The sequence below is a fragment of the Moschus berezovskii genome, chromosome X (assembly GCF_049115385.1).
Source record: "Moschus berezovskii isolate FMDL1 chromosome X, NW_MosBer_1.0, whole genome shotgun sequence".
Taxonomy (NCBI): domain Eukaryota; kingdom Metazoa; phylum Chordata; class Mammalia; order Artiodactyla; family Moschidae; genus Moschus; species Moschus berezovskii.
In genome coordinates, this window is record NC_142488.1 from 32,541,712 (window position 1) to 32,613,800 (window position 72,089).

The 72,089-nt window shown below is 38.2% G+C and overlaps 2 pseudogenes; one reads left to right on the forward strand and one right to left on the reverse strand.

Moving 5' to 3' along the window:
- Positions 1-8,895: 8,895 nt before the first annotated feature.
- Positions 8,896-9,444, forward strand: LOC129563835 (ferritin heavy chain pseudogene; annotated as a pseudogene).
- Positions 9,445-33,199: 23,755 nt separating this feature from the next.
- LOC129563836 (small ribosomal subunit protein uS2 pseudogene) lies at positions 33,200-40,935 on the reverse strand (annotated as a pseudogene).
- Positions 40,936-72,089: the final 31,154 nt, after the last annotated feature.

The window sequence follows — 72,089 nt, forward strand, 5'->3', positions numbered from 1 at the left end:
TAGACGGACCTTGGTTGGCAAAGTAATGTCTCTGCTTTTCAATATGTTATCCAGGTTGGTCATAACTTTCCTCCCAAGGAGTAAGCGTCTTTTAATTTCATGGCTGCAATCACCACCTGCAGTGATCTTGGAGCCCAGAAAAATAAAGTCTGACATTGTTTCCACTGTTTCCCCATCTATTTCCCATGAAGTGATGGGACCAGATGCCATGATCTTTGTTTTCTGAATGTTGAGCTTCAAGCCAACCTTTTCATTCTCCTCTTTCACTTTCATCAAAAGGCCTTTGAGTTCCTCTTCACTTTCTGCCATAAGGGTGGTGTCATCTGCATATCTGAGGTTATTGATATTTCTCCCACCAATCTTGATTCCAGCTTGTGCTTCTTCCAGCCCAGCATTCCTCATGATGTACTCTGCATATAAGTTAAATAAGCAAGGTGACAATATACAGCCTTGACCTACTCCTTTTCCTATTTGGAACCAGTCTGTTGTTCCATGTCCAGTTCTGACTGTTGCTTCCTGACTTGCATACATGTTTCTCAAGAGGCAGGTCAGGTGGTCTGGTATTCCCATCTCTTTCAAAATGTTCCACAGTTTATTGTGATCCACACAGTCAAAGGTTTTGGCATAGTCAATGAAGCAGAAAGAGATGTTTTCCTGAAACTCTCTTGCTTTCTCCATAATCCAGAGGATATTGGCAATTTGATCTCTGGTGCCTCTGCCTTTTCTAAAACCAGCTTGAACATCTGGGAGTTCACGGTTCACATATTGCTGAAACCTGGCTTGGAGAATTTTGAGCATGACTTTACTAGCGTGTGAGATGAGTGCAATTATGCGGTAGTTTGAGCATTCTTTGGCATTGCCTTTCTTTGGGATTGGAATGAAGACTGACCTTTTCCAGTCCTGTGGCCACTGCTGAGTTTTCCAAATTTGCTGGCATATTGAGTGCAGCACTTTCACAGCATCATCTTTCAGGATTTGAAATAGCTCAACTGGAATTCCATCACCTCCATTAGCTTTGTTAGTAGCGATGCTTTCTGAGGCCCACTTGACTTCACATTCCAAGATGTCTGGCCCTAGGTCAGTGATCACGTTATCGTGACTATCTTGGTCATGAAGATCTTTTTTGTACAGTTCTTCTGTGTATTCTTGCCACCTCTTCTTAATATCTTCTGCTTCTGTTAGGTCCATACCATTTCTGTCCTTTATCGAGCCCATCTTTGCATGAAATGTACCCTTGGAATCTCTAAGTTTCTTGAAGAGATCTCTTGTTTTTCCTATTCTGTTGTTTTCATCTATTTCTTTGCATTGATCACTGAGGAAGGCTTTATCTCTCCTTGCTATTCTTTGGAATTCTGCATTCAGATGCTTATATCTTTGCTTTTCTCCTTTGCCTTTCGCTTCTCTTCTTTTCACAGCTATATCTTTGCTTTTCTCCTTTGCTTTTCGCTTCTCTTCTTTTCACAGCTATTTGTAAGGCCTCCTCAGATAGCCATTTTGCTTCTTTGCATTTCTTTTCCATGGGGATGGTCTTGGTCCCTGTCTCCTGTACAATGTCACAAACCTCCGTCCAGAGTTCATCAGGCACTCTATCTATCAGATCTAGTCCCTTAAATCTATTTCTCACTTCCACTGTATAATCATAAGGGATTTGATTCAGGTCATATCCGAATGGTCTGGTGGTTTTCCCTACTTTCTTCAATTTAAGTCTGAATTTGGCAACAAGGAGTTCATGATCTGAGCCACAGTCAGCTCCTGGTCTTGTTTTCGCTAACTGTATAGAGCTTCTCCATCTTTGGCTGCAAAGAATATAATCAATCTGATTTCGGTGTTGACCATCTGGTGATGTCCATGTGTAGAGTCTTCTCTTGTGTTGTTGGAAGAGGGTGTTTGCTATGACCAGTGCGTTCTCTCGACAAAACTCTATTAGCCTTTGCCCTGCTTCATTCCGTGCTCCAAGGCCAAATTTGCCTGTTACTCCAGGTGTTTCTTGACTTCCTACTTTTGCATTCCAGTCTCCTATAATGAAAAGGACATATTTTTTGGGTGTTACTTCTAAAAGATGTTGTAGGTCTTCATAGAACCGTTCAATTTCGGCTTCTTTAGTGTTACTGGTTGGGGCGTAGGCCTGGATTACTGTAATATTGAATGGTTTGCCTTGGAAACGAACAGAAATTATTCTGTCGTTTTTAAGATTGCATCCAAGTACTGCATTTCAGACTCTTTTGTTGACCATGATGGCTACTCCATTTCTTCTAAGGGATTCCTGCCCACAGTAGTAGATATAATGGTCATCTGAGTTAAATTCACCCATTCCAGTCCATTTTAATTCACTGATTCCTAGAATGTCTATGTTCACTCTTGCCTTCTCCTGTTTGACCACTTCCAATTTGCCTTGATTCATGGACCTAACATTCCAGGTTCCTATGCACTATTGCTCTTTACAGCATCGGACCTTGCTTCAATCACCGGTCACATCCACAACTGGGTATTGGTTTTGCTTTGGCTCCATCCCTTCATTCCTTCTAGAGTTATTTCTCCACTGATCTCCAATAGCATACTGGACACCTACCGACCTGGGGAATTCCTCATTCAGTATCCTATCATTTTGCCCTTTTATTCTGTTCATGGGGTTCTCAAGGCAAGTATACTGAAGTGGTTTGCCATTCCCTTCTCCAGTGGACCACATTCGGCTGTGGTCCATGTGATCAGATCGACTAGTTTCCTGTGATTATGATTTCAGTGTGTCTGCCCTCTGATGCCCCCTCTCAATACCTACCATCTTATGTGGGTTTCTCTTACCTTGGGTGTGGGATATCTCTTCACAGCTGCTCCATGAAAGCGCAGCCGCTGCACCTTACCTTGGACAAGGGGTATCTCCTCCAGGCTGCCCCTCCTGACCTTGAACGTGGAGTAGCGTGGGGTCTCTCCTCACGGTCGCGCCTCTTTGCGTGGTCGGTTTCGCCCGGGCGGCGACTCTCGCGTCTGCGCCGCCGGGCCGGCGGCTCTCACTTGATCTCAATTATGACATCCTGTGTGTCTCTGCCTAATTTAGTCACCTACCACATTTACTATGGCAGATTTCTTGTTAGCTCAGGGCACCATTTTTGAGCCCCAACAGATTTAGGTAGCCTACAACCTTGCTGCCTTCCCGACCCACAGAGCATGTACCAGCCCTTCTGAGATACCCCGTCACACTCACTCTGATTGAACCCACTTGGATACTTTGCCTGAATCAGCCTGCCCTCACTCGTGTTCACCATCTGATGGCTAATTTTACATGTAAATTTAGGCTATGGATCCTGGTTGTTTGGTATAGAAGTTGCTGTGAAGATATAGTTTAGATGTGATTAACTTTTAAATCAGTAGTCTTTGAGTAAAGCAGATTATCCCTCCATAGTGTCCTTGGACATTGTCCAGTCAGTTGAAGGCCTTAAGAACAGAGACTGAAGTCTTTCTCTGAAGAAAGAACTATGCCTCTAGACTGCAATATAGAAATTCTGTCTGAGTTTCTTGCTTTCAGACTCAAGACTGCAACATAAATATTTACCTTAATTTCTAAGCTGCTAACCTACAGTGCCGGAGAAGGCAATGGCAAGCCACTCCAGTACTCTTGCCTAGAAAATCACAGGGACAGAGGAGCCTGGTGGGCTGCAGTCCATGGGGTTGCTACTAGTCAGACACGACTGAGCGACTTCACTTTCACTTTTCGCTTTCACACATTGGAGAAGGAAATAGCAACCCACTCCAGTGTTCTTGCCTGGAGAATCCCAGGGACGGCAGAGCCTGGTCGGCTGCCGTCTATGGGGTCACACAGAGTCGGACATGTCTGAAGCGACGCAGCAGCAGCAGCAGCAACAACCTACAGTGCAGATTTCCAACTTCCAGACCCCACGATCACACAATTAAAGTTAATAGCCAATTCCTTAAAAGAAAGCAACCCCCCTCTACATATATACATTGACCCTTGGACAACATGGGGTTAGGGCACAGTTAAAAATTGCATAATCTATTTCTGCATCTGCAGATTCAACCAACCATGAATCATGTAGCATTGTAGTAATCACTGAAAAATATCCATGCATAAGTGGCCCCACACAGTTCAAACCTATATTGTTCAAGGGTCAACTGCATTACTATATTTTACCCTATTCTATATAATATCCTATTATATATCCAATTCAATCCAGTATAACATAATATAAATATCCAATTAGGTCTATTTCTCTGGAGAACCCTAACGAATACATGTCCATCCTGATCATTTTTCTACCAGTAACACTATAACCATCTTATATCATAATGAAATACACTGCAGCTATTTTACCATCACTACACCCAATGACTTTCTTTTAGGAAGGTATGGAATTTCAGTTGACCTATTTCAAATTCTAAAAGATGATGCTGTAACACTGCTACACTCAATATGCCAGCAAATTTGGAAAACTCAGCACTGGCCACAGGACTGGAAAAGGTCAGTTTTCAATCTAATCCCTAAGAAAGGTAATGTCAAACAATGCCCAAACTACCGCAAAATTGCACTCATCTCAAACGCTAACAAAGTAATGGTCAAAATTCTCCAGGCCAGGCTTCAACAATACGTAAACTGTGAATTTGCAGTTGTTCAAGCTGGTTTTAGAAAAGGCAGAGGAACCAGAGATCAAACTGCCAACATCCGCTGGATCATGGAAAAAGCAAGAGAGTTCTAGAAACACATCTATTTCTCCTTTATTGACTATACCAAAGCCTTTGACTGTGTGGATCACATAAACTGTGGAACATTCTGAAAGAGATGGGAATACCAGACCACCTGACCTGCCTCTTGAGAAATCTGTATGCAGGTCAGTTAGAACTGGACATTGAACAACAGACTGGTTCCAAATAGGAAAAGGAGTATGTCAAGGCTGTATATTGTCACCCTGCTTATTTAACTTATATGCAGAGTACATCATGAGAAATGCTGGGCTGGAGGAAGCACAAGCTGGAATCAAGATTGCCAGGAGAAATATCAATAACCTCAGATATGCAGATGACACCACCCTTATGGCAGAAAGTGAAGAAGAACTAAAGAGCCTCTTGATGAAAGTGAAAGAGGAGAGTGAAAAGGTTGGCTTAAAGCTCAACATTCATAAAACTAAGATCATGGCATCTAGTCCTATCACTTCATGGGAAATAGATGGGGAAACAGTGACAGAATTTATTTTGGGGGGCTCCAAAATCACTGCAGATGGTGACTGCAGACATGAAATAAAAAGATGCTTACCCCTTGGAAGGAAAGTTATGACCAACCTAGACAGCATATTAAAAAGCAGAGACATTACTTTGCCAACAAAGGTCCATTTAGTAAAGGCTATGGTTTTTCCACTAATCATGTATGGATGTGAGAGTTGGACTATAAAGAAAGCTGAGCACTGAAGAATTGATGCTTTTGAACTCTGGTGTTGGGGAAGACTCTTGAGAATCCCTTGGACTGCAAGGAAATCTAACCAGTCCATCCTAAAGGAAATCAGTCCTGAGTGTTCACTGGAAGGACTGATGTTGAAGCTGAAACTTCAATGCTTTGGCCACCTAATGCAAAGAACTGACTCATCTGAAAAGACCCTGATGTAGGGAAAGATTGAAGGTAGGAGGAGAAGGGCACAACAGAGGATGAGATGGTTGGATGGCATCACTGACTCAATGGACATGAGTTTGAGTAAACTCCGGGAGTTGGTGATAGACAGGGAGGCCTGGAGTGCTGTAGTCCATGGGGTCACAAAGAGTCAGACACAACTGAGAGACTGAACTGAGCACCCAATGTCATCTTTTTTAGGAAGGTATGAAATTTAGATAAGTTACAATAAATATATAGACCTAGAGATTTCCATTTTTGTCCTTTGCAACAAATAGCATAGAATCACTATTTATATCCTGGCTGAGTATCAGAATCACTTGTGGCACTTCTTAAAAGTACAACTGATCCTTGAACAACATGGATTTGAACTGTGTGGATTCACTTATCATACAGTACTACTCAATCTGGGGTTGACTGAATATGAAGATGTTGAACCATAGATACAAAAGGCCGACTGTAAAATCATACCTGAATTTTAGACTGTATTGGGGTTCACACCCATAACTCCAAAGTTGTTCAAGGGTCAATTGTACATATGCCAGGGTTTAACCCTGGACCTGCTGAGAAATTGAGAATTTCTTCAAATGATTTTGATTCACAGCCAAGAGTTGAAATCCTTGGGCATAAAATCATTTGACCACAGTATGTGTAAGAGGATACAGTTCAAGATCATCTTTTCAAAATAAAAGGCTTAAGATTAAAGGAAATCAAATCACTTATTCAAATTCCCAAAAAGGTTAATAATGAACAGTATCAGGCTAATATTTTTTTCACATTTCTAGAAAGTATCTTTTATTTTGCTATATAGAAATTTACAGAAAAAATACAAGTAGTGCATATACAAGCACTATCACTCAGTGCACATAGTGTATGCATATTTTATCATCTAATCCACAGCTCCAGTTCAGATTGATTATTTCCTGAATATTATAATCTAACAGAGGCAGCTCTATTTTATAAGGTAGTTCAAGCCATGTACACATGAAATTATCTGGTATCTCTAATTTTCTTGGAGAGATCTCTAGTCTTTCCCATTCTTTTGTTTTCCTCTATTTCTTTGCTTTGTTCACTTTCTTTTTTTTTTTTAAAAAAGAATTTTATTAAAAAAGCACAAATGCAAAGAAATGAACAGAGGAAAATTTATGCGTCGAACCTGGACTGGTCACTTATGATAATATACATGCTACAATTCCATTCTCTCCAATCTCTCCTTGTTATTCTTTGGAACTCTACATTCAGAAGAGTTCCCTTTATCCCTTGCCTTTCACTTCCCTTCTTTTCTCAGCTATGTTAAGGACTCCTCAGACAACCATTTTGCCTTCTTGCATTTCTTTTCCTAGGGATGGTTTTGGTGACCACCTTCTGTACAATGTTATGAACCTCCATCCATAGTTCTTCAAGCACTCTATCAGATCTAATCCCTTGAATCTACTTGTCACTTCCACTGCATAATCATAAGGGATTTGATTTAAGTAATACCTGAATGGCCTAGTTGTTTTCCTTACTTTCTTCAGTTTAAGCCTGAATTTTTCAATAAGGAGCTCATGATAAGCAAACGTAGAATACAATTTTATCACACTGAGAAATTGATCATGTAGTTCTCTTTCATGTTTAATGTATGATTCTAACATTAAAATCAACTTATCAAAAAGACATTATTATTATTCTATTCCTTTACAGACTCAACAATTAAATGCCTCTATAACTGCTTAAATAGATTTACAATGTGACATTGGATATTTGATCCTTTGCTTCCTTCATAAACGATTATAGGACAGCATGAGCTTTCTAAGAGAAATAGAGACCCTCTCAATAGGTAAGTTAATCAAAGTCATTGTAATAAAACCTTAAGTGAAAACAGCTATATTATCCAAACTAAAGCCATCTGAGAGCACTTAGAACAGTCCATCACTCGATCTTGTACCTTGAGAACAGAGATCATGTTTGATTCTTCTTTGTATTTCCAGAGTCAGTGTCTGACACATAATTGAAATATATAAATGGCTATTGAATTAATGTGATGCACAAATAAATTAATTGAAAATACCTAGATTTGTCTATGTCTCCTACTATAATATCCTTAACTTCTAAGAAAATATATTGACCTTTTAATTTCATATACATGTATAATATCTTTTATGTATTTACTTGAGACAATGAAGAAAGAAAAACAGCAGTTTGTTTTGTTTTGGTCTGCTTCACTGGAATACAAATCCCATACAGACTCTCTGTGACTAATGTATGCCCAAATCCCAGATCAGTGCCAGGGGCCACATTGGGTAATCAATAAATATTTGTTGAAGGAATGAATGAAAGACAATTTGAGATCAATGGTATTTCCTACCACTGCGGCTCATTCCATACAACATAATTGAGGGGTTAAAAAAAATGCTTGCTGAATGGCAGTGAAAGGACAAATGAGGCTGGAGGGGATGAATATATCCACATGTGCTTTCTCTAAGAATGCATCTAAGTCTTTTGTTTTATGACAGAGAAAAGAGAAGTTTGCACTTACCAAAGAAGAAGGAAATTGGTAAGTCAGGTGAAAGAGCTGGGTTTCTAAGACTGTGCTGAAAGATTAAGAGATGAGATAGAACAAAGGGAGCATAGATGAAGTTCAAAAAGAGTGAAAGCTGCAGAGGTGCAAAGATTCACTGAGACTCTGCAGGTGGCACTCTGCTGTCAGACAAGTGTGAACTTGACCAGAAACAGAAAAGTGGAGATCAATGGAGTTAATGAGGTCCAGGAACCCAATGAAGAACCTATCAAAGTGTCATTAGTATGGGTGTTGAAGTCACTGAGAAGAGCTGCCTTCAAAAAGAACTCTGTAATAATAAATATAACCATGATACCAGAAGAGGACTGTTTAATGAAACAATCACATTAGGGCACCATTCAAATAAGTTGTGCACAGAAATCACGCACCTGATTAACTCCAACTGGTTGCATTTATATTCGTGAATAACATTTTTAAATTATACAAGCCAGGCACTCAGCATAGTCTCCCTGCCTCACCCAGGCCTGGATGGAACCTGGAACACCGTACTCGCGCCCTTCTCTGACCCCAACGTATTCTCTCTGGCTTCCGACCGCTCATAAATGGACTCGCCTTCCAGTCCCATGGCGGAGCCCACTGCCTAACCCCAGAGCCCACCCTGGGAACACCTCGAAGATCCTGTAGCCGCACACTCTGGGAATGCTCTTAGGTGGCGGTTGCCTCCGTGCCCACTGCTGCCAGACCTGCGGCTGCAGCTTCCCCTCCGCTTTCACCGTGGCCACCAGCCATGATGCCCGCTCTCTTGCAGGTGCGCCAAAACTACCACCCAGGCTGCGAGGCCGGCATCAACGGTCAAGTCAACCTGCAGATCTACGCCTCCTATGTGTACATGTCCATGGCCTTCTACTTCGATAGGGACGACGTGGCCTTGAAGCGCTTCTCCCACTTCTTCCTGTGCTGCTCTCACAAGCATAAGGAGCAGATCCAGGGCCTGATGCACCTGCAGAACCGTCACGGGGGCCGCTTCTGTCTACGAGACCTCAGACAGCCTGACCGCACTAACTGGCAGAGCGGCCTTCAGGCCATGCAGTGCACCCTGCACCTAGAGAAGAGCGTCAACCAGAGCCTGCTCAACCTGAACCAGCTGGCCACTGACAAGAACGACCCACACCTGTGCCACTTCCTGAAGACCCAGCACCTGGACCAGCAGGTCGAGTTCATCAAGGAGCTGGGGGGCCATATCAGCAACCTGCATAAGATGGGGGCGCCAGAAGTCAGCATGGCAGAGTACCTCTTTGACAAGCTCACCCTAGGCGACGGTGACAAGGAGGCCTGAGCTTGAACTGGACCTTTATTTTCTTCCAGTTTTACCAGGTCTTCAAATAAAGTTATTAGTTGATGCATAAATAAAGGTCTCTGATTCGTGTGTGCAAATCTCTCCTTTTAACTTTTAAAAAAGGTATCCAGGAGTCTCTCCACCCACCTATGCCCCATCTGTGTGCAGCTCAGGACCTCCACAGAGGGAAGGCCTTACATGGGCCCTTGGAAAACACAAAATCCGTCTTCCCCTTATAAACAATGTGGGTATATGGGGTAGATTGGGGTGGGGTGGGATGGGGTAGGGGTGAGGTAGGGCCCTGATGAATGTGGGTGCATGTGCATAGTAAAAGTATAGAAGCATAGCCTGAAAATCATGATTGCAATTGCCTCTGGCAAAGAACTGAAGGGAATGGGATTGGGCAGGGGTTAAAATAAAGGGAGTCTAGGTGGGAGAGGGGTTCGGGAGGGGGAACTCATGTACACCCAGGGCGGATTCATGTCAATGTATGGCAAAACCAACCAATATAATATTGTAAAATAATTAGCCTCCAATAAAAATAAAAATAAATAAAGGGAGTCTTCAGTTTCATCTGAACTGTTTATATTCATTAAAGTATACAAACATTATTGGTTAAGTATGACTAGCAAGCCCTGGAGAAGGAAATGGTAACCCACTCCAGTATTCTTGCCTGGAAAGTTCCATGGACAGAGGAGTCTAATGGGTCCATGGAGTCGTAAAGAGTCAGACACGACTGAGCACTATCCACACACACATATGAATAGCAAGATGGAGGGTTTAAAGGATGACTTGGGAGTCTGAATGGTAGAGAATCTCTTTGACAAGTTCACTCTTGGCAACAGTGATTATGGAAAAATGAGTATTAAAGCTGGCTTGCCCATTAACATGGGGGTGACTTCCCATGGTCAGCAGTGCCTGGCACGCATGTTGCAATAACTAAACTTCCACTTATGTATGTTTTCTTTTCTTTGGATCATACGTATATATGTATGCACGTCTCTGTGTGTATATATATGTATATACATTTTTATTCCAACCAGCAGCAGAGTTCATTTTAAATCTCTAGACTAGATTCTGAATGTATGCTTAAGAAGATGCCCTTTGTTGAAAAGCAGTTAGGTGATTACATTACTGGAAATGATATAGCTGCTTCTGAGACCTTTCCTGAGCCTGGTTGTATTTCTGCCCTTGGGTTTTATACATTTAACTTGATTTAGTTTTTATTTGTTACCAAGAGAACTTAATAATATGTCTTCTTACCAACACACCTTTACCAGCCTTTGCTGTAAGTATCTACATTAGAATAAATAGCTCTTCTAGGGTAGTACATGACATTTTTCTCTTCATCCTTGCCACAGAGTCTACTAAAAAAAAAAGGATCAAAGGGTAGAAGGGATCAAATGAAAACAATTGCCTGAATGGAAATCAAAATACTGAAGGCTGCTACCATATGGATCCCTTCTCACTCGGAAGTGTTTCCTTCATAATTCACAGAATTTTAATTCCTTAGACAAACCTTCCAAAGAATGTGTTCAGTATCAGGCAGTGCCACAAAAACATTCACAAGTGTTCAGTGAAAAATTTTTATGAATCAAAGTAACAGGATTTTGGGTTTTTTTTTTTTCATTTTTTGCTTACTCAAGGAATTTTATGAATGATTTAAAAAATATGCATTGTGACTTTATAACACAGGGATAAGGTATTCAAGTTTTCCCAAACATTCTGATCATGGGAGCTTTCTTCAACTAAAACTTACAGAACAGTATTCCAACGAAAATAGTTTTGGAAAAAATATTAAAAGGCTCCCATCATATGTTCTTCCAGAAGGATATCAGTGCAGTTCAGTTGAGTCGAACATTCCTGTCTGACTCTTTGCGACCTCATGGATTGCAGCACGCCAGGCCTCCCTGTCCATCACCAACTCCCGGAGTTTACTCAAACTCATGTCCGTTGAGTCAGTGATGCCATCCAGCCATCTCATCCTTTGTCATCCCCTTCTCTTCTCACCTTCAATCTTTCCCTGCATCAGAGTTTTTTTCAAATGACTCAGCTCTTCGCATCAGGTGACCAAAGTATTGGAGTTTCACCTTCAACATCAGTACTTCCAATGAGCACTCAGGACTGATTTCCTTTAGGATGGACTGGTTGGATATCCTTGCAGTCCAAGGGACTCTCAAGAGTCTTCTCCAGCACCACAGTCCAAAAGCATCAATTCTTCAATGCTCAGCTTTCTTTACAGTCCAACATTTACATCCATACATGACCACTGGAAAAACAATAGCCTTGACTAGATGGATCTTTGTTGGCAAAGTAATGTCTCTGCTTTTTAATATGCTGTCTGGGTTGGTCATAAATTTCCTTCCAAAAAGTAAGTGTCTTTTTATTTCATGGCTGCAATCATCATCTGCAGTGATTTTGGAGCCCCCAAAAATAAAGTCTGTCACTGTTTCCACTGTTTCCCAATCTATTTGCCAAAAGTAATGGGACCAGATGCCATGATTTTAGTTTTCCAAATGTTGAGCTTTAAGTCAACATTTTCACTCTCCTCTTTCACTTTCATCAAGAGGCTCTTTAGTTCTTCACTTTCTGCCATAAGGGTGGTGTCATCTGCATATCTGAGGTTATTGATATTTCTCCCAGCAATCTTGATTCTAACTTGTGCTTTCTCCAGCCCAGTGTTCCTCATGATGTACTCTGCATATAAGTTAAATAAGCAAGGTGACAATATACAGCCTTGACGTATTCCTTTTCCTATTTGGAACCAGTCTGTTGTTCCATGTCCAGTTCTAACTGTTACTTCCTGACCTGCATACAGATTTCTCAAGAGGCAGGTCAGGTGGTCTGGTATTCCCATTTCTTTCAGAATTTTCCACAGTTTATTGTTATCTACACAGTCAAAGGCTTTGGCATAGTCAATAAAGGAGAAATAGATGTGTTTCTGGAACTCTCCTGCTTTTTCGATGATCCAGTGGATGTTGGCAATTTGATCTCTGGTTCCTCTGCCTTTTCTAAAACCAGCTTGAACATCTGGAAGTTCACAATTCACGTATTGCTGAAGCCTGGCTTGGAGAATTGTGAGCACTACTTTGTTGGCATGTGAGATGAGTGCATTTGTGCGGTAGTTTGAGCATTCTTTGGCATTGCCTTTCTTAGGGATTAGAATGAAAACTGACCTTTTCCAGTTCTGTGGCCACTGCTGAGTTTTCCAGATTTGGTGGCATATTGAGTACACCACTGTCACAGCATCAACTTTTAAGAATTGAAATCGCTCAACCAGAATTCCATCACCTCCACTAGCTTGGTTCAAAGTGATGCTTCCTAAGGCCCACTTGACTTCACATCCCAGGATGTCTGGCCCTAGGTGAGTGATCACACCATCGTGATTATCTGAGTCGTGAAGATCTTTAGTTCTTCTGTATATTCTTGGCATCTCTTCCTAATATCTTCTGCTTCTGTTAGGTCCATACCATTTCTATCCTTTATCGAGCCCATCTTTGCATGAAATAGTCCATTGGTATCTCTAATTTTCTTGTAGAGATCTCTAGTCTTTCCCATTCTGTTGTTTTCCTCTATTTCTTTGCACTGATTGCTGACAAAGGCTTTCTTATCTCTCCTTGCTATTCTTTGGAACGCTGCATATAAATGCGAATATCTTTCCTTTTCTCCTTTGTTTTTGGCTTCTGTTCTTTCCACAGCTATTTGTAAGGCCTCCACAGACAGCCATTTTGCTTTTTTGCATTTCTTTTCCATGGGGATGGTTTTGATCCCTGTCTCCTGTACAATGTCATGAACCTCCGTCCTTAGTTCATCAGGCACTCTGTCCATCAGATCTAGTATCTTAAATATACTTCTCACTTCCACTATATAATCATAAGGGATTTGATTTAGGTCATACCTGAAATGGCAACCCACTCCAGTATTCTTGCCTGAAGAATCCCATGGACAGAGGAGCCTGGTGGGCTACAGTCCATGGGGTTGTAAAGAGTTGGACTCAACTGAGTGATTCACTCACTGAATGGTCTAGTGGTTTTCCCTACTTTCTTCAATTTAAGTCTGAATTTGGCAATAAGGAGTTCATGATTTGAGCCACAGTCATTTCCCAGTCTTGTTTTTGCTGACTATACAGAGCTTCTCCATCTTTGGCTGCAAAGAATATAATCAATCTGATTTCGGTGTTGCCCATCTGGTGATGTCCATGTGTAGAGTCTTCTCTTGTGTTGTTGGAAGAGGGTGTTTGCTATGACCAGTGCGTTCTCTTGGCAAAACTCTATTAGCCTTTGCCCTGCTTCATTCCATATTCCAAGGCCAAATTTGCCTGTTACTCCAGGTGTTTTTTGACTTCCTACTTTTGCATTCCAGTCCCCTATAATGAAAAGGACATTTTTCTTGGGTGTTAGTTCTAAAAAGTCTTCTAGGTCTTCATAGAACCGTTCAACTTTGGCTTCTTCAGCATTACTGGTTGGGGCATAGGCTTGGATTACTGTAATATCGAATGGTTTGCCTTGGAAATGAACAGAGATCATTCTGTCGTTTTTGAGATTGCATCCAAGTACAGCATTTCGGACTCTTTTGTTGGCCATGATGGCTACTCCATTTCTTCTAAGGGATTCCTGCCCACAGTAGTAGATATAATGGTCATCTGAGTTAAATTCACCCATTCCAGTCCATTTTAATTCACTGATTCCTAGAATGTCGACGTTCACTCTTGCCATCTCCTGTTTGACCACTTCCAATTTGCCTTGATTCATGGACCTAACATTCCAGGTTCCTATGCAATATTGCTCTTTACAGCACCGGACCTTGCTTCTATCACTGGTCACATCCACAACTGGGTATTGGTTTTGCTTTTGCTCCATCCCTTTATTCCTTCTATAGTTATTTCTCCACTGAGCTCCAGTAGCATACTGGGTACCTACCGACCTGGGGAGTTCCTCTTTCTATATCCTATCATTTTGCCTTTTGATACTGTTCATGGGGTTCTCAAGGCAAGAATACTGAAGTGGTTTGCCATTCCCTTCTCCAGTGGACCACATTCTGTCAGACTTCTCCACCATGACCCGTCCGTCTTGGGTGGCCCCACACAGCGTGGCTTAGTTTCATTGAGTTAGACGAGGCTGTGGTCCATGTGATCAGATTGACTAGCTTCTGTGTGGTCTGTCTTGCAGCTGGTATGCAGGGAGGAAACACAGCTCCACCCATCAACAGAAAATTGGATTAAAGATTTACTGAGCATGGCTCCACCCATCAGAACAAGACCCAGTATCCCCCTCATTCAGTCTATCCCATAAGGAAACTTCCATAAGCCTCTTATCCTCCATCAGAGAGCAGACAGACTGAAAACCACAATCACAGAAAACTAACCAATCTAATCACATGTACCACAGCCTTGTCTAACTCAATGAAACTATGAGCCATACCATGTAGGGCCACCCAAGATGGACGGGTCATGGTGGACAGTTCTGACAAAATGTGGTCCACTGGAGAAGGGAATGGCACACCACTTCAGTATTCTTGCTTTGAGAATCCCATGAACAGCATGAAAAGGCAAAAAGATAGGACACTGAAAGATGAACTTCCCAGGTCGGCAGGCACCCAATATGCTACTGGAAATGATTATATTAGGTTGGAAAATAACAAGGTGATTAAAATAAGCTTCTCAGCAAGAATATTTCAGTCTGGCCCATCTTGCTAACCACAGCTTTTAACGTCTACTGTTTGGCAGCTTAATTCAAGTTAACAAACATTTATTCTTAATAAATGAGTTTGTGTTGGGAAATCAAAGTTAAATAAGACATGTACTTGTTCCAGTTAAACTAAATATATTAGCATTTTGCCAATTTTCCTAGAGAAAAATGCAAGTATAATATGAGATTATTTTAATAACCAATTAAACCAAGACTATAGCTAGGGAGTGTTTTTTTTTATTAGTCTCCATTTTGTCTTTATAAAGAAGCATGCTACCCAGATGTTCAACAAACTCACAAACGGGAATGCAACAATTCTTAATAAGCATGAAGAAACCTTGATAATATACTAAAAAGCAGAGACATTACTTTGCCAACCAAGGTCCGTCTAGTCAAGTCTATGGTTTTTCCCATGGTCATGTATGGATGTGAGAGTTGGACTGTGAAGAAAGTTGATCGCCAAAGAATTGATGCTTTTGAACTGTGGTGTTGGAGAAGACTCTTGAGAGTCCCTTGTACCGCAAGGAGATCCAATCAGTCCATTCTAAGGGAGATCGATCCTGGGTGTTCATTGGAAGGACTGATGCTAAAGCTGAAACTGCAATACTTTGGCCACCTCATGTGCCGAGTTGACTCGCTGGAAAAGACTCTGATGCTGGGAAAGTTGGGGGCGGGAGGAGAAGGGGACGACAGAGAATGAGATGGCTGGATGGCATCACCGAGTCTGTGGACATGAGTCTGAGTGAACTCCGGGAGTTGGTGATGGACAGGGAGGCCTGGCGTGCTGTGATTCATGGGGTTGCAGAGAGTCGGACACGACTGAGTGACTGAACTGAACTGAACTGAACTGATGAAGAATAACGAAGGCCAGCTCATCTTCCTCTCAGAATGATGGACTTTAAACGAATCTAAAGCATCATCATAATGACAATCATCTGGTTAAATTAGGCTGTGGAAATATGTTAAGGAACTTCTTCTTCTTAATAATGAGGAATGTTACCTGATAGAATTCGAGGAAGAGCAATAATACAAAATATTAAATTTTAGCAAATAAGGTCACTCATTTGTTTACATATTTTACACTGTTGTTGCCTAAAAACAGAGGAGTACCTGAAGGTATGTTTTACATACCTAGTGTGGATCACTTTGGAGTCTCCTAAGGACTGGCTTTAAAACATCTTTCCAGAGCTAATTAAAAAAGAAAACAAAACAAAAAAAAACCCACAATTATTTCCACTGCAGATTTTAATCTGTGAGTGACCTACAGGTAAAGGTAATCTTTAAAAAAAATTAGGGCAGCCTTAATGGCAGTTTGTTTTATATAAGAAAGAAATACACATACTTGCTGAAAGCTTTTACAGCATCAGTAGCTTGCATCTGCTAATAAAAACAGCCTACACTTCCTGAGAGCTCACCATATATTAGGCATCAGGTTAAGATATTTACATGAATTACCTCATTTCTATCTCATAACAACATGATGTAATGCTATTATTACCCACATTTTACAGATAATCACAGTGAACCCAAAGACATGCATTAATTCCCTGATGTCCCACAGCTTAATAAGTGACAGATCTTTAAACCCAAGGACCTGTGCATTTAAACATTAGTCTATATGGTAATGAGTAAATGAGTTTACAAACCCTTAGAATTATGATAATGTTATCAAATCTGCTGTGAGAATGTAGGAGGGGAGAGATGCTACAAACCTGGTTTAACAGTAATCTCACTTCAGTAAAGCACATCTATAACAAGATCAGTCAGTTAAGTATCAGTAACACAAATTGACATGGTCTCAAAAGTCAAAGAGATTTCTGAGATTATTCTAATAATGACAGCAAATATGAAGATAGAGCATTCTGCTTTGTATTAATGTGACTGCACAGGTACAAAAAGGTGAACCATGGCTTGATTGGGCAGAAGGCAGCTGCTGAGATCTTTTAAGAAAATCATTAGAGACAGGAGATAAAAATATAAACATGAAATGTAAATAGGAAGAATTTTAAATGGCTAGTCGACTGAGCACATTTAACCAATCAATATAACGTTCAGTAAGAAATAAAATTACATGAACATTGCTTTTCCAACCCAACATTCTGTGATTAGTAACAAAGTATGATTTCTTTGTTGCTACCAATCTGAACTTCATCTTTTAAGTAAAACTATTCAATCCCTTGTACTTCTCTAGAGGCTTCTAATAAAGTTCTGGGATATAGAATCTGTTTTTCTATATTCTCCCAAAGTTTGCTTTTTTTGTTTCTAAACGTAGAAAGAGTGGGAGTGGCAGGCCCCAGTAGTCATTGTCACCCAATGAATTAGAAAAAGATGAATTTATGATAGAACATATTCACACATTTAAGTGTTTTCTCTAAGAATTCACCTAAACCTTTCTGTTTTCTGTCATAGAAAGCGGAAGCTTAAACTTAAAAGAAGGAAATTGGCAAGCCAAGTTAAGGGGGTTAGGAGATTACTGAAACTGTCCATTTTGGCACCCAGATAGGGCAAAAAGAATGTGTTTCTAGGACTGTGCTTAAAGATTAAGAGACTATAAAGAAAATAAAGAACAAAATGAAAAAGAAGGAAAGATGGAGAGCTGGAAAGACTAAGACTTTGAGATGGCATTCTACTGTCAGAGAAGTGTGAACTGAATCATGAGCAGAAGGAGAAAGTAGAATTCACTGGAATAATAATGGTCTAGGAACTGAATGAGGAGATTATCAGAAGTATCATTAGCATCAACATAGACTCTTCCCTGTATACCTAGGTGATTTGCTTTGTTTTATGGATTCCACAAGTGCAGTATGCCAAGACCTTAAAATAATATAAAACATAATCATCTGCATCTCCATAACACCTTAAATGTAATATCCCATGGTAGTCAGTTTTTCTTATTTTCACTTTACATAGAGCCCTTCTTATTATAACTATAAAATTCATTCAGACATTTTCCCTCTTATGCCAAAACATCTTAAGACTATGAAAGTTGAAGAGGTCAAGGTGTTAGGTGTTAAGGTGTTAAGACATTTTAGAATAGGAAGATTTGACTATGATCATGTCCCTTAGGTTTAAGAAAAGCCAGTCTGAAGTGTGTTTGTTAAAAACACACAGGATTTAGCTGATTTGAGGCCTAAGGGCAGTCAGAAAGAACAAAGGGGACATATAAAATATATATTCATATTTAAAATATATATAGAGGAGTTCATGGATTGGGCCTCACTTGCCTTCATATGGCTGCCATGAAGTCATTTGGAGAACAAATATATACATTTGTCTTGGGTGGTTAAGTTCATTAAGCTATGGAAGGTCAGGTATCAGTATGGGAAATAATTGAACTTCCATGGTCAAGCAACAGCAATTCAGTGGCTCTGAAAGGTGAAAGGGAAGTGACATGTATAGGTGCCAATAGGACTCCAGCACCACATGCTCGAAGCTAGTTATGTCAACATATCTTCCCCTAGCTTTAAAAAATACCCTAGCACTACTGATTTATTTTTTATTTTTCTTAAAGGCACAAAAAATTCTGTATTGGTTGAAGTTTAAAAAAATCCATTGATGCTTATCAAACTATGAGTTGTTTTGTGCACTAAAGTTATAAAATGAGCAAATTTCTATTTTTGCTCCTACTTTATAATAATATACTTGCTATCTCATTTTTGTTGGAAGAGACTAATATATTCAATATAAAATAAATTAGAATCTAAAGTGCATAATGGGAACCGAAATTATTAGAGTTTGAATAATGGGGTAATATTTGTGAAATTACAGCTATTTATCACTGGACTTCATGTTCAAAAATGTCTCTTCTGATGGTGATTATAATTTTTGTGTCTAGATGTGATTGAGAAGCAAATATGTGATCAGAATTTTAAGGTGATCATTTAACTTTTTTACCAACATATTATTTCCAAAGTTCTATTAGTAACTGTCCTTAACTAGAGAATTAATTAGATATTTCTTAAAGATCTTATATCTTTTTTTAATTTATTTATTTTAATTGGAGGCTAATTACTTTACAATATTGCATTGGTTTTGCCATACATTGACATGAATCTTCCCCGGGTGTACATATCTTTTATTTATTGTTTAGAAAGGAATGATTAAAAGACCCAAGCAATTCCCAAATCTAGATAGTGAATAAATCAAAAGTAAAAGTAAAATCTCCTTTCCTCCAGACAAGTTCTTGAATATAAAGTTGACAAATGTTTCCTTAAAGCAACAAAATATCAGGCTGGTCAAATCACTACTGCTCTATGAGTTGGGGTGTTTTTCTTTTAAGGGTGTTTTCAGTGTGACCTTTTGGATCTTCTCATACTCTCCCCCTTTATAGTTCCAGTTTGGTCTGTTGAGGTGTAACTTTACCTATGTTTCACTTCTATCATATATGTGTTGCTAATAGTGAAAATGATTGCTCAAACAAACTCAACTAAAACGAAAGTGAATTACATTCTTGTTGCTTTAAATACCAGTCTTAAAGTGAAAACTTACTCTAATCTCTCAGGTTTACTATGCCCAAAAGATTTTTTTTAGTGTCTGACATGTAGGTCCCGTCTTAGTTTTAGAAAGATTTGAACCTTTTAAAAGAGGAAAAGGAAGAAAGGAAGAACCCCAGGGTTAGTAGAAGGAAAGAAATCTTAAAAATTAGGGCAGAAATAAATGCAAAAGAAACAAAAGAGACCATAGCAAAAATCAACAAAGCCAAAAGCTGGTTCTTTGAGAGGGTAAATAAAATTGACAAACAACTAGCCAGACTCATCAAGAAACAAAGGGAGAAGAACCAAATCAACAAAATTAGAAATGAAAATGGAGAGATCACAATTGACAACACAGAAATACAAAGGTTCATTAGAGACTACTATCAGCAATTATATGGCAATAAAATGGACAACTTGGAAGAAATGGACAAATTCTTAGGAAAGTACAACTTTCCAAAACTGAACCAGGAAGAAATAGAAAATCTGAACAGACCCATCACAAGTGTGGAAATAGAAGCTGTAATCAGAAATCTTCCAGCAAACAAAAGCCCATGTCCAGACGGCTTCACAGCCGAATTCTACCAAAAATTTAGTGAAGAGCTAACACCTATTCTACTCAAACTCTTCCAGAAAATTGCTGAGGAAGGGAAACTTCCAAACTCATTCTATGAGGCCACCATCACCCTAATCCCAAAACCTGGTAAAGACCCCACAAAAAAAGAAAACTACAGGCCAATATCACTGATGAACACAGATGCAAAAATCCTTAACAAAATTCTAGCAATCAGAATCCAACAACACATTAAGAAGATCATACATCATGACCAAGTGGGCTTTATCCCAGGAATGCAAGGATTCTTCAATATCCGCAAATCAATCAATGTAATCTACCACATTAACAACCTGAAAAATAAAAATTATCTCAATAGATGCAGAGAAAGGCTTAGACAAAATTCAACATCCATTTATGATAAAAACCCTCCTGAAGGTGGGAATAGAAGGAACATACCTCCACATAATAAAAGCTATATATGACAAACCCACAGCAAACATTATCCTCAATGGTGAAAAACTGAAAGCATTTCCCCTAAAATCAGGAACAAGACAAGGGTGCCCACTCTCACCACTACTCTTCAACATAGTTCTGGAAGTTTTGGCTACAGCAATCAGAGCAGAAAAAGACATAAAAGGAATATAAATTGGAAAAGAAGAAGTAAAACTTTCACTGTTCGCTGATGACATGATCCTCTACACAGAAAACCCTAGAGACTCTACCAGAAAACTACTAGAGCTAATCAATGAATACAGTAAAGTTGCAGGATATAAAATCAACACACAGAAATCCCTTGCATTCCTATACACTAATAATGAGAAAATAGAAAGAGAAATTAAGGAAACTATTCCATTCACTGTTGCAATGAAAAGAATAAAATACTTAGGAATATATCTACCTAAAGAAACAAAAGACCTGTACATAGAAAACTATAAAACACTGGTGAAAGTAATCAAAGAGGACATGATAGATGGAGAAATATACTGTGTTCGTGGATTGGAAGAATAAATATTGTGAAAATGAGTATACTACCCAAAGTAATTTATACATTCAATGCAATCCCTATCAAGCTACCAACGATATTTTTCACAGAGCTAGAACAAATAATCTCACAATTTGTATGGAAATACAAAAAACTTCGAATAGCCAAAGCAATCTTGAGGAAGAAGAATGGAACTGGGGGAATCAACCTGCCAGACTTCAGGCTCTACTACAGAGCCACAGTCATCCACACAGTATGGTACTGGCATAAAGACAGAAATATAGATCACTGGAACAAAACAGAAAGCCCAGAGATAAATCCATGCACTTAATGGACACCTTATCTTTGACAAAGGAGGCAAGAACATAAAATGGAGAAAAGACAGTCTCTTCAACAAGTGGTGCTGGGAAAACTGGTCAGCCACTTCTAAAAGAATGAAACTCGAACACTTCCTAACACCATACACAAAAATAAACTCAAAATGGATTAAAGATCTAAATGTAAGAGCAGAAACTATAAAACTCCTAGAGGAGAACATAGGCAAAACATTCTCTGACATAAATCACAGCAGGATCCTCCATGATCCACCTCCCAGAATATTGGAAATAAAAGCAAAAATAAACAAATGGGACCTAATTAAAATCAAAAACTTCTGCACAGCAAAGGAAACTATAAGAAAGGTGAAAAGACAGCCTTCAGAATGGGAGAAAATAATATCAAATGAAACAACTGACAAAGAACTAATCTCCAAAATATACAAGCAGCTCCTTCAGCTCAACTCCAGAAAAATAAACGACCCAATCAAAAAATGGGCCAAAGAACTAAACAGACATTTCTCCAAAGAAGACATACAGATGGCTAACAAACACATGAAAAAATACTCAACATCCCTCATAATCAGAGAAATGCAAATCAAAACCACAATGAGATACCATTTCACACCAGTCAGAATGGCTGCTATCCGAAAGTCTACATGCAATAAATGCTGGAGAGGGTGTGGAGAGAAGGGAACCTTCTTACACTGTTGGTGGGAATGCAAACTAGTACAGCCACTATGGAGAACAGTGTGGAGATTCCTCAAAAAACTGGAAATAGAACTGCCATATGATCCAGCAATCGCACTCCTGGACATACACACCAAGGAAACCAGAATTGAAAGAGACATGTACTCCAATGTTCATCGCAGTACTGTTTATAATAGCGAGGACATGGAAGCAACCTAGACGTCCATCTGCAGATGAATGGACAAGAAAGCTTTGGTACATATACACAATGGAGTATTACTCAGCCATTAAAAAGAATGCATTTGAATCAGTTCTAATGAGGTGGATGAAACTGGAGCCTGTTATTATACAGAGTGAAGTAAGCCAGAAAGAAAAACACCAATACAGTATACTAACGCATATATATGGAATTTAGAAAGATGGAAATGATAACCCTGTATACGAGACAGTAAAAGAGACACAGGTGTATAGAACAGTCTTTGGGACTCTGTGCGAGAGGACGAGGGTGGGATGATCTGGGAGAATGGCATTGAAACATGTATATCATCATATGTGAAACGAATCACCAGCCCAGGTTCAACGCATGATACAGGATGCTCGGGGCTGGTGCACGGGGATGACCCAGAGGGAGGATAAGGGGAGGAGGGAGGTGGGAGGGGGGTTCAGGAAGGGGAACTCATGTGCACCCTGGGCGGATTCATGTCAATGTATGGCAAAACAAACCAATATAATATTGTAAAATAATTAGCCTCCAATAAAAAATAAATAAAAAATAAAAGAGGGAATCCATATTTGCTATCTATATTCAAGTTAATCTGTCTGCTCCTATAGATCTACTTTATGCCCCAGTTCTAGTAACTTGACTTCTTCTTGAGATCAAGTCTCACCTTATGATTCATGATTCACTTTCCTATTGGACTCTGTTATTAGCCTTGATCTGATATTACTCCAGCACATCAATGACTTCAGGACTGGCATTCAAATTTTCTCATTCCTCCATCCTTGCCTCTTGAGATGTGATTCCAAACTTCAAACCCCATATTTTAGGTCTGGCTTCCTGTTACCAAACTCTTAACATGTCTGCTTACCACATACCTCAATATATCACTTCCTTATAGGCCCCTCTTTTTTCTGCCCTGTATACTAGGTAGTTTCTCAGGCTGACCAGTTACCTTTCAGTTTCTCTCAAGGTAACTGAATATCCTGTCTGAATGGACTTCTTCACCTGATCAGCAATTATTTTTCTCTAGTAAATACATCTAGTTCCAAGTCCAAGCTCTCTAGGACTGGCCCCATGTCTTGTAACCAAAACTTCTGTGGTGAGCCATTCAACAGAGAAAACTGAATTTTTCCATATGCTAGGAATTTGTTCAGAACTTGCCACAAATCTTTTATTCTCTCAGAAAATTACAAGATTCTTATCTCCAAAATTCACTAGATATAAGAGCTATAAAGATTAAGATAAAATATGCATGTTCTTTAAAAAAATATCTCATTTTACCCCATATAAAATATATCAGAAAAGATACAGTAACATTTCTGCTTAATCTATTACAACATAACTTTTAAATGAGTTATCACAAGCTTGTCATGTAAAAGATATCAATTTAAACACTACAAACGAAAATGAGTGGCTCCATTAACATGACATTCAAATGAGTAGATGAACTACAGAGACAAAGAAAAACCATCAGAACTGCAGAGAAGAAAAAGTATGACCTTGTTCTTGCTTCTTTTAACATCAATAGATTTTTTTAAATGGTGTTAACTTGAACTTATTCATATATTCAACTCGTGCCTGAAAATATTTTATCTAGAAAAATGAAGCTTTTTCTCACATTAAATCCCTTAACCTATGTCAGCTTCACTTATAATCTAGCCTGATGAAGACATATTACTTCCTTAAATACACCTCATGTTATCTACTCAAAGTTTATCCATTAACATCATTTGATATAAGACTTGGGAGGTAAACACATAATAATGTGGTTAAGATGCACATTTCTATTTCTGAAACAGTAATTTTTATAATGACACAAAGAAAATAGTATCAAGCAAAATATAAATCTTCAACAGAAGCCCCCTAATTTCTAAGAATACACTCAAAATCAATAACTCTTTTTGAGAGGCACTAGATCAAGGATTTTAAGAATGTGAGTCAGACAGAAACGGGTAAAAAATTTTGGTTCTACATTATATTTGCTGTATGACCTTTCACAAGTGTTTCGTCCATTTCACCATCTGTCTACATAACCCTATTTTTAAAATATTAAATGAGTTAATTTATATAAACTGCTTAGCAGTGCCTAGTATGCAGAATATATTTAATAAATAATAGCTAATATTACTATAATCTTATTATTACTAATTACTATATTCCTATAGCTCTTTACCTTTATTTTCATTTAACTTATTCTGAAATGCCTTTGATGACATTCACTTATAACACTTTTATCACAGACTATATGTGTGGGAATTTTGAATATTTCATCAGGCTGTGGTATTTTGCTTTTTTAAAAGGGTGTGTTGAGATATGTAGAAAAGACAAATGAGAACATTAAAAAGGTGCATTTTAAGTAGTTTGTTTCTTGACAATACATTCAAAGCACAGGAAAATCTCTTCTTTCATATGCATTCTTTTGAAACTGCTTGCCCAGAGAGACTGCAGGATCATTCATCATTTCCTACTGTTTCTACATCCATCACATCTTTTTCCTCTGCTTTCCATATGACCTCTTTAGCTTTTCTGATTGTAGCAGCAAGCAGAACTAATCATGAATAAATTCAGATTTGGGACAAAGGAGAAGCACAGTGGCCAGATTTGACCTCAGGTCTCTGCAGCTCATGGCCCTCAGGGTATTCTTATGTATCAAGAGAAAGAGGTTATTACATCCCAGCTGTGTACAGGCTAGGATGAACATTAGAGAGAGCAAGTTAAATGGGCATAATCTGCTAGATCTGACAGGCATCTTTAGGTGTTGATTATGTAGCATTTATCAAATGTCTCCTTTGCTGTCTCTGTCAAAACAAACCAAGGGTTCTGCTTTGAAAAACCTTGTGTCTTAATAAGATCAAAAAGAAAATACCCAGAGTAGATATATACAGAAGACACTGGACATATATATATTACTGTAAGGAAAGTAAACAAATAGAATATGATGCTCTTTCTCTGATGTAATACTATGGCACTGGAATCGCTGAGTTAAAATGTTGACAGTAGAGAGAAATTCATGATAATATGGTGGTAGAAACTACTGCAAAAACATCCCCATCTCACCTTTTATACAGAAGCCCCCTTTTTAGATCTCATTTTCTCTGCAAGTCAGAAAACTTGCATTAAACATATGCAATATTTCCAGAATTGTGCTCTTTGGGGGTGAGGTTCAAAATAAAGTAGAATTCCTCTTCAAAAATCTAGGAATTCTTCACCTTTAGGGACAGGAGACATATGTACTTAAAACAACCAGCAAACAGTCCTAATAAAATATTAAATTCTACATGTTATCAAACAGACAACAGGGGTAGAATGAGGCTGGAAAAGAAATTAGAGAAAACACAAATAGCTTAAAAATTATGGATTCAATTGTAACTGAAGTTTTAGTGTCAAATTTAAAACATTGTTAATATAGAGTTGTTATCTTTACATTTATTCTTAATTTTTTCTTTAAACTAAAGAATTATGAGATAATACTCAAGATTTTCAAATGCTATTTAAATCCAAAAAACAAAGTCCATTGCCTCATAAAATAATGAAGAAGAAAAGAAAAAAAGGGAGGCTTTTGCATAGATTGATGCACTGTCTTATTCTAGGTGACAAAATTATAAAGGCAGTGATTTATTGATGATCTCTAGAAAAATCCCAAATTTAAGGCTCACACAGAGGAAGGGAATCCAGAAGATAAGCCAGAGGCAGAGTGGTTGCAATGGTCAGAGGAGAGACGGGAATATAGAGGCCCAAGATACTAACTTTCTACTGCTTTTTTGGAAATTTTGTTGTTGTTGTCGTTGCTGTAAGAGCACTTAACAGAAGATCTACTCTTTTGATAAACTTTAAGCATTCAAATGTTGTGTAACAAACTACAACAAATTCGGCAGCTTAAAACAACATCCATTTATCCCATCACAGTTATATTGGTCAGAAGTCCAGTCAGGGACAAGATCTCACAGCCAAAAATCAAAGTATCAGCCAGCTTGATTTATTATCTGGAGACTCTGGGGAAGAATCTGTGTACAAGCCTATTCAAGTTGTTGGCAGAATTCAGTTCTCTATAACTATAAGCCTGAGGTTCTCATCTTCTTGCTCACCATTGTCCAGAGGTCAACTTAAGGGTGACCACATTCTTTCACACATGTTCTCCAAATGTCCACATCTTAAGCTTTGGTGAGTTGATTCCTTCTCACACTTTGAATCTCTCTGACTTCCTTTTCTTCAACCAAATGGAGAAAACTCTATTTTAAAGAGTCCACCTGAATAATTTACATATTTTAAGGTCAACTGACTTGAGACTTTAGTTACATATGTAAGATCTCTTCACAACAATTCCAAGATTGTTGTTTGATTGAATAGTCAAAGGAGAGGAACCTAGGGGTGGAGACATCTTTGGAATTTTGCATACCACGTCAGTAAACAAAGAAAAATGATTTTAAGTACATATAGGGGTAGGGGATTAAGAGAAACAAACTACTAGCTATAAAATAAGCTAAAAGATACATTGTACAACATGGGGAATATAGCCAATATTCATAAAAACTAGATGAATATAACATTTAAAAATTATGAATCACTATATTATACACCTGTAACTTATATAGCATTATACATTATACTTCAATTTTAAAAAAGAAAAAATAATAAATGGATAAACAAAGTATAAGCAGCTGTGGCAGGTTAAAGAAGGTCGAGTACTAAGAAAAAGAAACTATTGTTAATCTGGTGGATCATGTTGACTTTTGAGTGAGCTAAACTGGCAGAGTGATGAGGTTGAATAGAGTATCAGAATAGTGATGAAATTATAAGGAAATGAAGATTGAATAGGTGATTAAAAGCATAGACACTAAATATAGCATAGTAAAGAAGAAATACAAATTGATTCCTAGATACATTTAGAATAACATTGAAGAACCACAAAGATGAATAGAAAAAGTTCTAAAGCACTTATAAAAGACAGATTACTAGACAGAAATGAGAATTAAACTAACAAAAACAAAACAAATGAAAAGCAAATTAAAAACTCAATAGCAGTAATGAAAGCCAGATAGAGGAATATTATTTTCAAATTAGTGAAGAAAAAAGCTATCAACCTTATAGTGTATGCCTCGCAAAGTTGTCTTTCAACAAGGAAAACAAAAGCATTTCAACATACATGAAAAGAGATTTTACCATAAATAAGCCTGCATGGAAGGAACTTCGGAAGGATCTGATGAAAATGCTTCACACTGAGGAAAATAAAAGATTAAAATGTAGGCATGTCTCACAAGTACTTTCCATATAAAATAAGAATAATAACAAAATAGCAACAAAAAGTCTAATATGTGTAGCTCATAAAAGGGCAGATACTTGGACATTGTCAAAACTGGGATGATAAAAGTTAAAGAGTTAAGGTTTTTGCATTGGTCAGTAGGTGTTTGAATTGTTAACTTTAGACTATGTTAAATATTCAGGACAAAATATCAGTAAAACAAAAATATCAGTATAAAATAAAAGTGAAATATCAGTAAAAGAAAAATGCTGTAATTTTCTTTCAAAACTAACAGAGGGAAAAATAGGTGAAAGAAACCAAATATAGCTCAATCAATCCTAACATAAACAAACCAAAAAAAAAAAAAAACAAGAAAGGAGAAAAGCAGCATCTCAGAGAAAATGAGACAAATACAAAAGGAAAAGCAAATTTATAGAAACAAATCCAGGCAGTACCTGTATTTATTATCCCTGTTGTCATGTATAAATAAAATCTATATGGCTAGAAGCCCATGCACTGCAGGTGTTGTAGTATTTACTGAGGAAACCCCATGGAAATAGAAGCAATAACACATGTGCAAGTCCTCTGTTGCCCACTGAATTCTTAGGCAATGAAAAATATTTCATGTTAGCCCTCAGACTCTGGAAGAAGGTACTCAACACGTGAGCTATGCATTTTTAAAGCATCATTAATCCATGGGAAGCATTAGTCCCTCCCATAGTTAGATCAGCAACCAGGCTACAATAGCAATTTGACAAGGTAGAATCTTGACTCCAGTCCTGCCTTGCAATCTCAGCATTCATGGTAGGTGGGTAGCATTGTCTGTCCCTTCTACTTCAAGCCATGTGATTACAGCCATGTATCAATACAGCAGCAAGATTTGAAGTGTTTTCTTCATATAATCAGGAGCTGAGGTCCAAAACCTTATTATGTACCAGAAATGATTTTCTTAGTCAGCAGGCCATAACTCTTCTCCACAAAACTTTAAAGGAATATGTGAACTCAATTTTTGTTTCAGGGGACCAACCTGCAGGAGACCAGTCTGGGGAAAGCTAACCCTTATCTTTCAAGAACATATGAACTAAACTTATTAATTAAGATGTATATTTTCAGGTTAAACAAAAATATCAAATTTCATCGATATTCTTTTTATAATAGAAAAACCCAAAGCTAAGTAGAGATTAAAATTAAAGTAGTTAATAAATATATATCAGGCAAACACTAATGAAATTACAGATGAGCCAGTTATACTAATATCAGAAAAAATAAACCTAAGCAGGATGGATTTAGTATATACTAGAGTATATACCAGAAAAACATCTATTTCTGCTTTATTGACTATGCCAAAGCCTCTGACTGTGTGGATCATAATAAACTGTGGAAATTCTGAAAGAGATGGGAATAACAGACTACCTGACCTGCCTCTTGAGAAATCTGTATGCAGGTCAGGAAGCAACAGTTAGAACTGGACATGGAACAACAGACTAGTTCCAAATAGGAAAAGGAGTACATCAAGGTTGTATATTGTCACCCTGTTTATTTAACTTATATGCAGAGTACATCATGAGAAATGTTGGGCTGGAAGAAGCACAAGCTGGAATCAAGATTGCTGGGAGAAATATCAATAACCTCAGATATGCAGATGACACCACCGTAATGGCAGAAAGTGAAGAGGAACTAAAAAACCTCTTGATGAAAGTGGAAGAGGAGAGTGAAAAGGTTGGCTTGAAGCTCAACATTCAGAAAACAAAGATCATGGCATCTGGTCCCATCACTTCATGGGAAATAGATGGAGAAACAGTGGCTGACTTTATTTTTCTGGGCTCCAAAATCACTGCAGATGGTGACTGCAGCCATGAAATTAAAAGACGCTTATCCCTTGGAAAGAAAGTTACGACCAACCCAGACAGCATATTAAAAAGCAGAGACATTACTTTGTCAACAAAGGTCCGTCTAGTCAAGGCTATGGTTTTTCCAGTGGTCATGTATGGATGTGAGAGTTGCACTGTGAAGAAAGTCGAGTGCCGAAGAATTGATGCTTTTGAACTGTGGTGTTGGAGAAGACTCTTGAGAGTCCCTTGGACCGCAAGGAGATCCAACCAGTCCATTCTAAAGGAGATCAGTCCTGGGTGTTCATTGGAAGGACTGATGCTAAAGCTGAAACTCCAATACTTTGGCCACCTGATAAGAAGAGCTTACTCATTTGAAAAGACCCTGATGCTGGGAAAGATTGAGGGCAGGAAGAGAAGGGGACGACAGAGAATGAGATGGCTGGATGGCATCACCAACTCGATGGATATGAGTTTGAATGAACTCCGGGAGTTGGTGATGGACAGGGAGGCCTGGCCTGTTGCGGTTCATGGGATCGCAAAGAGTAGGACACGACTGAGCGACTGAACTAAACTGAACTGAAATACATATTGATATGAAGAAAAGCATCAGTTCTCTAAGAAGATGCTGTGCTGTGCTGTGCTGTGCTTAGTCACTCAGCCGTGTCCCACTCTGTGTGACTCCATGGACTATAGCCCGCCAGGCTCTTCTGTCCACGGGATTCTCCAGGCAAGAATACTGGAGTGGGTTGCCATGCCCTCCTCCAGGGTATCATCCCAACCCAGGGTTCGAACTCAGGTCTCCCACATTGCAGGTGAATTCTTTACCAGCTGAGCTACCAGGGAAGCCCCCTCCAAGAAGATATTTAAATGCTAATTTCTGTACATGGTAATACATTCTTACAATATGTAAAGTGAAAGTGTCCAGAACTACAAGTTGAAGTAGACAAATTCAACAACAGAAGGTTTCAACATAACTGTTTCCGGCAAGTCAAGCAGACAAAAAAATAAAATACAGAAAATATGAACCACAAAATGTGAACATACTTTACATAGTGACCATAAGCAGAACCCTACGGGAACAAATGGAGAATAACTTAGGCGTATATTATACATTTAGATAAATGGACACCTAATCCATAAAGCAAGGCCCAGAAAATACCAAAGAAGCAGTATGATACAAACTACCTTAAGTAACTCATTGATCAAAGGATAAATAATAGAGTTTTTTTTTAAATTGGAGCTAACCAATAATAAAGTGCTGTATATTAAACAAACTGTAGACTACGAAAATTTTTAAAAATATCAGATATCTAAAGGCTAAAATAAAACTGTACAAGTATTAAAATATGTGTGAATTCCTTTATTATCTATAAAATGGTTTTTAAAAGTGCCTTATTGTGATCCAAAATTTAGAAACAATAAGGGAAATTCTTGATAAATGTTATGACATTAAAAATGTTGTTGTTGAGTTGTTAAGTCATATCCGACTCTCTGTGAACCCATGAGCTGTAGTCCGGCAGGCTCTTCTGTTCACGGGATTCTCCAGGCAAGAACAGTGAAGTGGGTTGTCATTTCCTTCTCCTCTGGGGATCTTCCTTACCAAGGGATCGAACCCACGTCTCCTGCATTGCAGGCAGATTCTTTACCACTGAGCCTCCAGGGAAGCTCATTACATATGTGTATGGTATAAATAAAGAAGAAGGGGGAATTCCCTAGTGGTTCAGTGGTTAGGACTCCATGTTTCCATTGCAAAGGGCATGGTGTCAATCCCTGGTGGAGGAACTAAGATCCTGAAAGTTGTGTGGCATGGCCAAAAAATAAAATACAAAGAAGGAAGAAAGGAAAGAAGGAAGTGACGGAGGGAGGGATAACAACAAATGACAAAGCTGGATGAAATACTTTCATCTTGTATCAAATATAGAGGGCAAACATTGTTATTATACAAAGAACCTCTAAAAAAGAAAAAGTCCCAACACTTTAAAGAAGAAAAAAATAGGCAAGTGCTATGGGAAGCAGTTCACAGAAAAAGAACCAACAATGGCCCTTAATTATCTGAGGTGATCAGATGTATAATAAGAGAAATACAAATTGAAACTGCACTGAGGTATGATTTCTAACCTTGGCAAAAACAGAAAACTTTAACAACATACTCCGTTGTTAAGGTTGTGAGAAACAATCACTTTCGTTCATTGCTCGTGAAAGTCGCTCAGTTCTGTCCGTCTCTTTGCAACCCCATGAACCATACAGTCCATGGAATTCTCCAGGCCAGAATACTGGAGTGAGTAGCCTTTCCCTTCTCCAGAGGATCTTCCCAAACCAGGGATCAAACCCAGGTCTCCCGCACTGCAGGTGGATTCTTTACCAACTGAGCTATCACGGAAGCCCTCATACATTGTTAATGGAAAAGCAAAACCGAACTGGCTCTAAGAATTTGAATTAGCAAAATTACACATGCATTTTCTCTGAGACCCAGAAATCCCACTTCTAGGAATCTATTTCCAAGATACACTCAGAAACATACATAAAGCTACTTCCCCACTAATCACAAAAGCAAAACAGTTGCAAAAAAAGAATGAAAGAAATACCTTACACTTTTTGGAGAACCTTTTGGGTAACAAGTGTGGGAATTCATATGCACACTCATACACATGAACATACATGTTTGCTAATATTTTCCAAAAGACAGTAGAAGGATAAACCAAAATAGTAAATTTGGAGAAGACAAAAGAGAGGTAGTGGGAAGAACAAAGACAAAAACTAGGTATTTTTCAATGTGACTTGTTTTATAGTTTTGACCTTAGCACCATCTTCATTTTTTTATACATGTGAAAAATAACATTAAACAAAATAGGAAAAAGTGAAGCAATCCCTAACATAAAAAATAAATTGAAACTCACTATTATTAATTTGCCAACAAAGGTCCATCTAGTCAAAGCTATGGTTTTTCCAGTAGTCATATATGGATGTGAGAGTTGGACTATAAAGAAAGCTGAGTGCTGAAGAATTGATGCTTTTGAGCTGTGGTGTTGGAGAAGACTCTTGAGAGTCCCTTGGACAGCAAGGACATCCAACCAGTCCATCCTAAAGGAAATCAATCTTGAATATTTATTGGAAGAACTGAATGCTAAAGCTGAAACTCCAATACTTTGGCCAACTGATGCGAAGAACTGACTCACTAGAAAAGACCATGATGGTGGGAAATATTGAAGGCAGGAGGAGAAGTGGATGACAGAGGATGAGATGGTTGGATGGCATCACTGACTGGATGGACATGAGTTTGAGCAAACTCTGGGAGTTGGTGATGGACAGGGAAGCCTGGCATGCTGCAGTCCATGGGGTTGCAAAGAGTCCGACATGACTGAGAGACTGAACTGACTAACTGACTGATTATTACTTTATATCAAATTTGTGGCCTAATGGCAAAGATATCTACTTCAAACATTTTAAAATAGAATGTTGAATTTACATACCTAAGCATACAAAAATGAAAATCAAAGAATCTTAGGTTGCACTATTGGGATCATTCTAAAACTCTTGTAAAGATATATACATACTCCTCCATACACAAAGTAGAATAAACCATATATGCAATTACACTTATATCACTAAGAACCAAGATCTTCAGCATAAAAGACAACATCAAGATACAAATCAAACGTGAAACAGAATCCTATAATGTCCATTTAAATGTGGGAAATTAGTAATATGAAGTTAGAATGTATAGATTTACTTACTTTTGTAGAAACGTTCTTTTCCGTCAACTTTATATTTCTGTTTTCTGTTTAAGAGCTTGGGAGGGAACAGCTTGAGACCAGTCAGTTATCATATTCAGCACGGAAACGCTGAATAGGCACAGAGGGCGCTGCCTGCCCTCAGACTAATCTGCAACCTGGACTATAGTAGCAGTAAACTCCGGAACTCGATAGGTCCATTCATCCTGAAGTTCCTCCTCAGTCACAGCCTTTCCAGCAGCGTCCTACTCTTTGTTTTCAACCTCCTCAGGATCTCCGTGGAAATACAGATTAGGCGCCACCTCCTGCAAGTTAACGCGGGGAAACGTGCTGTGCATGCGCAGAATCTCCGGGTCCAGCAGCCACTGCGTCAGCCCCAACTGAAGGTGTTCCCTTGTCGCTGAATGGGGTGAATGGGGTGGCAATGTCTACATAGCCTAGAGGAGAATCTGTGTTACACAGAACAATAGTAGACAAGTTAACTTAAGACGCCTCTGGGAGAGGCAGATGGTCAGTCCTGGGATCTGTAACAACGAGAAGTTGAGGCTCCTGGAATGCTGCCTGGATCTGGTTAGTGATGTTTCCAGAACTTAGGTGGCCAGCAATAGAGGTGGCCTGAGTATCAGCTACAGATTTCAGTGCGTCCCACTGGCCAGTATTCCTGAAGGTGATGATGCCAATATCAGATGGATTTTCAGTGGCAACCATGCATGAGCTGCTGGCAGAAACTTCTCCCAGGGTCTCTTCACACTTAAGATGTAGATGCCACCACTTTCCTTTTTGTAGATAAATGTTCCATTTGAAAGTCAAGGTTCGTGCCACCTGAGTCGGTTTCTGTGGCAAGGAATTTAGGTACAGTCTCCTCCTTCTTGTGCACTACCGCCAGGCAAGGGCTTCAAACATTGTGAATGTTCGCCTTTCTGACATGAACTGAAGACAATACCGTTTGGACTCCTCTCTGCATAATGTGGAAAGGTAAAATTTATTTTTCTCCTTGTAAGATAAACAAAATACATGTGTTTTTAGCTCTCCACTGAAATGCTCTAAAAACTGTGACAATCCAGTAGAAAATGCAAACCTACCACCCAGATATAGTTTCCAAATATTATTTTCCACTTACAAAAATTACCAGGGTTTCTTAAAACATATCTGTTATCAGAAATATTTAATGTGAGCCTGATCATCTTGTCACCTCTAAAATCCTGTACCTAGACTTCCTCATAGACCATGAAAGGACACAGGAGGCAACTTGAAGGGACTCTCATTAGCCAAACATAGGACCATTTGAGCTTCAAATATAATGAATACTGAAATACAGCAAATCTAATGAGTTGGCCAAAAAATGTGTTCAGTCTTTTCCAAAAGATGGTATGAGAAAACCCAAATGAACTTTTTGGCCAACCCAACATTAAAATTGATAATTACACTTAATATCCTACTTATTCTTAATTCCTAATTTTTCATCTGTTGCGATCCTACTTAGGCAACCAGCTCATTATTCAAGGAAATTCATACATAAGGTAAAATAATAGGAATTGCATAGCACTATTTATAAAATATAAAATATTCACACTGAATCAATTGGACATCTAGATTTAACTGTTAATGTGAAATTTTGAAAATGGAAAAATGAGAATTTCAAAATCAATATAAACAGAATAGTATATGAACAATAGGATAAACCAAATATAGAAGTTAGGAGATAATAAATGTAAGATCTGGAAATTTATGCAATTCAAGACAAATGCAAAATGAAGAGAATCAGCAAGACAAAAGTTGATTATTTTAAAAAGATAACACACAGATGTTGGCAAAATTAATCAAGAAGAACAGCAGTACATATAAACAATATGAGGGAAGAAAAAGCAGAAAAGACATAAGTAGAGATAATACTCAGATTACCTAGGGAGAACAAGAAAATCTTTATGACAAGAAGCTTGAATATTTAAACAAAATATTCAATTTCTTAGAAACTGAGTTTTAATAATTGACTCAAAAACATTGTCTTTTAACAAATACATTGAATCAGTATTTTAAAATGTAAAATAACAAATACCAGGCCTAAGGTTTTCAGGAAAATTCTGTCAATTACAAAGAGAAGATAAGTATACTCTTAAAAACACATTTCCAGAGAAGAGAGAGGAAAAAAATAAATTACTCCACAGTTCACTTAATGATGCAAATATAACCTCAACAGCAAAATCTGACCATAGCCGGCTAACAAAAAGAAATTAGAGACAAAAGCACTTATTAACTTAAAGATCTTAGATAAAATGTTAACAAATTTATCCCAGCAGTATGTAAGAAGCATAATTTCAGACTCTTTTGTTGACTATGATAGCTACTCCATTTCTTCTAAGGGATTCTTGCCCACAGTAGTAGATATAATGGTCATGGTCATCTGAGTTAAATTCACCCATTCCAGTCCATTTTAGTTTGCTGATTCCTAAAATGTCAATGTTCACTCTTGCCGTCTCCTGTTAGACCACTTCCAATTTGCCTTGATTCATGGACCTAACATTCCTGGTTCCTATGCAATATTGCTCTTTACAGCATCGGACTTTACTTCCACCACCAGTCACATCCACAATTGGGTGTTGTTTTTGCTTTGGCTCCATCTCTTCATTCTTTCTGGAATTATTTCTCCACTGATCTCCAGTAGCATATTGGGCACCTAGCAACCTGGCGAGTTCATCTTTCAGTGTCCTATCTTTTTGCCTTTTCATACTGTTCATGGGGTTCTCAAGGCAAGAATACTGAAGTAGTTTGCCATTCCCTTTTCCAGTGGACCACGTTTTGTCAGAACTGTCCACCATGACCCGTCTGTCTTGGGTGGCCCTATATGGCATGGTTCATAGTTTTATTGAGTTAGACAAGGCTGTCGTCCACGTGATCAGATTGGTTACTTTTCTGTGATTATGGTTTTCATTGTGTCTTCCCTCTGATGGAGAAGGATAAGAGGCTTATGGAAGCTTCCTGATTGGAGAGACTGACTGAAGAGGAAATTTGGTCTTGTTTTGATGGGCAGGGCCATGCTCAGTAAAACTTTAATCCAATTTTCTGTTGATGGACTCATTTGAAAAGACCCTGATGCTGAGAAAGATTGAAGGAGGGAGGAGAAGGGAATGACGGAGGATGAGATTGTTGGATGGCATCACTGACTCAAAGGACATGAGTTTGAGTAAACTCCAGGAGTTGGTGTTGGACAGCGAGGCCTGGCGTGCTACAGTCCATGGGGTCACAAAGAGTCAGAAACAACTGAGCGACTGAACTGAACTGAACTGAAGTGAATAAGCATAATACATCATGATCAGTGGGTTGTTTAGAACTTTTCAAGATCGAGTTGTGTTTGCCTAACAGCACTCTTAATTGTCATGTTGAGAAGAGACTGACATGTGAGAAGAGGCAGAAGGTGGGAAATAGTTAGGAGCAGTGTTGCCAGAGGAAATTTTGATTGGCTAAATCTGGCAACTCTAGCTAAGAGGTTATTGAAGTAATTGAAATGAGATATGTTGTTGGCTTGTACCAGGATGGTGGCACGGCAGATGGTGAGCAGTGATCAGATTCTGGAAAAATTTTAATGTCAAATTCAATAGGCTTTGATAGTCTGGATATGGATTATTTTCCATCTTTCTATCATCACTTGCCCAGCACTGTGCTAGGCCATTATCATCCTTTACTGCAGTTCTGAAACAGCCTCCTAATTGCTCTGTTGCCCCAGTCCTGTCCTTCTACAGTTCCAATTTCCAATTTAAATAGCATTTTGAAAAATAGAAATCTGATTATTCACTAAATCCCTTCAATGACTAACTTTTGGCTTTTGGATAATGTCTGACTCCTAGAAATCAATCACTTCCACTATGCAACCTCCACCTTCTGTCTGGCTGAGTCCTATTCATTCTCTAGTTCTTAACCTAAATGTGGCATTCTCAAGACCATCACTCAGACAGGTTTTGTTCCATTGCCATTGGTTCCCATAGAATTCTGGTTTCTCCTACCTTCAGGATGAATGTTACCATTCATCAAGCTACATTATAATCATTTGTTTAACTGGCTGTTTTATCAACTGTTTGTACTTTGGAAGTATAAGTATTTTACTTATTATCATATCCCTAGAACTTGAAGAATGTTTGACACAGAGTACATAGTAAATAAATATTTCAGATGAATTGTTAATAAATTAGCTAATTAAGTATTTCCATTTCATATTTGCACAAGGATTATTAAGATCTCCAAGAAAACAAATGGTGTGCTTTATAACAGCACACCAAATGGTGTTCATTATTATATTTGCTAAAAATAACTTCATAGAATGAGTTTTTCTTTTACTTAAAGCATAAATTTATATATATGTCTTGCTGTTGCTAAGTTATGTTTGATTCTTTATGACCCCATGAACCGTAGTCCACCAAGTTCCTCTGTCCATGGGATTTCCCAGGTAAGACCCATGTCTCCTGCATTGGCAGGCAGATTCTTTACCACTGAGCCACAAGGGAAGCCCAAATTTATATATATACCTAAATATAAACTTAATTAAAACAGTGCACATTTTGACATTTTACTTTAAAAATAATTACTTCAATCCTGGATTAACTAGAACTTCATTTGTACAATGTGAAAATGAAGTGAATGTTTCTTTCTACATATTTTATTTCACTACCTGTCAATATGATAACTGAAAAGAGTAGACACATTAGAGAACATTTCTTTCTCATTCTGCAGCCAATAGTGAAAAATAATGAAGTGACTCTAAAATGGAAGTCATTGAGATCTAAGAATTATTTTTAAAAGGAGGGAGCATATTTAAAACTTTGGGGAAGGATTAATAATCTAAGTATGTCATTGATAAAATAAGCTTCACAAAATAAAGAATTAATAACAAACTAGAAATATTGTGGATTCGTGGCCCTTTTAAAAGTAGTTTCTTTTCTGGTTTTAGCTAGAATTTGACCCAGCATTAATTGCATATTATCTACCAGACATACTCATGTGGAAAACCTGGTACACAGTCCCCAATGCCCAGGAAAATACCTTTCATTTTCCTTTGTAAAAACGAACTAGACTTCTTGAATAATAGCTGATCCTGTGGCCTGGAACATAGTTCAGTTCAGTTCAGTTCAGTTCAGTCACTCAGTCGTGTCCAACTCTCCGTGACCCCATGAATTATAGCACGCCAGGCCTCCCTGTCCATCACCAACTCCCGGAGTACACTCAAACTCATGTCCACAGAGTCAGTGATGCCATCCAGCCATCTCATTCTCGGTCGTCCCCTTCTCCTCCCACCCCCAACCTTTCCCAGCATCAGAGTCTTTTCCAGTGAGTCAACTCGTCGCATGAGGTAAGGCTGCCAAAAAGTGAGGAGGGTTTCAGAGATGACTTGGCTAGCACAAGGACAAATGAGCTCAGTTTAAAAAGGATTCTCATGATCTAAGTTTTGACAATATATACATAACAGAGGGAATACTACTGTAATTATTTGAAACAAGTCGAGTCTGTGAATGCATAACTCTTTAGTTATAATCATAAAAGAAAAGTTTAGTATGAAGTTTAAAAACAAGAACATCATAATGTACGTGAAAGCTGATATCATTCAGTTCAGTTCAGTTCAGTCCAGTCACTCAGTTGTGTCGAACTCTTTGCAACACCACGGACTACAGCATGCCAGGCTTCCCTGTCCATCACAAAATCCTGGAGCCTACTCAAACTCATGTCCATCAAGTCAGTGATGCCATCCAACCATCTCATCCTCTGTCGTCCCCTTCTCCTCTCTCCTTCAATCTTTTCCACCATCAAGGTCTTCTCTAATGAGTTAGTTCTTCACATAAGGTGGCCGAAGTATTGGAGTTTCAGCTTCAGCATCAGTCCTTCCAATGAATATTCAGGACTGATTTCCTTTAGAATTGACTGGTTGGATCTCCTTACAGGCCAAGAGGCTCTCAAGTCTTCTCCAGCACCACAGTTCAAAAGAATCAATTCTTCGGCACTCAGCTTTCTTTATAGTCCAACTCTCACATCCATATATGAGTACTGGAAAAACCATAGCTTTGACTAGACAGACTTTTGTTGGCAAAGTAATGTCTCTGCTTTTTAATATGCTGTCTAGTTGAGTCATAGCTTTTCTTCCAAGAAGCAAGTGTCTTCTAATTTCACGGCCCTAGTCACCATCTGCAGTGATTTTGGAGCCCAAGAAAATAAATTCTGTCACTGTTTCCATTGTTTCCCCATCTATTTGCCATGAAGTTATGGGACTGGGTGCCATGCACTTCGTTTTCTGAATGCTGAGCTTTAAGCCAAATTTTTCACTCTCCTCTTTCACATTCATCAAGGGGCTCTTTAGTTCTTCGCTTTCTGCCATGAATGTGGTGTCATCTGCATATTTGAGGTTACTGATATTTCTCCCAGCTGTCTTCATTCCAGCTTGTGCTTCATCCGGCCTGGCATTGCCCATGATGTATTCTGCATATAAGTTAAATAAGCAGGGTGATAATATACAGCCTTGACGTACTCCTTTCCTATTTGGAACCAGTCTGTTGTTCCATGTCCAGTTCTAACTGTTGCTTCTTGACCAGCATACAGGTTTCTCAGGAGGAAGGTCAGGTAGTCTGGTATTCCCATCTCTTTCAGAATTTTCCACAGTTTATTGTGATCTACACAGTCAAAGAATTTGGCATAGTCAATAAAGCAAAAGTAGATGTTTTTCTGGAATTCTCTTGCTTTTTCGATGATCCAGTGGATGTTGGCAATTTGATCTTTGGTTCCTCTGCCTTTTCTAAAACCAGCTTGAACATCTGGAAGTTCATGGTTCACGTACCGTTGAAGCCTGGCTTGGAGAATTTTGAACATTGCTTTGGTAGCATGTGAGATGAGTACAATTATGTGGTAGTTTGAGCATTCTTTGGCATTGCCTTTCTTTGGATTGGAATGAAAACTGACCTTTTCCAGTCCTGTGGCCAGTGCTGAGTTTTCCAAATTTACTGGCATATTGAGTGCACCACTTTCACAGCACCATCTTTTAGGAATTGATTGCTGATATCATTAAATTTTATTTAATTGGTTAATTTTAATGATAAGGGAATGTAATGTATATAACATCCATTTTCTGTTATGAAATTATCTTTTTATGAAGAATAAATTTGTATCTTTCTCAATATTTGTTATGTTTAAGAAAATTAAGACCCTACAGAAACAAATTGTTTATAATTGGTAGTCTCCCATCCTATGTAGTAAGAAAGAAATATCAAATGGTTTTTGCAAGATGAATGAACTAAATAGCATATTCTTCATTGACCAAAACCTGAACTCTCTGAATGACGACAGTAAATATAACTAGATGATAATGTCTTACTTATCTACAATATTGATTACAAATCAGATCAGTATACAATATTTAATAGGCAGCAAGCTATAGAGCGTTGGACAAGTGAGAATGAAAAAAACTGGTTACTTTGGGAAAGCTCAGCAGCATATAGGATACCAAAATTTAAGAAAAAATCTCAAGTTTGACATTATTTAAACATTATGATTAAAATAAAGGGATTAGGAGCTACAATTTGAAGTACCTTAAAGGGCACAACTGTATCCCATAGCCCATTCAAGAAGTAATTAGTTGATATCCAGAACCTACAACTTTGATTGGTTTTCTAGACATTTGGATTGTTTCCAATCTACATACCAAGATGACCATAGCTGTGAACTTCTGAAGTCTGCTTGGTGAGACAGAATTATTCTGTTTCATTAGAACAACTTCCTTAAAGTAAAAGAGCGCCATCAAAAGTATATAAAGATTTTAAATGTTTTAATATAATTTGCAAAATTTCATTCAGAAAGTCTGTAATAATATACACCATAAAAAGTAGTGTTTGAGAGTGATTTTCCCATGTATGTGTATATCCAAGATAACTGGTTGTCTCCCCAGTGTCTATTATCTCATTCTTTACTAACAGAAAGCACATTTCATTCTAGATTTCAATGTGCCAAGACCGAAACTAAATTTCCTAGTGCCCCTGTACCCAGAAGTGAACAACAAGGTGAAGCATAAATTAGGTAAGTCTTCTGGATATCCTCTATCCTTAACAAGACATGATGCTAGGGATATAGCAGCAATCTTGGAACCAGAGAACCTAATAACCAAAAATCACTTGCTAAGGATGATGATAATTTTGAGAATGAATCCTTTTTTATTTCCTTTTTGGATCCTATCTCCCAGTTATACATTCTAGAAATGCGTTAAGTTCAAGCACCATACAAAGTTTGGCCCACCTTTTTATCCTCAGTGCCTAGCATACTGCCTTTCTATAATAATGGTACTACAGAGAGCTATTACTAAATATTTTATGAATAAATTAATAATATAATAATTCATATTTTTCTCTCTAGAATATATCTTCCAGTGTTTCTTGTGAAAGAACACGGTAGTTCACTTTCTCTGCTCTACATGCCACCTGTGTATGTTGACAGACTATCTGGCGTATAAATATTTTTTACTTCTTTGTTCTCTCAAAATATTGTAGATTTTACTCTATTCTCTTCTCCATTTGTTATTGCAAATGTTCCAAAGTCCTTTTTTTTAATTCCCTGGAGTAAAATTTTCATTTTATGCTTCCTTGATTGTAGAATTATTAATTTTTCATGAAATGTCTCACAAATTCACTAGAATGAGATATTTTTCTTGGTAAACACTTCATCTTATAAGTCAAACCTTTCTTCAGTTGTGTGATATTTTACTAAACTAAATCTTATGTTGCTTTTCTTTCATTATCTTTTGGTTTTGATCTCCTCCTTTGGAAGACAAACTTTCTCATTCTATCTTCCCCATGTCTTATCTTATAGTTTTAATTGTCATACTCTCTTTTCTGCTTTTCTGTATTCAGAGAAAGTATCCTTGATTTGCCTTCCATACGATGGATTCAGCTTCCCCACACCATCACTACACTTCACTGTTTCTAAGACTGAATTTCAATCTGCAATATTAAATCCTTTGCCATGTTTTCTTGTCTCACTGCACTCTCTATTCATTTCCTTCTGACTTTAAAATCAACTCAAATTTTGATTATGGGTTCTTGTATTTTCATCATAGACAAGAGTGTATCAGTGTCTTAAAATTAATTTCACTTCATGTGGTACATTTTTATCCAAAAAAAAAAGAGTTTTCTTTATTTCATTTTTGTGGTTATTGTTGCAACTTGTGATATGCATGAAATAGAAGATATAAAACTTTGGTGTTATGTCAGTTCAGTTCAGTCGCTCAGTTGTGTCCGACTCTTTGCAGTATCAAGTCTAAATCAGTGAATTCTCCTTTTTCATAATAACCGTGCTCTTGGAATTATTTTCTTAATTTGCAAAACAAAGAGATAGCTAATTAGCCCATTCTATAGCTGGTACATAATATTTATTATCATTGTTACTATTTTGTAATTATATCTGTTTTATGTAAGTTTTCTGGTCTAAAGGAAGGATATCTTGGTTTCACTACCTGGTTATATGCCACTAGAAAGTTCCTTTCACTAGCAGAGATGGTAAATAAAGAACTATTATGTATTCTCCAAAGGCCACCATTTTCACAGCTCTCTCAGCTCAGACAAGGCTGATTATAGAATAAGAAGCATGGATAAGGCAGGTTTGGAGGACAGATGATACAATACTCCCTTTTTTTCCAGTGGGAAAGTGAAGGGATTTAATAAACACATGAGTGACAATTTTATGGTCCCTCTTCCAGCCGTATCTCTGTTGTCCACACCAACATTCTGCCTCATGACCTCACTTACACTTCAGTAAATAGAAATACTTCTTTAAGCTTCTCAGACTGAAGATTCCTAGTTTCCAATGCTATTAAAAGTTTGAAATTTTTGGGAGGATTTTGATGTGTATTCCAATGGTCAAAACCAAATAGTAGTTATAATATTACATGCCATCATATGATTATGGGTACCTGAAAATCCCTACATAATATCTACAATGTTCTTAAGGATATAATTATTACAGGTTCCAAAGACTAAATGACCAAGACTCTCTGGTACACAAATAAATGGAATGTTTAGATCATCTATCAGTATTCTGATTTTTTTATACTTCCAATTAAATTTTAAGCTCCAATAATATATTATGTTTATATTTATGGCCCAAAATGTCCACTAGAATGTTAACATATATTACAGATGAAAAATATATATTCATAGGCAATGTCAGATATTTTTGTTTCCTTTATTCAACTGTACACTGAACAGTTTAGTCAGCATTTATGGGAAAATAAATATCTTTGATCAATCTGAAGAGTTGGTAGTGAAGTAATACTACCTAATAACTTATTTTCACACTGGTAATTTCTTATTTGAATTCAACACTAACAGCCTTTGATTGTATCTTTCTCAATAGGAGAAAATGTTGTCATTCTCCTACCAATGTAGTCACAGTACATGTCTTAAAATGAAACTATTGTTAGAATAATTAACATAAGTGTATGTAGCAAGTCTGTGGTAATTATTTAATGTCATAATTCATACTTGTTCACTGATTTAAAGTAGAAAAAGTATTTCTCTTTCCAACATATTTTGCTTTCTGAAGGGTTTTGGTAGAATAGGTACATGAATAATATTTTAACAACCATTTCAGAGTTTTTAAAACTGAATTACTGGTTAAATATAGATTATATTTATTTTAATATATATTGTCTATGATTAATAGAATTTAAGAGGACCTATAAAATATATAACCAGAGAAGGCAATGGCAAGCCACTCCAGTACTCTTGCCTAGAAAATCCCATGGATGGAGGAGCCTGGTAGGCTGCAGTCTGTGGGGTCACTAAGGGTTGGACACGACTGAGCGACTTCACTTTCACTTTCACACATTGGAGAAGGAAATGGCAACCCACTCCAGTGTTCTTGCCTGGAGAATCCCAGGGAAGGGGGAGCCTGGGGGGCTTCCGTCTATGGGGTCACACAGAGTCGGACACGACTGAAGTGACTTAGCAGCAGCAGCAGCATAAAATATATAAGAAAAGTACTAAAATGGAAAGAAAAATCTTTATAAATTATTGAATTTATAAGAAGCAATGGAATAGTGACCTGGGGTAACAGTTTCTGTCATTTCAGTTCAGTTCAGGTCAGTTCAGTTCAGTCACTCAGTCGTGTCCGACTCTCCACAACCCCATGAATCACAGCACGCCAGGCCTCCCTGTCCATCACCAACTCCCGGAGTTCACTCAAACTCATGTCCACAGAGTCGGAGTTCACTCAAATTCATGTCCACAGAGTCAGTGATGCCATCCAGCCATCTCATTCTCTGTCGTCCCCTTCTCCTCCCGCCCCCAACCTTTCCCAGCATCAGTCTTTTCCAGTGAGTCAACTCGTCACATGAGGTGGCCAAAGTATTGCAGTTTCAGCTTTAGCATCAGTGCTTCCAATGAACACCCAGGATTGATCTGCTTTAGAATGGACTGGTTGGATCTCCTTGCAGTCCAAGGGACTCTCAAGAGTCTTCTCCAACACCACAGTTCAAAAGCATCAATTCTTCGGCGATCAGCTTTCTTCACAGTCCAACTCTCACATCCATACATGACCACTGGAAAAACCATAGCCTTGACTAGACGGACGTTTGTTGGCAAAGTAATGTCTCTGCTTTTTAATATACTATCAAGGTTGGTCATAACTTTCATTTACTAGACATTAAATTTTGCTAAAGCAAAATAAAAGCAAAAAATTTTATGAATTTTATTATCCAATAGAAGAAAAATTCAAGTGAGGGTTGTTTGACCTGTTTTAAAATATTCTTATATTATCATAGTGTTAAATGAACTTAGAGAAGGTCCATTCACTTATTCCCTTCATTTAATTCATTTAACATATAAAATTATTGAGCAGTGACTATGCACCAGGCACATACATTAACTGGCAGGTTATAGCAGGAAAAAGTTGCAGACAAAAATCTCTGACCTCATGAAACTATACTTCAGTAAGAGAAAGAGAAAGTTAACAAGTAAAAAGGTAAGATATATAATATGTTATATGTTGATAATAGCTAAGAAGGAAAGTAAAAGGACTGTAGGTTGGATTGGGAAGAGTGTGATTATTCAAATTAAGATAGCAAGTGACCTTATTCTCACCCACATAAGATGACAAAATACCTTCTCACATCCATTTAATTTTGCCTGCAGACAAGGTCAGCATGTTTCTTATGAACAACTTTGAATTAGTTCACGAGCCTTAGCAAAATATTGATGAGGACCTCAGAGTCTCATATTATAGAACATGGTACATATATTTTATACAGGGAATTTATAAGTACAAGTGTATTTAGTGATATACTCTGTCCAGAGGATAATTTCAGTATTGCTGCTGTAGGGGAAAAAAAAATTCTGATTTTGTGCAGCACCATTTCCCAGCAGCCTTCCAGGTTTAAGTCAGCTGCTAAATGCACATTGAAATAACTAAACAAATTGCCACACTGGCATCATTGGTATTTACTATATGAACTTTCAAAAATATCTACCAACAACAATTTTGGTTTTGGTAGACTTACTATTATTCTGCAATTTCTGAAAGTAATTGGAAAATAGGGTCAGTTATTTCTAGAGACAATTGCTGGTTCATGACAGTAAAACCATTTAATCTGTGTTCAGATTAAATGCATCCTCTTTCCCATCACAGAAGGATACATACCTAATTAATCTAAAGTCTGCATCAGAAAGCTGAAATATGTCAAACTAAAAAGGCTAAAATATAGCCTTATTTTCTATTCTATGATGAAGCTTTATATGATTACCTGTATGAATTCTTATGTTTATATTAGAATGCAGGCTTTTGTAAACATGAATACCTTATATGGGTCAAATTATTACATTTGAAAAGTTTTAAATGACTTACACCATTCAGGTATGACCTAAATTAAATCCCTTATGGCTATACAGTGGAAGTGAGAAATAGATTTAAGGGACTAGATCTGATAGACAGAGTGCCTAATAATCCATGAACGGAGGTTCGTGACATTGTACAGGAGACAGGGAGCAAGACCATCCCCAAGAAAAAGAAATGCAAAAAAGCAAAATGGCTGTCTGAGGAGGCCTTACAAATAGCTGTGAAAAGAAGGGAAGCGAAAAGCAAAGGAGAAAAGGAGAGATAACCCATCTGAATATAGAGTTCCAAAGAATATCAAGGAGAGATAAGAAAACCTTCCTCAGCGATCAATGCAAAGAAATAGAGGAAAACAACAGAATGGGAAAGACTAGAGATCTCTTGAAGAAAATTAGAGATACCAAGGGAATATTTCATGCAAAGATGGGCTCAGTAAATGACAGAAATGGTATGAACCTAACAGAAGCAGAAGATATTAAGAAAAGGTGGCAAGAATAAACAGAAGAACCGTACAAAAAAGACCTTAACAACCCATATAATCACGAAGGTGTGATCGCTCACACTGACCTAGAGCCGGACATCCTGGAATGTGACGTCAGGTGGGCCTTAGGAACCATCACTACAAACAAAGCTAGTGGAGGTGATGGAATTCCAGATGAGCTATTTCAAATCTTAAAAGATGATGCTGTGAAAGTGCTGCACTTAATATGTCAGCAAACTTGGAGAACTCAGCAGTGGCCACAGGACTGGAAAAGGTCAGTTTTCATTCCAATCCCAAAGAAAGGTAATACCAAAGAATGTTCAAACTACCACACAATTGCACTCATCTCACACGCTGGTAAAATAATGCTCAAATTTCTCCAAACCAGGCTTCAGCAATATGTGAACCGTGAACTTCCAGATGTTCAAGCAGGTTTTAGAAAAGGCAGAGGAATCAGAGATCAAATCGCCAACATCCACTGGATCATGGAGAAAGCAAGAGAGTTCCAGAAAAACATCTATTTCTGCTTCATTGACTATGCCAAAGCCTTTGACTGTGTGGATCACAATAAACTGTGGAATATTCTGAAAGAGATGGGAATACCAGACCACCTGACCTGCCTCTTGAGAAACCTGTGTACAGGTCAGGAAGCAACAGTTAGAACTGGACATGGAACAACAGACTAGTTCCAAATAGGTAAAGGAGTATGTCAAGGCTGTACATTGTCACCCTGCTTATTTAACTTATATGCAGAGTACATCATGAGAAATGCTGGGCAGGAGGAAGCACAAGCTGGAATCAAGATTGCTGGGAGAAATATCAATAACCTCAGATATGCAGATGACACCCCCCTTATGGCAGAAAGTGAAGAAGAACTAAAGAGCCTCTTGATGAAAGTGAAAGAGGAGAGTGAAAAAGTTGGCTTAAAGCTCAACATTCAGAAAACTAAGATCATGGCATCTGGTCCCATCACTTCATGGGAAATAGATGGGGAAACAGTGGAAACAATGGCTGACTTTATTTTTCTGGGCTCTAAAATCACTGCGGATAGTAATTGCAGCCATGAAATTAAAAGACACTTACTCCTTGGAAGGAAAGTTATGACCAACCTAAACAGCATATTAAAAAGCAGAGATATTACTTTGCCAACCAAGGTCTGTCTAGTCAAGGCTATGGTTTTTTCAGTGGTCATGTATGGATGTGAGAGTTGGACTATAAAGAAAGCTGAGTAACGAAGAATTGATGCTTTTGAAATGTGGTGTTGGAGACGACTCTTGAGAGTCCCTTAGACTGCAAGGGGATCCAACCAGTCCATTCTAAAGGATATCAGTCCTGGGTGTTCATTGGAGGGCCTAATGTTGAAGCTGAAACTCCAATACTTTTGGCCACCTGATGTGAAGAGTTGACTCATTTGAAAAAACCCTGATGCTGGAAAAGATTGAGGGCAGGAGGAGAAGGGGATGACAGAGGATGAGATGGTTTGATGACATGACCGACACAATGGACACGAGTTTAGGTAGACTTCGGGAGTTGGTGATGGACAGGGATGCCTGGCGTGCTGCGATTCATGGTGTCGCAAAGAGTCGGACACGACTGAGGGACTGAACTGAACTGAACTGAAGATGGAAAAATGGCTATAAAAACATTTAATGAAACAGTTTTATGAAGTCTATCAAAAAAACCATCTAAAAATTTTTTGAGTAGAATTGTTAGATATAAATGTCATTGTTGTCCTATGAATCAATTAAGCTGTAATCATCAGGGTTATCTTTTCTATCAGATAGAATTTACATATTAGTAAGCATCTTTATATTGCCTGAGTTCTGATAAAGTAGTAAATAGCAAAGTCAAACATATGTACATTCCCCTAGAGAATTATATAATCCTGAGGTGAAGTTATTAAACAGTGTCTCAACATAACATTGTAAAGATATGTTAACCACTTTTTCCTCCAGTTTTTCAGTTTTAATCATTTTCTTAACAATTTCCCTGTCTTAGTTAAAGCTGGTTACTGGGTGACTTAAACAATGAAAATTTATTTCTCACAGTTTTGGAGGTTGTAGAGTCCAAGATCAGGGTGCCAAGCATGGTCAGGTTCTGGTGAGGACCCCTTCATGGTTTGCAGATGGCCATCTTCTTGCTGTGTCCTCATATGGCAGAGAGAAAAAGATCTCTCTCATGTCTCTTCTTATAAAGGCAGTAATCCCATTCATTAAGGCTCTACCTTCAAGACCTAATTATATTCCAAAGGCCCCATCTCCAAATAGCATCACACTGGGGATTGGGAGTTCAACTTTTGAAGTTGGGGGGAACCCAAACATTTAGTTCATAGCATTCTATGTTTTGGTCATAAATAAGTTTCAAATACTGATCAGAAAAAAGACTGGCTTCATTGTAGCCTAGACTGAATATTTTTACAAATGCAATAAGTGGTATTAAATAACCATATAAGGTTCTTGGTCATATAATATTTAACAGATACTGAGGCAAAACTATTAGCTTTTCTAAAATTGAAGTATAGTTGCCGTATAATACTATACAAGTTACAAGTGTACAAAAGAGTGATTCATAATTTTTAAAGGTTATACTCAATTTATGCTGCTGCTGCTGCTGCTGCTGCTAAGTCACTTCAGTCGTGTCCAACTCTGTGTGACCCCATAGATGGAAGCCCACCAGGCTCCCCTGTTTCTGGGATTCTCCAGGCAAGAACACTGGAGTGGGTTGCCATTTCCTTCTCCAATGTGTGAAAGTGAAAAGTGAAAGTGAAATCGCTCAGTTGTGTCTGACCCTTAGCGACTCCACGGACTGCAGCCTACCAGGCTCCTCCATCCATGGGATTTTCTAGGCAAGAGTACTGGAGTGGCTTGCCATTGCCTTCTCCGATACTCAATTTATAGTTATTATAAAATATTGGTTATATCCCTTGTAGCTTATTCTGTACCTAGTAATTTGTACCTCTTAATCTCCTACCCCTATATTGCCCTTCCTCCTCCCCTCTCCCCACTGGTAACCACTAGTTTGTTCTCTATATCTGTGAATTTGCTTAAAACAATTAGCTTTTGTTTGTGAATTTTATTAAAGAATCCAAGATTGTACCATTTTAAAGACTCTATAAAGTCTAGGCTAGGAAGTCAAGGTTAAGAAAATCTCTCCCCTGGATTTTACTATAGTATCCAGAGAACTAGTAAATTCTTCTCAAGCTCCCCCAAATATGCTAAGGTTCCTGACCTTCCAGAAAGTGATTTTGTCACTTGTGAGGCTGAAGCCCTATAAACCAAGTACCCCACCAGTTTCCTATGATGGTTTTGTAGGCATTTGTACCTTTGTACGGTGGGCTTGCTGTATCCAACTAAAAGTGATTCATTCTCAAATATAACACTGCGTTATGTCTTTGGTTGAATGATCATTTCTAACTCAAGGTAAAGTGGAGACTGATTCTTATTAAAATAATGAAAATAACTATTGGCCTGAAATCAATAGCTTGTGACATATTTCTCCAGTAAAGATGGGTTTGTTAGGTAGTTAGAATAGAGAAAAGGAATCCAAAATGGCAGTGGCTAAAAGACAAGGAAGGGAAAAGCCCACGAAAATAGAACAAAGGAAGGCCCGAGGACCAGAGTTGAGGACCTCAGGTAAAACAAACAGCACTCCTGGCTGGCCCAGTTAACATAGGACAGGCCCAGGGAGAGAAAACATAAAAAGAGGAGCCAAAGCTCTCTCTCCCCCTCTCCCGCGTGCTGGGGCGCTCTTCTCTTCGCATCTTTGGGTCAACATGCCCTCACGCCCTGAGGATGGATTTTCCTGTTATTATCTAAATAAAATCAAGCTGTAACACGGAGCTGTAACACTGATTTGTCTAAGAGCTATAACACTGTCCATTCGAGACCTGAGAGCTATAACACTGTCTGTCCAAGACCCGAGAGCTGTGACACACCGAGGGCTTTAATGTCCATCACTCCAAATCTTTCTTGTGACAAGACAGAACCGAGGAGTATATACTCACCTGACAGATTTATTCAGGACCAGCAGAGAATTGCATTTGGGGGTCTACAACCAAGTCCTCCTGCATGGTAAGGGAAGGAGAATGCTTTTACAGAGATGAAAAGAAAGTTGGAAGATATTACTCAGTAAACAAAGAGTCCAGGGCTTTTCATTGGCTGAGTCCTTGGCAGGAAAGAAGAGGACTCTTCTTGTTGTTGGGCTCTGCTTTTCTTATAGGGTGTTCATTAAGGATTCTGTTTTAAGTTATTTTACATTTCCCTGTATTGAAAAAGATCTTTCTCTGGAAACATTGCTGATCAAGAGTCAGGTTTTCTAGTTTCAGTGGCTTTTTGTCCCTCAATTCCAGGAAAAATGTTTCCTGGCTGTAGTGTCTCACGTTGGAGGAAAAGTACACAGATTGGAAACCTATTAAGGTCACATTTGAGTTACGCGAAGTGAGAGGGAGAACTCTCAGGCACTTTTTATGTAAAGTCCGTATATTACCAAGATCATAAATATTGGAGATCATCTGAAGTGTTATGTCAGCATCAAAGGTTTGGTGACAAACTTCCAACAGGCCTGGTCCAGGTATCTTGAGAAAGCTGTTTCATCAGATGTCATCTACTTCAGTTCTGGGAGATTGTTACTTTTAGTTCACCAGATGACATGCTGATGTCAGTCACCCTCATGTTTAGTTCACCCTGATGTCCAGTCAGTCAGGGTCCAGAACTTTAGATGTGCCACATGAATACAAGAGTCTGTTCTTTGTAATTATGTGGCATGAGGGTTTGTTAAGCAGTACCTAGTAGAAGCCTTTCCATTGAGGTTAAAAGGAGTTCTTTTGGAACATTTCTCAGGCAGCCACTTCACTTCCTATGAAGTCCCTTTAACTACCGCTCCATAACTCTTTTACATTGCAAAAACATTACATCACCAATGAAATCCCTCACAATTGCTTAATGCTGACAGTCCACCTCCTGACTCCTCATAATGATCTACAGAAAATTCCACTGGGTAACATTTACTTCTCATGGATCAGTGATGGTTCTTATTTAAAAGGTCAGTCAGTCAGTCAGTCAGTTCAGTCACTCAGTTGTGTCCAACTCTTTACGACCCCATGAATCGCAGCACGCCAGACCTCCCTGTCCATCACCAACTCCTGGAGTTTACTCAAACTCATGCCAATTGAGTCGGTGATGCCACAATGGCAAATATTGTGCTAGGTATGCTACTGCAACTTCTTTTGAGATTGTTGAGGCAGCTGCTCAACAATCTAAGCTGCTCTTAACAATCTAATCTTACCTAAGCTGCTTTGGCCCAAGAGGCTGAATTATATGCTCTTATAGGCTCTTGTACTTTAGCCGAGGATGAAACTGCCAATATTTATACTCATGGTAAGATATGCTTTTGGAGCAGTTCATCATTTTGGAATATTGTGGAAGTAATATGGCTTCCTTACTTCCAGTGGAAATAAAATAAAAAATGATCCCTATGCTCAGGACTGGACTGAAGCTTCCCCTTGCAGATAGGCTACTGCCTTTCTACGGCTGAAGTCCTTTTGGGAAAGATTAACCCTGTTAGAAGACCTCTTCTTGAAATTTAAGGAACCCATTTTACTGGCCATGTGTTTCAACAAGTTTGTTTTGGCCAGTTTTGGTGCTTAAGATGTCCATCTCCTGAGAGTGCACTGTGAAACAATTACTCTACCAAAACATGGTTATTTTTAATAGAAGCAATTAAGCCATTGCAATATTGGAGTATCTCTCCTTCTATCAGTTGTGGGTCAAAAATAGGAGCCAAGTGCACTGGGTTTCCTGTGACTCTCTCAAAGGGTAAAAGTTTGAGTTCCAAAAGTAGTGGATCTGAGATTTAGAAAGACTAATGGCAGTGCTTTTGGCCAAGGTATCTGGAGGCCTTATGCAAATTTTGCCAACTGAGTCTTAATAATGCTGTTAATGCATTCCATTAACCAGAAGATTGAGAGTAGTAAGCACAGTGAAAGTTTTATAAAACTGGCCAAAACAAATTTGTTGAAGCACGTGGCAGGTAAAATAGGTTCCTTAAATTTCAAGAAGAGGTCTTCCAATAGGGTTAATCCTTCCCAAAAGGACTTCAGCCGTAGAAAGGCAGTAGCCTATCTGCAAGGGGAAGCTTCAGTCCAGTCCTGAGCATAGGGATCATTTTTTATTTTATTTCCACTGGAAGTAAGGAAGCCATATTACTTCCACAATACTCCAAAATGATGAACTGCTCCAAAAGCATATCTTACCATGAGTATAAATAGTGGCAGTTTCATCCTCGGCTAAAGTACAAGAGCCTGTAAGAGCATATAATTCAGCCTCATGGGCCAAAGCAGCTTAGGTAAAGATGCTGCCTCACCAATCTCAAAAGAAGTTGCAATAGCATACCTAACACAATATTTGCCATTGTTATCTTTTAAATAAGAACCATCACTGACCATGAGAAGTAAATGTTACCCAGTAGAATTTTCTGTAGATCATTACGAGGAGTCAGGAGGTAGTCTGTCAGCATTAAGCAATTGTGAGGGAATTCATTGGTGATGTAATGCTTGTGCAATGTAAAAGACTTAAGGAGGGGTAGTTAAAAGGACTTCATAGGAGGTGAAGTGGCTGCCTGAGAAATGTTGAAGATGATGGGAATTCAAAAGAATTTCAAATGTTTGAGTTACAAAAATGATTAAAGGAGAGCCCACAATAGTGGCAGTAATGACTCTAAGGTAAGGGGCATATCCATGTGCCACAGGGTCCAATGACTGACCTTATTACCCTATGGGTCCCTGTGGTTTTTGGAGAGAACCCAGAAGAAAAGGGAATCTGATCATTGAGATGCCAAAGGACAAATGAGTTCATCAAATTCTCCTTTAAGGCCTAAAAGGCTCAGTTATACAGTCTATCTCATAAAATTGGGTTCAGCTTGTTATTACTGAGTAAAGAATACAGGGGTTTGGCCATAAAGAGAAATTTAGAATCCATTTTGGCAATAATCAACTAGTCTGAGAAAACGTCACAGTTGGCATTTAGTTTCAGGTTTTCGGAGACTTAGGACCTCATGAAGTCTATTTGGATCTTGGTGTAGTTCTTGTTCTGATATTCAGTTCAGTTCAGTTCAGTCACTCAGTCGTGTCCAACTCTTTGCAACCCCAAGAATCACAGCACGCCAGGCCTCCCTGTCCATCACCAACTCCTGGAGTTCACCCAAACTCGTGTTCATTGCGTCAGTGATGCCATCCAGCCATCTCATTCTCTGTCATCCCCTTCTCCTCCTGCCCCCAATCCCTCCCAGCATCAGGGTATTTTCCAGTGAGTCAACTCTCCGCATGAGGTGGCCAAAGGATTGGAGTTTCAGCCTCAGCATCAGTCCTTCCAATGAACACCCAGGACTGATCTCCTTTAGAATGGACTGGTTGGATCTCCCTGCAGTCCAAGGGACTCTCAAGAGTCTTCTCCAACACCACAGTACAAAAGCATCAATTCTTCGGCGATTAGCTTTCTTCACAGTCCAACTCCACATCCATACATGACCACTGGAAAAATCATAGCCTTGACTAGACGGACCTTTGTTGGCAAAGTAATGTCTCTGATTTTTAATATGCCATCTAGGTTGGTCGTAACTTTCCTTCCAAGGAGTAAGCTTCTTTTAATTTCATGACTGCAATCACCATCTACAGTGATTTTGGAGACCAAAAAAATAAAATCTGACACTGTTTCCACTATTTTCCCATCCATTTCCCATCAAGTGATGGAACCAGATGCCATGATCTTAGTTTTCTGAATGTTGAGCTTTAAGCCAACTTTTTCGCTCTCCTCTTTCACTTTCATCAAGAGGCTCTTTAGTTCCTCTTCATTTCTGCCATAAGGGTGGTGTCATCTGCATATCTGAGGTTATTGATATTTCTCCCGGCAATCTTGATTCCAACTTGTGCTTTTTCCAGCCCAGCGTTCCTCATGATGTATTCTGCATATAAGTTAAATAAGCAAGGTGACAATATACAGCCTTGACCTACTCCTTTTCCTATTTGGAACCAGTCTGTTGTTCCATGTCCACTTCTAACTGTTGCTTCCTGACCTGCATATAGGTTTCTCAAGAGGCAGGTCAGGTGGTCTGGGATTCCCATCTCTTTCAGAATGTTCCACAGCTTATTGTGATCCACACAGTCAAAGGCTTTGGCATAGTCATTAAAGCAGAATAGTTGTTTTTCTGGAACTTTCTGGCTTTTTCGATGATCCAGCGGATGTTGGCGATTTGATCTCTGGTGCCTCTGCCTTTTCTAAAACCTGTTTGAACATCTGGGAGTTCACGGTTCACATATTGCTGAAACCTGGCTTGGAGAATTTTGAGCATGACTTTACTAGCGTGTGAGATGAATGCAATTGTGTGGTAGTTTGACCATTCTTTGGCATTGCCTTTCTTTGGGATTGGAATGAAGACTGACCTTTTCCAGTCCTGTGGCCACTGCTGAGTTTTCCAAATTTGCTGGCATATTGAGTGCAGCACTTTCACAGCATCATCTTTCAGGATTTGAAATAGCTCAATTGGAATTCCATCACCTCCACTAGCTTTGTTCGTTGTGATGCTTTCTAAGGCCCACTTGACTTCACATTCCAAGATGTCTGGCTCCAGGTGAGTGATCACACCATTGTGATTTCTTGGTCTTGAAGATCTTTTTTGTACAGTTCTTCTATTTATTCTTGCCACCTCTTTCTAATATCTTCTGCTTCTGTTAGGTCCATACCATTTCTGTCCTTTATCGAGCCCATCTTTGCATGAAATGTTCCCTTGGAATCTCTAATTTTCTTGAAGAGGTCTCTTGTTTTTCCCATTCTGTTGTTTTCCTCTCTTTCTTTGCCTTGATCACTGAGGAAGGCTTTCTTATCTCTCCTTACTATTCTTTGGAACTCTGCATTCAGATGCTTATATCTTTCCTTTTCTCCTTTGCTTTTCGCTTCTCTTCTTTTCACAGGTATTTGTAAGGCCTCCTCAGACAGCCATTTTGCTTTTTTGCATTTCCTTTCCATGGGGATGGTCTTGGTCCCTGTCTCCTGTACAATGTCACGAACCTCCATCCATATTTCATCAGGCACTCTATCTATCAGATCTAGTCCCTTAAATCTATTTCTTACTTCCACTGTATAATCTGGGACATTAAAATGTTGACCTGAAATCAGTAAGTTGCCAGATATTTGTCCAGTGAAGATGTAACTATTCAGGACCAGCAGAGAATTGCAATTTGGTCTCTACAATAATGATGAGCCGTTGTAAAGTCACCCTGCAGGTTAAAGAAGAAGAACACTTTTACAGAGAGGAAAAGGAAGTTGGGAGAGGGCTGTAGTAAATGAAGGGTTCAGAGCTTTTCATTGGTTGAGCCCTTGCCAGAAAAAAGAGGACTCTCTTATTCCTGTTGGTCTCTGCTATCCATGCAGCATGTGAAAGCTCCCTCTCTGGTCACCCTACTGTATTCAACTGAGGTTTCTCTTTATTAATTTTTTTGCATAACTATTACCAAAAAAATTAAATAAGAAAACTCATTTAAAATATTTGCTTCTGAACTATGAGACTTCATTGGAAATTAGATTCCAGTTTTAAATGTTTCATTTCCATTTATAAAAGCATAATATTCTAAATTGAGGGTCAGAGATCTGAAAGAAAAAGCGAGTTCTTAAATATTCGTCAGTCAATAGAGCATAAAACAACATAAGCAATATTCCAAACAAAGAAAGGGAATGCCAAAGAATGCTCAAACTACCGCACAATTGCACTCATCTCACACACTAGTAAAGTCATGCTCAAAATTCTCCAAGCTAGGCTTCAGCAATATGTGAACCGTGAACTTCCAGATGTTCAAGCACGTTTTAGAAAAGGCAGAGGCACCAGAGATCAAATTGCCAACATCCACTGGATCATGGAGAAAGCAAGAGAGTTCCAGAAAAATACCTATTTCTGCTTCATTGACTATGCCAAAGCCTTTGACTGTGTGGATCACAATAAACTGTGGAACATTCTGATAGAGATGGGAATCCCAGACCACCTGACCTGCCTCTTGAAAAACCTGCATGCAGGTCAGGAAGCAACAGTTAGAAGTGGACATGGAACAACAGACTGGTTCCAAATAGGAAAAGGAGTGCGTCAAGGCTGTATATTGTCACCTTGCTTATTTAACTTATATGCAGAGTACATCATGAGGAATGCTGGGCTGGAAGAAGCACAAGCTGGAATCAAGATTGCTGGGAGAAATATCAATAACCTCAGATGTGCAGATGACACCACCCTTATGGCAGAAAGTGAAGAGGAACTGAAAAGCCTCTTGATGAAAGTGAAAGAGGAGAGTGAAAAGGTTGGCTTGAAGCTCAACATTCAGAAAACAAAGATCATGGCATCTGGTCCCATCACTTCATGGGAAATAGATGGAAAAACAGTGTCAGACTTTATTTTTTTGGGCTCCAAAATCACTTTGGATGCTGATTGCAGTCATGAAATTAAAAGACGCTTGCTCCTTGAAAGGAAAGTTATGACCAGCCTAGATAGCATATTAAAAAGCAGAGACATTACTTTGCCAACCAAGGTCCGTCTAGTCAAGGCTATGGTTTTTCCCGTGATCATGTATAGATGTGAGAGTTGGACTGTGAAGAAAGCTGAGCGCCGAAGAATTGATGCTTTTGAACTGTGGTGCTGGAGAAGACTCTTGAGAGTCCCTTGGACTGCAAGGAGATCCAACCAGTCCATTCTAAAAGAGATCAATCCTGGGTGTTCATTGGAAGGACTGATGCTAAAGCTGAAACTGCAATACTTTGGCCACCTCATGCGACGAGTTGACTCACTGGAAAAGAGTCTGATGCTAGGAGGGATTGGGGGTAGGAGGAGAAGGGGACGGCAGAGAATGAGATGGCTGGATGGCATCACCGACTCGATGGACATGAGTTTGAGTGAACTCCGGGAGTTGGTGATGGACAGGGAGGCCTGGCGTGCTGTGGTTCATGGGGTCGCAAAGAGTCGGACACGACTAAGTGACTGAACTGAACTGAACTGAACTGAAGATTTTCCCATCAGTTTGTTTAGTCCAGTATAATTAATTTTGGTTCTCCTGGATCTCAAATCAGCAGTTGGTTTTCAAGAAGGCATCTCATTATGAAATAAAAATGTCCTGGAAAACTTGACAGTCCTCTGGTATAGTTGAAAAGGATTCTAAGTGACACATGCTTAATAATATTCAGATATCTTTTCTGTCTTCTTTGAGGTACCAGTTAAGATAGCTGATAAAGACATGAAAACTGACTTTAGTTCCAACCATTGAGTATTTAAGTAAGAACTAGAGGAAAGCAAAGTTCACCTGTCTATGAGAGTAAATGGCTATTGTTAATTTATTACAGTAATCAATAATACCAAAATGGAGAAGAGCCATTGGAGTGTACAGCACATAACTGTTTCATAAAATTTTCAACTCTCTTCCCTTGGGTGTAAGAATAAGATATTATGAATAACAAGTATATTGACAAATACTCCTACATTTTAATATTAAAAGCATTTTACATGTGAAAAATTAACCTAGGTAAAAATGAGCTCCTCCCATTTTATCATTATTATTCTTATTTATCTCTTATAATAATATTGAGCTATTTAATAAATATGGAGAGGATCAAATAACCCTAAATATTTATTTTCTCTTAATAAGAAGAAATCTTTGTGATTTGCTTGAATGCACTCGGAAATCTCAAAGATACTTCCAAGTGCAAAGATATTTTAATTTTTTTAAATTAAGAATCTGATCCTGAGAAGTATAGAAAAAGGTTATGTGGTTGTAAGAAATTTTAGCTCTTTCAAAAATGTCCTGTTATTTTTTTTTAACCTGTCATAGACATTAGCAAACCATGACTGATCGATCTAGCCATGAATTCATGGGTATAGTTTATAAGCTAATAATAGTTTTTATATATTTTAATGTTTAAAAAATTAAAATAGGAATAACATTTTGTGACATGTGAAAGTTATATGACATTCCAATGTTCATTAATGAAGTTTTACTGAACATGGCCACACTTAATCATTTATATGCTTATTTATGGCTGCTTTCCCACTACAGTGATAGAGTAGTTGTGACAAATCTTACAGTCCTTCTAATCTGCCAAGCCTAAAATATTTATCATCTGGCCCTTTACAGAAAAAAAAAATGCTTATTCCTGTTATAGAGATCAATAAGTTCAACACAGGGCAGTGAAATTTTTTTCTGGTTGAGACACTGAATCTGTTGCTTTCTGAGCAGATTACATAAAGAGTAACCTTTTTACTACTCCTTGTTAAGACTAAAAACTTCAAGATCAATTTTCATTTTAACAAAGAAAACCAAATAAGATTCAGGAGCTCCTTTCTTAACAAATCATCTTGCTAGTAAGCCCATCAACATTTAGCAAAATTTGTCAAAATGTTAATACATTTCAATGCTTCTTTTCACTCTATTATCTGCAGTTATTATAAGTGAAGACTAGATTTTTTTTCCTGCAAAAATCTGCAACTTTCTATGTCTATCCAGGTTATGTCTTTTACTAATCATTCACTTTTTGAAACAGACACTTTATTTTAAAAATTACACTCATTTTTTAAATAAATCACCTCCCATTCATTACCTTGTACATGCAGTTGTGCCTTTCTGCTACTGTTAATTTAGTACAATCTCAGTTACCCACAGTAACTATATCCTTTATCCAACATAACTAACTTCTTTTTCATAAAGAAAACATTTACCATCAAACAAGTAGCAGATGAACAAAGTTCATGAGTCTATGTAAGAATCTTGGAAATCATTGTCAGACATGTATACTGCTTTGTACATAATGACATTGTGTGCATGCTCAGACACTAAGTCATGACTGACTCTCTATAACCCCGTGGACTGCAGCCCACCAGGCTCCTCAGTCCTTGGAATTTGCTGGGCAAGAATACTGGAGTGGGTTTCCATTTCCTCCTCTAGGGGATTTTCCCAACCCAGGGATCAAACCCACATCTCCAATGCCTCCTGCATTGGCAGGTGGATTCTTTACCTCTGAGCCACCTGGGAATCCCAAATTATGAACACATAGTTTTCAATTTTTCACAAACCTATTCAGTGTATAAAACTAAATTTATTTATCTGATCAACAAGCCAATATAAAAAGTTTATGAAGCTCAGAATCACTAGTCTATTCATGAAAAAACAAACCTAGATATAATAAAAAATAAAATTCATTGATTGTGTTATATTTAACACATAAAAATTAGAAAAAAGTCATATAAGTGTTCTGAAACTAGTCTAAGTTGTAAAAAGATTCACCTTGAATATAGGAACTTGGGATTCTGTATAAATATGCTCAAAATTTCTGTAAGAAAAGTTTTTCTTTTTCTCTTAAAAGGTTAGCACATGTTAAGTTTTATTTTCTTTTTTTTTCCTCTGTAGATGTTTAGAGCTGCTAGATATAGAGAAGCATCTATAAATCTCTATAAATTCATTAAAATAAAGCTCCAATAATTTTTAAGACTATATAATTGAATCATTAATACACTCCAGAGATAGGAAAAGATGTCAAATCACAAAAAGCTTTTCTCAATTATACACTCCAGCACCGTGAGAGCTTACAGTTTCATTTACCTCAACAATAAGTCAAAGATAAATACAGAAACATTGAAAAGTAACTTTTAGATATTAGAAGACTTTTTTGTGCTATGCTAAGTTGCTACATGGTGACTTTTGTGATAGCAAGACTCAGAAAGCAATTACTGGATCATATGGCAGTTCTATTTCCAATTTTTTGAGGAATCTCCACACTGTTCTCCATAGTGGCTGTACTAGTTTGCATTCCCACCAACAGTGTAAGAGGGTTCCTTTCTCTCCACATCCTCTCCAGCATTTATTGCATGTAGACTTTTGGATAGCAGCCATTCTGACTGGTGTGAAACGGTATCTCATTGTGGTTTTGATTTGCATTTCTCTGATTATGAGGGATGTTTAGCATTTTTTCATGTGTTTGTTAGCCATCTTTATGTCTTCTTTGGAGAAATTTCTGTTTAGTTCTTTGGCCCATTTTTTGATTGGGTCATTTATTTTTCTGGAATTGAGCTGCAGGAGCTGCTTGTATAATTTGGAGATTAATCCTTTATCAGTTGCTTCATTTGCTATTATTTTCTCCCATTCTGAAGGCTGTCTTTTCACCTTACTTATAGTTTCTTTTGCTGTGCAGAAGCTTTTGATTTTAATTAGGTCCCATTTGTTTATTTTTGCTTTTATTTCCAATATTCTGGGAGGTGGGTCATGGAGGATCCTGCTGTGATTTATGTCGGAGAGTGTTTTGCCTATGTTCTCCTCTAGGAGTTTTATAGTTTCTGGTCTTACATTTAGCTCTCTAATCCATTTTGAGTTTATTTTGGTGTATGGTGTTAGGAAGTGTTCTAGTTTCATTCTTTTACAAGTGGCTGACCAGTTTTCCCAGCACCACTTGTTAAAGAGACTGTCTTTTCTCCATTTTATATTCTTGCCTCCTTTGTCAAAGATGAGGTGTCCATAGATGCGTGGATCGCATTCCTGGGCATACACACCGAGGAAACCAGAATTGAAAGAGACACGTGTACTCCAATGTTCATTGCAGCACTGTTTATAATAGCCAGGACATGGAAGCAACCTAGATGTCCATCTGCAGACGAATGGATAAGAAAGCTTTGGTACATATACACAATGGAGTATTATTCAGCCATTAAAAAGAATACATTTGAATCAGTTCTAATGAGGTGGATGAAACTGGAGCCTATTATACAGAGTGAAGTAAGCCAGAAAGAAAAACACCAATACAGTATGCTACTAACACATATATATGGAATTTAGAAAGATGCAAATGATAACCCTGTATACGAGACAGCAAAAGAGACACAGATGTATAGAACAGTCTTTGGGACTCTATGGGAGAGGGTGAGGGTGGGATGATTTGGGAGAATGGCATTGAAACACGTATGTTGTCATATGTGAAACAAATCACTAGTTCAGGGTCAATGCATGTTATAGGATGCTCGGGGCTGGCATGCGGGGATGACCCAGAGGGAGGATAAAGGGAGGAGGGAGGTGGGAGGGGGGTTCAGGAGGGGGAACTTATGTAAACCCGGGGCAAATTCATATCAATGTATGGCAAAACCAACCAATATAATATTGTAAAATAAAAAAAAAGAAAAAAAGGAAAAAAAAAAGAACATCATGTAAATGAGACTGGCTTCTTTCAATAAAACGCTGTTTAAGATTCATCCAAAAAAAAAAAAAAAAAGAAAGCAATTACTGAAACTTCTTTTATAAATTCCTTGGAGTAGAACAAGCAGATGTAAGTTCAGTTCAGTTCAGTCACTCAGTCGTGACCGACTCTTTGTGACCCCATAAATCACAGCACGCCAGGCCTCCCTGTGAAGAGGCCCCCATTCCTGGGTCCTGCAGGACTGGGGGCTGAAGAGCTAAGACACTGGTTGCATACAACTCAAAAAAATTCAGAGAACATCCTTTGAGAAACACCCTTACATTGGGCATTGAAGGCTGACTGAGAAGCAGCACCTATCTTTTATTCTGTAATTACTGTGGAATTCCTATTGGTTTCCATTTCCATTCCACTGATGTTTCCTTAACTTCTCTGAGAGGTTACTTCTGCCTTAATTCTGGTATCAGTTCAGTTCAGTTCAGTCGCTCAGTCGTGTCCGACTCTTTGTGACCCCATGAATCACAGCACGCCAAGCCTCCCTGTCTATCACCAACTCCCGGAGTTCACTCAAACTCATGTCCACACAGTCGGTGATGCCATCCAGCCATCTCATTCTCTGTCGTCCCCTTCTCCTCCCGCCCCCAACCTTTCCCAGCATCAGAGTCTTTTCCAGTGAGTCAACTTGTCACATGAGGTGGCCAAAGTATCGCAGTTTCAGCTTTAACATCAGTCCTTCCAATGAACACCCAGGACTGATCTCCTTTAGAATGGACTGGTTGGATCTCCTTGCAGACCAAGGGACTCTCAAGAGTCTTCTCCAGCACCACAGTTCAAAAGCATCAATTGTTTGGCGATCAGCTTTCTTCACAGTCCAACTCTCACATCCATAAATGACCACGGGAAAAACCATAGCCTTGACTAGACGGACCTTGGTTGGCAAAGTAATGTCTCTGCTTTTTAATATACTATCTAGGTTGGTCATAACTTTCCTTCCAAGGAGTAAGCGTCTTTTAATTTCATGGCTTCAATCAGCATCCGCAGTGATTTTGGAGCCCAAAAAAATAAAGTCTGACACTGTTTCCACTGTTTTTCCATCTATTTCCCATGAAGTGATGGGACCAGATGCCATGATCTTTGTTTTCTGAATGTTGAGCTTCAAGCCAACCTTTTCACTCTCCTCTTTCACTTTCATCAAGAGGCTTTTGAGTTCCTCTTCACTTTCTGCTATAAGGGTAGTGTCATCTGCATATCTGAGGTTATTGATATTTCTCCCAGCAATCTTGATTCCAGCTTGTGCTTCTTCCAGCCCAGCGTTCCTCATGATGTACTCTGCATATAAGTTAAATAAGCAAGGTGACAATATACAGCCTTGACGCACTCCTTTTCCTATTTGGAACCAGTCTGTTGTTCCATGTCCAGTTCTGACTGTTGCTTCCTGACCTTCATATAGGTTTCTCAAGAGGCAGGTCAGGTGGTCTGGTATTCCCATCTCTTTCAGAATGTTCCACAGTTTATTGTGATCCACACAGTCAAAGGCTTTGGCATAGTCAATGAAGCAGAAATAAATGTTTTTCTGGAACTCTGTCTTGCTTTCTCCATGATCCAGCGGATGTTGGCAATTTGATCTCTGGTTCCTCTGCCTTATCTAAAACCTGCTTGAACATCTGGAAGTTCACGGTTCACATATTGCTGAAACCTGGCTTGGAGAATTTTGAGCATGACTTTACTAGCGTGTGAGATGAGTGCAATTGTGCGGTAGTTTGAGCATTCTTTGGCATTGCCTTTCTTTGGGATTGGAATGAAGACTGACCTTTTCCAGTCCTGTGGCCACTGCTGAGTTTTCCTGATTTGCTGGCATATTGAGTTCAGCACTTTCACAGCATCATCTTTCAGGATTTGAAATAGCTCAACTGGAATTCCATCACCTCCACTAGCTAAGGCCCACTTGACTTCACATTCCAAGATGTCTGGCTCTAGGTCAGTGATCACATTATCGTGACTATCTGGGTTGTGAAGATCTTTTTTGTACAGTTCTTCTGTGTATTCTTGCCACCTCTTCTTAATATCTTCTGCTTCTGTTAGGTCCATACCATTTCTGTCCTTTATCGAGCCCATCTTTGCTTCTGGTATACCAGTTCTTAAAAACAAAAGCCATAGTAAGTATAGCTGAAATGGAGAAGCGCAATGGACTTCTCTACCAGTAAAGACTACAGACCTAAAAGAGAAGATAGTGCTCACACATACTTGCTTATACTCACTAATGAGGATTGTGAAAAGGAAATGACTCTTGATCAATCCAAGACTAATCCAGGATGAAGACTTTTAATCAAATGCTGCCTCTCTTGTGATATTCAAAAATAGGTGATGCCAGATTATTTCTCAAGAATGATTGGCTTCAAGAATAGGGGAAAAGGCAGTTTATTAAACTTATCTCTAGACTGATTTTCCAAGTCATTTGTGACGCTGTTACTACAAGGCATGAAACTAAGAAATCTTTTGTTTATATTTCCTACTTTGTCTTAGGAAATTATTTACCTTGTCATCAATTTCATAATATTTATTGATAAAAAATCTTTGGTTACAAATTTAAGAGTTATGACACAATATTTTACGTGTACTCTGAACCAAAGATTCATGGTTGGTCTGAAAATAGAACTTAAGGTTAACTACTATTAACTCTACACAGAGCAGCTGTTACATAAATGAACTTTTTTTTTCCTTATGCAGAATATAGGTACATACATATTCTATAGGTAATAGTCAGAAAGTTGACTGGATGGTGTACAATTTATCTCTTCGTAGTAAATAACTAACAGGATAATAATGAAAGAAATGATAAAGCATATTAAACATACTTACTGAAATGTTTTCTCATATTTTGCCTTACATAATACTTTTGTTGATTTCCTCTAATTTAGCCTACATAATTTTATTATAGAACTTTTACCATCATATTTGGCAACACATGGGGAATGTCATATATTACATTATTTTAAGGTCACCTAAAAAAAGAAGTATGAGCCAGAAATATTTAGCATTGAATAAGTGAGTATTTTTTGTTCATCATTAGGATCTGGTTGCAAAAGTCAGTTTGATTTCTAGTGTTACAAATGATTTCTTTATGTAAGGTCTGAATAAGCTGAACAATAGTAAGAAGAAAAATAATAATAAATTCTTTTGTTTTTCTAAAAAAATTTAAAAAGATCATTTTGTTCTTACCTCTGGGATAAATAAGGCAATGAAAATCTGAAATTAAAATTTAATGAAATAAGCTAATGAAGAACAACTTCTATGGCTATGTAAGGTGCCTAATTATAAATCCGACGAAAGATGTGTGAAACATGTGTGAGGAATGTTATAAACATTTACTGAAAGACAGGCAAATGAAGTTAATGGTCAAGAAGATTCAATGCCAAATATTCAGTTGTCCAAAATGCAATTCAGATGAGTATCCCAAAAGTGTCTTTCATAGATCCCAAGATCTTGACCCTGGGGTAATTAAAAATAAAATGTATAGGAAATGGGAAAGGGAATAGCCTAGCCACTCCTGTAAAAGAAACAAAAAAGTTGGATAAGGGCACATATTCTGCCATAAAACATGCAGTACTAATCAATACTAATTTAAAAGTGCTGTACTAACATATATGATATTGTCCTGTTCTACAAATTTTGGGAAGGGTTGTATCACAGGTGTTTATAACCATGTTTTTTAATAATATATATGATGTTACATATAATCTTTTCTATGGAAAATTAATCTTTTTAATTTATCTATTGCTGTACATTATCCTAAACCTGGTTGGGCAGAAATTTAGGAGCAGCTTAGTAGTATGGATCTGGCTTAGGGTCTCTCATGAGATTCAGTCAGATGTCAGCCAAGGCTGCCTTCGTCTTCAGAATATACTGAATGGAGAATTCCCTGGTTATCCAGTGATTAGAACTTGGCACTTTCACTGCTATGACCTGGGTTCAGTCCCTGGTCTGGGAACTAAGATCCTGCAAGTAAACCAAACAGGCACACACACAAAAAATTACTGAATGATGCTAGAGAATCTGTTTTCACTTTCACGGCTAGTGCTGGCTATTGCCAAGAGAATCCAGTTCTTCTACAGTGTACCTATTCATGGACTGCCTGAGTTTTCTCATCATGTATTAGCTGGCTTCTCCCAGAAGTGATCCAAATGAAAGCAAGGTAGAAACTGCAATGCATTTTATGACCTAGCTTTGGAAGTTACATACCATCAGTGAGTGGAAGTCGCTCAGTCGTGTCCGACTCTTTGCGATCCCATGGACTGTAGTCTACCAGGCTTCTCTGTCCATGGGATTTTCCAGGCAAAAGTATTGGAGTGGGTTGCCATTTCCTTCTCCAGGGGATCTTCCTGACCCAGGGATCAAACCCAGGTCTCCTGCATTGCAGGCAGACGCTTTACCCTCTGAGCCACCAGGGAAGCCCACATACCATTGGGTACCTATTAAATATGTGAGGAAACTATTCAAGGGCATAAATATCCAAAATATGGGTCACAGTATATCTCATACATTACATTTTAAAAATTTATAGAGAAAAATATCTTTCCTGAGAAATATAAGACCAACTAATGTTTCATATACATTATATCCCCAATTATATTATGAACACCCTGAAAGAATGCAACTTGTACAATTACTGTAGAGCCATAACCTCAATGGAGTGAGTTGCCATTTCCTCCACTAGGAGTCTTCCTGACCCAGGGATCTCATCCACATCTCCTGCAGCTCCTGCATTGGCAGGCAGATTCTTTAACACTGAGCCAACTGGGAAGTCCAATATCATAGTTCAAAAATGCATTTAATATTCCTAGCCTACCAAACATCATAGCTTAGCCTAGCCTACCTTCAACATGCTCAGAGTACTACTCAGAGTAGTATAACAAAAATCAATCAGTCAAAAATATCATAAATAAATTTAACAAAATGTCTCTTCTATCTATAGGATTCAGTGTATCCAGTGAGGCTTTGAATTACAGTTCAAAACTAAGCCAGTAGGTGAAAGTTGAGGTGATGTGGGTTCCAATAACTGCTCTTCAGTGCATTCAAATGAACCCTTAGTAGGTAGTGAAAGTGAAAGTGAAGTCGCTCAGTCGTGTCCGACTCTTTGCAACCTCATGGACTGTAGCCTACCAGGCTTCTCCATCCATGGCATTCTCCAGGCAAGAGTACTGGAGTGGGTTGCCATTTCCTTCTCCACTTAGTAGGTAAGAAATAGTTAATTATATTTTGAAAATGAGTCAATAGTTAGCAAACTGTAGTTTGCATTCAGTGAGACAATCTAGCTTTGTGAGTATAGCAGGTTTGAAGAATTCTAACTTACTGAAATAATTATGTGAGGGGAAACTAATACCAATACCTTCCATGCTGAATTTTTTAAAGCAATTATTTTTATAGTATTCAGGTGAGGATTACTTTGTAAAGCTGTCCTTTTTAAAGGTAAGATCTGGGAGAATCTCTAAGGAAGATGAAGTGTTAGGATATGTATCCATTCTTTCTATGTATGATTAGCTCACTTCTGAAGTGATTTAATTTCTTGTAGGTAATATGCCTTTAAGCAACATTTCCAGTGCTTACTTTCCTGCTCATAGACTAAACTCAGCATCAGCCATTTGATTTTATCGAGATCCAATTTTGTTTTAATTGAAATATATTATGTAAAAAGTTAATAATCCATTGAAGTTGCAATTTACTAAATGGTACCCTGGTGACTTGAAGAGTCAACATAGCTTCCCAAAGTATCTAATATACCACAAGGGAATATTTTATTACCGTGATGAAATCAATTGAGTAGGTGTATAAAATTCTAGGTACTGTTTGCTTATGTAGTCTAATCAGTTTCTTGTAAAACTTTCTTTAATAAAGAAGTGAATTAAAATTCATGACATTAAAGTAAAATGAGATATTTCTACCAATTTTTAAAATGGGAAAGCAATATACATATATGTGCAAGTATATAATATATATATAATATATTATAAAGAAGAAAAATATTTTGTCTTTGTTGTCATTTCCTGGCAGAGCTCCCACAACCCTTAGAGTTTTCTAACTGATAAGAGTCATAGGAATATATTTTGTTCTAGTCAGGTGATTCCTGGCAGGCCCTTAAATAGTTTTAGGGTGGAAATGGTCCCAGAAAGATCGAGCCCTGATTAAAAACTTGGAATTTGCATTCTTACTCCCCAACTTCCAGAGAGTGGAGAAGGGCTAGATATTGAGCTAATCACTGATGCTTATGTAGTGCATCCTCCATAAACCCCCTAAATAACAGAGTTCTGAGAACTTAGGAAACGATGAACACATCCACATGCTAGGAAATGTCACACTCCAACTCCATGGAACAGAGGTTCCTGTACTCAGGACTCTTCCTGGCCTTGCCCTATGTACCTCTCATCTGACTGTTATTTGTATCCTTTATAACAAACTGTAATAGTAAGTAGAATTTTTCTTGAGTTATGTGAATCATTCTACCAAATTTTCAAACTTGAGGGGGATTGTAAAAAAAACCCTAGCTTAGGAGTCAAGTTGGACAAGTGTGGATAACTTGGATACTTGTGACTGGAATCTTAACTGAGGGCAGTCCTGTGTGACTGAGTCCTTACCTGTGGAGTCTGATACTAACACCAGTTAGTCAGTGTCAGAATTGAATTCTCATCATCTGGTTTTTCTATATCTATATCTACATTAAAAAATTTTAAAGCATGTAGACCTATAACTTAAAACTCAAAAGTTTGGATTTGAGATTTAATGTTCCTAAAATTGGGCTTCCCTTGTGGCTCAGCTGGTAAAGAATCCACCTGCAATGTGGGAGACCTGGGTTCGATCCCTGGGTTGAGAAGATCCCCTGGAAAAGGGAAATACTACCCACTCCAGTATTCTGGCCTAGAGAATTCCATGGACTATATAGTCCATGGGGTCGCAAAGAATCGGACACAACTGAGCAAATTTCACAGACAGATTCCTAAAATTCATACTAAAATCATCAAATTGTTCTGTACTCAAATGGAGCTAATCAAGATGCCTTGTCTTGGGATGAAACAGAATCAGAACATTAGCACTGGAAGGTTCCTAGAAGGGTGTATAGAGTAACATGACTGTTTCACAGATGAGGTACTGAAATTGAAATGGTTAAGTAACTTGTTCAACTTCATATAGCTAGAATCATCAAAACTGAAACTAGAACTGAATTAACTCTAAATCTAGAGTTATTTTTTCACCATTCTATATTACTTTCCATTAAGATGTACAATATATTTTAGGATCGTAGAGGTTTCATTACTTAATAATCAGTTAAAAATAAACAGTATCCCAATTGACAAAACATCTTTCAGTCAAAAGGATAGACCGAGTATACATTCTTTTCTCCTTTTCTTCCTAAAACCCAATAAAATGACAGCAAATGAATAAAAAACTATTTTAAAAACCAAAGCAACAGACCAAATGGAATAAAAGGGACTTCTTTGAGTTAACTTCAACATAGAATGCTTTCTGTCTTGGGCTAATGAAGCAAGGTAGAGGGAACAAAAGTTTACAATATTGCATGGAAGATGGTGTAGCCAAAAGAAATTTGATCTCCCAATCAAAACTTGAAATAATAAACTTCAAAAAGTGAAAGTTTTTTTTAACCTATACATGATACAGTATCAACATTTGAAATGCCAAAAATATCAATTAGCAGAAAGATGAAAAAATTCCAAGCCTTCTTTTACTGCTTTCGGCCTCTGATATGGAGTATGGAAAAATAAGTTAGGCAGATATACACATACAAAAGCTCTTGAGTACCAAAAATGGTGAATTGAAATGGATTTAGAGTATTGACTACCTCAGAAAAGGAGTAATTGCTCTCTCAGTCCATTCAGTTATGTTCAAAAAGGCATAGAGTAGACATAGAAAGAATTAACTAAGAATAATACAACTGAGGAGAGTAATTTCTTTGCAATGAGGTAGATGCAACAATCTCATTAAGATAATTTTTGTCATTAGGTGGTTCTGTAAAGATTTACTTACTCTTCGTTTCATTTTTAATTAACTAAAACCAATATTAGTTCTTGCCCCTGTGTTAAACAATACTGAAACCAGGCATACTTTCTTGCCCTATGTAAAACTGTACTGATACCAAGGAAAAGTACCTTAGCTCTTGTACCAAGAAATACCCACTCCTCAAAGGTAAAACTATGACTCAACTAAAAACCTTTTTTTTAAATTAAGACTAAGCTTACTTATCGAGTATTTCAAGCCCTTGCTTCACTGTACCTATCAACTGAAAGCTATTATGTTATAAATTCTGCCCACTCCGAGCCAGTTCTCCACATTACAAAGCCTACCTTAAAGTCATCCATCCCACGCCATAAAACCCTATAAGTTATATTTTCCTAATTTCCCGCATTTTGAGACATCACTAACCCTCTGACACGATGTTCTCCTTCACTCAGTAAATGTAATAAATTTAGACTTGCTTGAACAACAGGTATTTCTGGTGGTTTTTTAAGTTGATCCTTGATGGAATGCTCAACAAAAATCTTCTGACATGTTACCAGTCACTGAAGAAATGTTTGTTTTGTGCCTGACGTATGCTAAGGATGCTAGTGGGATTTGAAAATCTTGACCATAAATATGATCTCTCAGTCTCGTATGAGGTACATCCTAGAATCAATTATTTCAAAACTTGGGGATCTTATTAATCAAGTGTTATTCTGCTTTATTATTATTATTATGGACATGACTCTGACTTAGAGGTATAATTTAAAACTTAGAAATAACTGATCAGATATCAGAGGAAGTTTGGGAAATTTGGTCAGCTTGAAGTTTATCAGTTTGTGTTCAAAATCCATTTGCTTTTCTCCAAATCAAAACATAATGATACTAATTCAGACCAGTAGGGCATATAATTTTTGTAGTCACGGAGAGTTATTTCTGCTGATTCATCCAGTTCAGTCTGGCTTACCATGCTGAGACAATTAGCTAAATTTTGAATGTAGCCTGAGACCATAGAACAGAACATACTCCATTGTTCCATAACAGACAATTTAATCTCATTACTATTAAGGTTCAACCAACTAGTCAAATCTCCCTAGGGTAAGTTTACATTTGAGGCCTGAGTCCATGAATTTTCACTGTAGTTCCAGAAATAGTCTAGCCTCACAGGAATACTTCAAAACACAGCTAATATGATTGGAGTGATTTAAGAAAAAAAAACAGATAACCTTCTCCCCGATAATGATGAAAATTTGCCCCAACACTATAAAGGACAACCAGACCTCAAGGTTAGTTTTGAAATTCTTCTTGTCACTTATCCTACACAGAATAAGTAAATAGCTGCTTTAAAAGTACAACTAAGAGTGGCTCTAACTGGTGTGATAGTATTCTAAAGAAATTAGTGCTTGTTTTAAAGCATTGAAGCCCCTTGAGGCTGTTTTTGTCCCTCTCCTTCCCCCAAAAAAACACAAAAATATCTGGCTAAAGGAGAAGAGGGCAGCAGAGGATGAGATGGTTGGGTAGCATATCCAACTGAATGGACATGACCTGAGCAAACTCTGGAAGAATAGTGGAAGACAGGGAACCTGGGATATTGCAGTCTATGGAGTCGCAAAGAGTTGGGCACAACTCAGCAGACAGAACAACAACAAAACATATGAGATAGGAGATGGAGTAGGAAGGGAGGCTACTTGAATAAATCTTCTTTGGAAACTCCCATATCCTGCTTTGAAGAAGGCTATGAGTTCAATATTTGTGTAATTAAATTATAACTTGAGGTGTCTTCAGTTCAGTTCAGTTCAGTCGCTCAGTCGTGTCCGACTCTTTGCGACCCCATGAATCGCAGCATGCCAGGCCTCCCTGTCCATCAGCAACTCCTGGAGTTCACTCAAACTCATGTCCATCGAGTCGGTGATGCCATCCAGCCATCTCATTCTCTGTCATCCCCTTCTCCTCCCGCCCCCAATCCCTCCCAGCATTAGAGTCTTTTCCAGTGAGTTAACTCGTCGCATGAGGTGGCCAAAGTATTGCAGTTTCAGCTTTAGCATCAGTGCTTCCAATGAACACCCAGGACTGATCTCCTTTAGGATAGACTGGTTGGATCTCCTTGCAGTCCAAGGGACTCTCAAGAGTCTTCTCCAGCACCACAGTTCAAAAGCATCAATTCTTCGGCGATCAGCTTTCTTCACAGTCCAACTCTCACATCCATACATGACCACGGGAAAAACCATAGCCTTGACTAGACGGACCTTTGTTGGCAAAGTAATGTCTCTGCTTTTCAATAGGCTATCCAAGTTGGTCATAACTTTCCTTCCAAGGAGTAAGGGTCATTTAATTTCATGGCTGCAATCACCACCTGCAGTGATTTTGGAGCCCAGGAAAATAAAGTCTGACATTGTT